The 72,089-nt window shown below is 34.6% G+C and overlaps 1 long non-coding RNA gene across 1 annotated transcript; it reads right to left on the reverse strand.

The window, feature by feature from the left end:
- Positions 1–7,604: 7,604 nt before the first annotated feature.
- LOC108498149 lies at positions 7,605–37,686 on the reverse strand. The gene is made up of 3 exons (XR_001875085.1): positions 37,661–37,686; positions 36,537–36,600; positions 7,605–7,843 (listed from the first exon to the last, which is right to left on the reverse strand). It is a non-coding gene; the product is annotated as an uncharacterized LOC108498149 (long non-coding RNA).
- Between the last annotated feature and the right edge of the window lie 34,403 nt (positions 37,687–72,089).

The raw sequence follows: 72,089 nt of genomic DNA on the forward strand, positions 1-72,089 counted from the left end.
ATGGGAACATCTGGCTCTTTTCCAATAATCAATATAATCTCTTGAGTTCAGTTTCAAAAATCAGCTGCAGAGAGTAACAATTAGAGGTTAGTAGACTTGATAAATTTCTAAGAAGTAATTATGTCATTAACAAATTATCAAGTTATCAAGCTGTCTTATAGAGATAATACAGAAAAAGCTGAAAGCTGCTGATTGTACAGAAAAAGAGATGTGTCTAGGATAGGAAGAACATGTCATTAATTAAAGTGAGCTATACAGAATTAACCTTTAGAACTTTAGTGAGGCTGGGAGTCAAATGCTGAATTTAATAATGAATTTTAAAAGCAAGACATAAAGATCTTATTTTGTTTCATAAACAAGAGTTTAGATGGACTACAGGAATCTAAATCTAGCATTTATGTACTGAAAACCCCTGGATTGCTGTTACCTGACAAATATTATTATAGAAACTGATGCGTGGGAAGTTCCACCTGAACACGTGGAAGACCTTCTTTACTGTGCAGGTGACCGAACACTGGAACAGATTGCCTGGAGAGGTTGTGGAGTCTCCCCCACCGGATATATTCAAGAACCATCTGCATGCAATCTTGTGCCATGTGCTCTAGGATGACCCTATTTGAGCAGGGAGGTTGCACCAAATGACCAACTGTGGTCCCTTCCTGCCATACCCATTCTGTGATTATTCTTTACAATCAGGTACTTTCTGTGGAGTCATAGATTCTGAGCTGTGGGCTACTTAACTGTGTTACAAAAAAGAGCATTCATACTCCATGCTGGGACTTTGTATGGCCAATGGATCATGAGATGTCTTAGGGGTTTTTATTCATGCTGGTAGAGTGACTCTTGAAACACTGGGGAAAGCTGGTTGTCTTGGGGAATGTGTCACCCAGTGGCACATTTTGACTGAGATTTTAGTAGGTCTTTTCATGTTCTATTTCTCAATTATCCATAAATCTGTCCCTAACCAGCTGAAAAACTGGATATGTTGCTATCCAAGGAGATAGAATCTGGATCCTATCTGGATTCTACTAGATTTCCTATTGTAAATAGGAAATTTCCCTATTGTAAATCAGGAAAACAAGCCTTGTTCAGTTTTGTAAAAGAGGAGAGTAGAAGTATGCTAGCATTTCAGAGAGTAGTTCCCAAGTGGTTAAATACGTCTCCCTAAAATCGCTGTTAAGATGCAGGAGTCGCAGATGGTCTCTGTCCCCAAAACTATCCTCTGGCTATCCTTGATGGTTGTTCTTCAAGTAGCTTTTTCCATCTTTACTCTTCGTGCTGTTTTTTTGTATTCTGTCCAAAAGTGTCCAGCTTTCCTACTTGCAAGTGAACAGAAGTACCTTTCTAAACTTTTGAATTACACCCCTAATGGTACTGTTGGATCTGTTTCCCAATGTAATTATTAAATGGTGATAAGCTTTTAAAAGAAAGAGAACAAGCAGAATCACTGTTGTATCTACTGTGCTAGAAAAAAGCTAGAAGAGCCAAGCTGACTTTTCATCTCATTCATTTCTGTCTTCTTCTACATTTCTTTCAGTTTTTTAAAAAGCCACAAACAAAATTTCCTGTTTCATTTTATCTTTGAAATGCTGTTGAGATGCTGATAAAAATTTAGATGCAGGGAAAACTCCCTGCATCCCAGGAAACTTTAATATTTGATTTTCTAACTAGTTTATTTTCTTTTTCAGAAATATGTAAAGTTTTTGTGCCCTAATTTTTTGGGTTGTTGTTTTTTTTTTTGGCCATCAGATTGATTATGCTACTAATAAATAAACAAAGCACTACTATTTTGATCCAGGCTGAAATAAGCAGCATATTTTTGTGAGACAAAATTCTTTTCCTTCACTTTCTAGGGTATAAACTGCAAAGGTATGCAAAATCATCTAACAAGTTATGAAAAAAAAATGGAAAAAATTGGGAAAAACACCAAAAAAACTTACTTATTCTTCATACAATGCGAAAGATATGATGCAACATCAGATGCTTGAGATTGATCTCCAAATAATTACCCATTACTTTAAAGTGTGCACAGGACAAGTGTGGGTCCTAATAACTCTCTACAGGCAAACCAAATTGGTCAAAAAAATTGATATTATTTTACTGTATAAAGCAAAAGTCACACAAGAATATAAAATACAAAAGTACAACATAAAGACAATTTTAACTTGACTGTTTTGGAGTAACATATCTTGCTTTGACTAAGCAGAATTGACTAAAACTGTGTGTATTTGCTTTACAAATTCATGCACTTTAATGAGCTTGGTAGGTTCTTCAGTCTCTATCAACATTAGAGATTAAATTGGTTTTAGATACAGTATGGAAAAATAAATCATGCTGCCTTAAGCTATGTAATAGAATTCATATGTAACTGTAAATATAAAGGGAGAAAGAAATGACACAGATGTCATCTATTCCATGAAATGTCTCAGTTCCTAACTGAAGACTGTATACAAAGCAGGGGGAGGGAAAATAGGGAATTCCATTTAAGGTATAAAAGGATAAGGTTTTGAAATATCTGGTCTAAATGGCTAACATTGTTTAAGCAACTGATGCAGGAAAGTTATCTTTAAGAATTTATCAATAGTCATGTGATTCATGGATGTAACAGAATAACTTGTTATATAACTGTTCCTGTGGATTTGGCAATAATTACAATTCAGGTTCAGAGTAGTTGAAGTAGATTGCTGAACTTTGAAAGACTAAAGATATCCATGGCACAACTCTATGCTCCTCTACTGAACTTCATTACTTTTAATTCTAAGATCTGGTAATGCAACTCACTAAAGGTAAAAGAAATGGCCTAAATGAGACTGTCACAGGGATAATTCTTCAGTGTACCCAAGAACATTGTAATTCTTGTCCAGAGCCCAGATTCCCTATAAGTGAGCGCTGCTTTGCGGTTTGTAATTTCTGTCTTTCTGATTTCTAATTCTACTAAATTCCATAGCACTACACATAAGATTTGATGTATGTTTTTACTAATCACTGCAGGTTTTTTTTGGTTTTATTTAATTTTTTTTCCTTACTTTTAGAAATGTTATTTGTACTTCTAATATTAATACATTAAAACTATTTCCAGTAACATTTATGTGTGTTCTCTAGGTATTGTAAATGATTCATTCAAGCAAAATATATGTTACAGCTAATGTGCAGTAAAATTACGAGTATGTATCTAACTTTGAAGAGTATTAAGGCTACTTAATCTTTGAGTGACATAAATATGGACCCAATTAGCACAGTTTTCAGCCACTTCATAATTCAAAAAATGTGATCATTCAGCTGAAAGCAAATTTGACAGAAATTTCATAGTCATGAAGGTAAAAGCTTGCAAGATCACCCAGTAGGATGGAGAAGCTGTCATTCTCTCATCAGTACTGTTGAATACTAATGTCAAGGTCAGAAAAGTGTAATTTTAGGCTGCCAAAATATTCTTGGATTTGATCTGCTAGCAACATTTAAAAAGAAAGTAACAACATAAAAATTTATATAAACTTTCATAAAATAACTATAAAGTTTTAGATGCTTCCCCACTGCAAATGTTCTGAGTTATTTACTGATTAGATTGACAGTTTGATATGTGTTTTTTTTCAAATTCTAACATTTGCTTTAAGTATCATCCTCATTGTCTTACATAAAAATTACAACTGATACATATTTTACAAATTCTGCATATTATTTTAAATACTGATGTGGGTGACTTGGTGTTCAAAATGTATCACAATTAGAGGAAAGATTTGGATGTAAAAATGCTTTTTTTAAACATAACAAATTGTCATGTATAATAAAATGATAGAATTATCTTTATTCTCACCTTTCATTTACATAGAATGATCATGTTAAATGGGGACTCTTACTGCTGGCTCCATCTAACTAATCACCACATATAAACAAGATGAGCCCAGGCTGTTCTCAGAGTATCTTCTGAATCATAAAAGGATGAGAGGCAATGACCAAAGCTTTCAACAAAGCACATTTCTACTAAAAATTAGAGCAAAACAGTTTCACAGTGAGAATGGTTAAGCACTTCAGCAGGCTTTCCAGAGATGCTGTTAAGGTTTTATCCTTGGAGATCTTCAGAACCCAATTTAGTGTTTACTCATGAGGTGTCCTGAGCAACCAGATCTGAGGTGTCCTGAGCAACCAGCAGCTGTCTCTGCTTTGTATAGGTAGGTTCAGCTAGATGACCTTTAGACTTCCCTTCTTCCTTCCAGCTTCCAGTATTGCATGACTTTTTCATGTCCATTTTGATAAAAAAGTTGTTTATGTAATTTATGTAAGATTTTTAAAGGTGTCAAATATGAGTGTAATTTTGAAAATTCTTGTAGGCTTTTGTAATCCTTAGGTTATGAAAGACATTTAGGGACTTGAAAGTCACCCCTTTTGTGAAAGAGCAAATCGTGTTACCCTTCAGGAAGCTGAACTTTAATTTTCAAGTTGGCACTACTTTCTTGCTCCTACCTACAGCTACTCTTTATTAATGGCTTCACTTACTTTTCTATCCAAATAGAAGAGTTCCTGAATGAATGAGTTATATCTGTACATTGATACTGTTGTAGTACTTTCAATTTTTTATGTAATTATAAAATAAATTTTGTTACTCAACTTTCTTAACACAGAAGTTCTAGAAAAACAAAATAAAGCAACATCATATTTTCATATCAAGTAGATAATTTATTTTTTTTAGTTCAGTTTTGGGTTTATATTTTAAGGGCTTTTTGGCTTTGACTGATTTTACATTACATGAATATGTCAATGAGCACTGGAAAAAATACCTCAGTAGGATTGCTTTTCAGATCCAGATACATCTTTGAAAGATGTCTAAAATGACATGTTTGCAGTAAAATATACATGGCCGGGTGAACTTTTCTGGTCTTATCTTGTGCCTCAGTAATTTTAAACAGAAACCAAAGCCTTTGTTCTGATAAACTAGACATCTTCCTAAAATATATTTATTAAAATGAAATATTCAAAGATTCCAAAGAACAAGTATACATACAGTAAATGCGTTCTTTTCTTCCTGTGCATGGTTAACTTTCATTCATATTAATGGGGTTATGAACATTCTTCAAGCAGAGAAGACTATCATTTTTAAAACCTGCCTATTGAATATTTGGTTTCATTAAATTTATGTTGCCTTTTCACTACAGTAGGGGAAAATAGTTTTTGGAAGGTGATGTTTCTTATGAGTTTAACTCTTTTATAAATATCCTCATCTCTGAGTTCACTTGTGAATATTTTGAGAAATATTTTAGAACCTTGAGAATGTTTGAGAAAACATAACTATATGGCATTTTCATAATTAAAGTGCTTTTTAGTGGTATTCTGAATATTGGATAGGCATCGAGGTAGTTGTCAGTGACAGCCACTCTGTAAGAAAGACAAATTCTCACATGATTTTTGAGACAGTCCCAAAAGTATGTTTGTAACAGCCAGTGCATATGTGATACTTCTTTCAAATGCAGATAGATGTTTCGATGAGTTGAGGGATAAAAAAACTATGACTCAAAGGACTTTGTTTTGTTGAAAATGTAATAGAATTGCTATATCCATATACTTTCAATTCACAGTATCTCAATAGGATTCTATAATTGCTCTAAATTCCTTATTTTCTGCAGTAAAGCTTTTCTGTACAAAGAAATTACTTTATAAAAGCCTGGCACCATGCAGTGGCCTTTTCTTAGTTCAAGAATCCTAGCTGATCTCAGAAATGGTGATACTCCAGACTAAGGAATTTATTATAATAATTTAGAAGTGTACCTCATTTATATGAATTAAATGCTTTCATTCTTAAAGTGGTTATTAATGTAATAATCTCTGCATTGAATACAAAATAATCAGATTATATACAATCATTGCAGTGTAAATTCTGAAATTTCCCAGTTTTCATGTGATTTTGGCACTCTATGAATGAAATACTTTTACACACCGCTTGCTAGCAGCCTGCTCATACATTTTTATGATTAAAACCATGCCCTTGAACTCTACAGTGCATGTCTGAAATTTATGGCATACATGCATTTCTTTATGCATCTAGTTAGGGGTGCACATGCGTGTATCTAACATTTGTATAAATGTTCTAAGTTTTCACCGTTCACATGTGTTTTCATATATTCAGCTCACCTTTCCATTCCCTTGGGAAAGTATGATTTAGATTTTTATTCTGGTTTTGGAGATTAACTTGGATCAAAAAGTTTTCATTAACTGCAGTTTGTTTTCAGTAATTTATGCTTGCTGTTACCTCTGAAAATCTGAGGTGGTTAAACGTACAGCATGGATGATACATACCACGACCCTTTGGCACAGTACAACTGGTAGTGGCTGTTTATATGTGCAATAAAATTGTGATCAATCTCTGACACTTACTACAGACTTCCTGCTGCTTAGAAATGTGTACTGTAATAGCATTTGTATGTTTTCTGTTCCCTTAAGAGTTCAGTATGCTGCTTCACAGGAGCAAAGAAAATTAGAAGTAACATCACAGACACTGTGATAGAAATAAATAAAGTAGCAATTTGTAAACTCTTCCAGACAGATCTTTACATATAAATGCAGGAGTCTCTATATATAGGTATAATGTGACTATAACTTAATAATAGGGATTATGTTTATATGTTGTGTGTATAAACACAGTTATTTTGTTTTATATATTACCGTTTCAATTGTAAGAACCTGACCTTTTCCTCTCCTCCCAATAACTAGACCACAAGAGACACCACTTAGTACACTACTTGAAGATGAAACTAATATCTTTAAGTTTTATGAGGGCGGTTTGTTTCTTTTCCTTTTTAAGCATTTGAATGGAAAGACTAAAATTCATTAGTCTTTTTTGAAAGATAAGTTTCTGAATTTTAATAAGACAATAATGGGTAAAAATGACCAGATTGCCATTGATTTTACCTTTTTAGTGTGGCAGACAGTTAATACTTTTCTGGGATATGTGAACATAAAAATAACTATAGACAGCATACAACCATTTTACCAGTTGAGAAGAACAGGAAAAAAACCAAAACAAAACAAAACAAAACAAACTTCCATATTCTAATATCAGTATAAATTAAACTACAGTAAATTTCCCATATCCCATGTAGCATCACCTACTTTTTCTGACATTTCACTAAGCTTATTATAGGTACTATAGAAAAGTATATAATTCATTATCAAGTCTTTTAAATAGAATGAATAATTTCTGTTCTTACTAATAGGATATGTCTGAAATGCTGATAAAATTTGAGTTACTGAAAGCTTCAATATAATTTTAATGGGTAGAGGATTTAGTTATGTGAAATATAAAGTGGGTCCGAGGAATATCTAGTGATTCTATCTTGTTTCATATCCAGTCTGAATTCTGTGCAAGTCTGTGGGAGAGAATTTTATCTTCTTAGTGCAGATGAAGAGCTGCTGCAATGCTATACACACTATTTTTTCTTACATTTTTGTCCCATAATTGCCTTTTTCTTCCCTTTAGTTAACATATTCTCAGAAAGTCATATTTGTTTAAATGCAGAAAAAATTTAAAGCATGTGCACAAAATATTTTTTTAGTTGGGCCTTGGACTCCAGTTCATACTGATGTTCTAATATATCTGGCACAGCAGCACACAGAGATGGGATAATTTTCTTCAAGCCATGATACTCCACTGTCAATCTCCATTCTCCATTAGACTTATACATGGGACAAATGGGGCTGTTGAAGGGTGAACGAGTCTTGCTGACCACTCCTTGGCTCTCCAGCTAGCAGATCATCTTATGAATGGGGATCATGGAGTCTTGATTTGTTCAGTACAGCCCGTGATGCACTGTCATGGTGGCAATTGATACTTGCTGTTCTTCTACCTTCAAGAGTCCTACAACAGAAGGACCTTCACTATTAGATGTATACAGCCCATGGGCAATCATTTAATTATTCATATGGAAGTTATATTCATTCCTTGTTTCTATACATTTGGAGTACTCCTTAACTCTTTCCATTTTCCATTCATGCTTTATGAGGAAGGGAAAGTTACTGATAATTACTGTCATCCCTGATTGATCATGTCCTATTCCTACTAAACTATTATAATGCATTCTGGTGAGGCTACTATAATGAAACAGCCATATATTCCTGTGTTGTGTTTGTTTTATTTATTAAGTAGTGCTTTACAAAGTGCCTTATGCCATTGCACTTTAACATAGGTTTCCAGGTTGCTAGAGAACAGGAGGTTGCTTGTGATAAAAAAACATCATATGTGGCTGTTGATATCTTTCTTTTTTTAAAAATAAATTTGTGGTGGCTATGAGTGGAGATGGAACTTGAAGGTTGAGAACTGCAAATATAATGTTATCAAATTAAAATGTGCACTTCACTTTATAGCTTTTACCTACAATTCTTTCCAGAAACACAGTGAAATTCTTTCAAACTGTATTATTTGCACTTCCAGCAGTTTGAAAGGTGTGTCTAGCTGAATGTAATAACCATAAATATGTGATTACAGGTAATTTAAAAGCAGTAAATTTACAGAATGACAGAATCACAGAATATGCTGAGTTGGAAGGGACCCACAAGATTCATCGAGTCCAGCTCCTGGCCCTACACAGGACCATTCCTAAGACCATTCACACCATGTGCCTGGGAGTATTGTCCAACACTCCTTGAACTCTGTCAGGCTTAATGCTGTAACCACTTCCCTGGGGACCCAGTTCCAGTGCCCAACCACTCTCTGGTTGAAGAACCTTTTTCTAATTTCCAACCTAAACCTCCCCTGACACAACTTCAGGCCATTTCCTTGAGTCCTATCACTCGTCATCACAGAGAAGAGATCAGTGCCTGCCCCTCCTCTTTCCCTCATGAGGAAGTTGTAACTGCAATGAGGCCTCCCCTCAGTCTTCTCTTCTCCAGGCTGAACAGACCAAGTGACTTCAGCCCTTCTTCATACAGCTTCCCCTCAAGACCCTTCACCATCTTTGCTGCCCTCCTTTGGACACTCTCTAATAGCTTAATATCTTTCCTATATTGCGGTGCCCAAAACTGCACACAATATTCAAGCTGAGGCTGCACCAGGTCAGAGCAGAGCGGGACAATCCCCTCCCTCCACCAGCTGGTGATGCTTTGCCTGATGCCCCCCAGGACACGGTTTGCCTTCCTGGCTGCCAGGGCATTGCTGACCCATATTCAACTTGCCATCGACCGGGGCCTCCAGGTCCCTTTTCATGGCACTGCTTTCCAGGATCTCATTCCCCAGTCTGTACAAACATCCGGGGTTGCCCCATCCCAGGTGCAGAATCCAGCACTTTCCCGTGTTGAACTTCCTATGGTTGGTGATTGCCCAGTCCACTAATGAAAATAACAAATAGCTAAATCCAGAATTAATTTATGAACTGAATCACAGAAGTGAATCAGGCCTATTTCATTCAATGGAAAAGCTATTAAAATAATCAGCTAATGTGTTGAAGAGGAAGGCAAATCTCACTTGAACCTGCATCTCTTCTTCTTTCCTGCAGGTACTTGAATTGTAACACCTTCAGACATTTCCTTTGTTAGTGTATTTCCACTTTCTATGCAATATATAAATATTCATTAGCATAGTAATTAGAACTTGGGTTTCCCATGTAAATTGCTTCAACAAACAGGGAATAGAATAATTTTTAGTGTCTCTGGCTCATTGAGTATATGAATAGTTATTGAAAGGAGTAAAAAGTTTCATCAGGAGAGACAGAAATTTACTTATCAGCAAACTGCCTGTAGTAATATAGATAAGAGAGTTCCTGGGAAATAGGGGTTAAATAGCCTTCAGGTAAAGCTGAAATGTAAGGATGAAATTTCCATACAGTTGATGATTGTTCAGAGAACTTTGTTATCAAGCAAAAGGTGATGAACACGCTAGTGGTATGTCTTTTTTTCTCCTTGTTTTTGTGTTTGGTACCTATGTTAAAGTTTACCATGTCAACAGAAGAAACAAGATAAAAAATGTTCATTTGATTTTCTTTCAGATGTCACTCACTCACAGATGTCACTTCCACTCAAGTATTGTGCAAAATCATTTGCACAGTTCCCTAGTCTTATTTTTGCTAATAGATAATTGCTTACCCAGTTCTTTTTAGGGAGTATTCCCCCACCACATGAAAAGCACAGGATATATTAGTTGGAAAACTTAAGGCACAAGTTAACAGAAACCATTTTATATATTAGAAATTAATATCACAACCTTTTAAACAAAATTGATCTTAACATTACAGATGTCCTTTCAAAAGTAGGGATCATTATCAGTCCGTTTTTATTCTAGAGTATTGTCATCCCACAACATGATTTAACATAGTTTAGGCCAGTCGTATTGGCAGCAAACTGTGTAAAACAGTTTGGGATTTTTCTAAAGCTTTTTAAACCAGTGTAAGATCAGGTATATTGAAGTGGTTTACTTTATTCTGGACCATTATAATTTTTGGTTTGAGTTAGAGATGGAACTTGGTGTAAAAAAACCCCCCACAAGTATGCTCTTGGTCAACAAGCAATAGATAGAGGAGACTCAAAGAAGGAAAAAGACAACAGAACAAAGAGGATTCTGTATTTGTGAAGATATGTATTGCACCTTTCTCCTTTATATGTATACAGTAATTGGAAAGGTGACTTCTGATAGCTCATGGGTCATATACCTGAAAGCAATGGTTGCAACTAAGTCAAAAATCTGGCAAGGTCTTTTCTTTCACATAAAGAGACATTTTTCCCTAAAAAATAAATTTTAAAAAAAAAGTAAAAGTATGAGTAATTACAGAGGAACATTCAAAAGCACTGTTTAAATTCTAGGGGAGAAAAAGATCTGTAAAGATGATTAATGGTTATCAGCTATAAAATAAGTGCTTTTAAGCTCTGTCAACTTTGCTTTTCTAATGAGGACTTAACTGCTCCCCAGCCTAAGCCTTTATCCAAGCTGTGTTTTGTATTTCATTTTTTTCAGTGTTTTGTATAGACATAGTTACCTTCATCATAACCTTTCAGTTCTTGTGTTTTGGCATCTCACAGATTTTGTATGCAAGTTTGGGGCTCAAGGGAAGCACATTTAACTGCAATGTCCAAGTAAGATTTGATGTGTGATGCAGGGTTATAGAACTCCTCTCAGACTTGCTTATTGTTGCAAACAGAGCCTTTGTAATTACTAGGGGATTATGGCAGGGTATGAAAGACCTTGAAAGCGGCTTTTTTGCAGATCAGGAATGTGTTTGGCACAGACTCTGAAACAATCAGCTAGAGTAGTGAAGCAGAAGTATATTAAATTGTGAAGAGTTCACTGAAAAGGTCCTGATAGAAACACCTAATTAAAGAAATAAAAACTGGCATTAATGATTGTGAAAGATTCTCACTCTGGTAAGAAAAAAGAGCCTCATGAGGATGGGAAATGAGATGACAACAGAAATACAGTGGCTTCTTCCTCTTTCTCAGCAACAAAAGTAACAAAATTTGAGGTTATATTACATAAATAAGAAAAATTTAATAGAAGCTAATTATTATGGCACATTACCTGAATTAATATGCAAGATTAACAGACCAATAACTCAGGAAAAATTTGGTAATTCTTTTATATGTATAAATTTGTGAAAAATTTTGTATAAGAGTATGGTGTAATGTACCACAAAACTACTTATTATATTAGCTTTGACTTCTTAATTAGTTCCTTATCTAATTATTTTTTAGTCACGAAGGATTGCTGTATGATTTCTTTACTAATTTCTAAACAAATGAAGTCTACATATTGTTATATGAGCCATAAATTTTTACTTTCTCCTTTTCTATTTTAAAGTTTTAAACCAACAAAAACAATACAATATCTGCTAAAAATAGTTTGTGTAAGTGTTGTTGAAGTGATTTTTGTTGGTGTGTGGGTTTTTTCATTTCTGATAAAATCTTGTGCCCAATCCTGATCATAGAGGATTCAGTGATAAACTTCCTTTTCTGTAATGGAAGCTTCATTGCTTTGTACTGAGTTTGCTATTAATACTTTCTGCTTGATGATGCTTCAATTAAAGTAAATTGAGGGGAATTATTGTTCAGTAGTGAGCAGGTAGGAAAATCACACAGTGCTTTTGGAAAATTACATCTGTAAATTTAACTAATACAGTTCTGAACTGATTTTTTTTTTACAAAAGTAATTAGTAAAGCCTGAATATTTTTGTGGTTTGCTTATCTATTGAATGAATAAAGGGGTTTTCATTTCATGAACATTTCTGAATAACATAATGAGATGCCTTTTTTGTTTGGGGTTTTTTTTATATTTTATTTTTTCCCTACAATTTAGTCCATAATATATTAAAAACATATTTGAAGCCCATTTGACAATATTTTTCTTTTGTGAAATATTTCTTATATATTTGAAAAGCAAAATTCTAAAAAATTGTGACGTTATTGTTTATGTGAAAGCACCTCTAGGCCACTGTATGTTTATCAATGGCCTGGTACAATAGCCAGAAAAACCAAATAACAATTTCCACTATTATTGATATTGATACCTTCTTCATCTGTCAGTCATAAGAGAATGAACTTCCCCATAATACCCACTGTTTTCATTGAATAGTTATCCCATGAATATATCTGAGATAAGAACAATATAAATTTTATTACCATACACCATTTATCAAGAATTCTTCATTTTCCATTACAGATCTCAAAGGTTCTTATAAAGCAAATTTATATTTAAGATGATTTTACTGGCTTTATTTTTACTGGAGTTGATTGAAAATTAGGAACTTCCAGCACTAAAACTTTCTGTCCCCTCCCCCAAGACATTTTAATTGAAAAATGCATTAACTTCTTTAGCTGGAAAAGATGTTTCCCTTTTTTGGGAATGCCGGGGGGAGAATTTAACATGGGAATCATAAAACGTTAGACTTCCCATGAGAAGCAAAATTTATGCAGATGAGCATGTTCATTGGCAAAAAGCTAGTTTGAAAAAAATATAATTTACACTTGTTATTAGCAGGCAAATTTGAAATTATGATATTATTTTTGCATGTACACATATTGGGAAAAAAAAGTCCTGTATGAAACAGCAGCATATTCTTACATTCTTGTTAAGAACTAAATAGTCACTTTGTGTGCTTTGTAGAGATGCAGACCAGCAGGCAATAACACTGTATAGCAGTGGCCTAAGAATGAATACTTTTGAATATATAACATTTATATATTGAGCAAATTAAATTATTGAAGTAGTTTTATTAAGATGAAAATGTTTCTTTATCCAAAGCTGTGCTTTATTTCTAGCTTAGCATTTCACCAGCCTTTTGCTCTTGAAACCCACTTTCTGTTGGAGGATTTACATCCAGTTTACTTGTCATCGATATCCCTGTAGCTTTTGAATGCTGTCAGAAAAACTTGTAGGTTTTAGGAGAGACATATTGAAAATGAAAGAAAAATAAGAATAAGTACTGTAAGTTAATTATGCTTTATTCAAATTTAAACAGCAACAAAATTCTGTATTTAAGGTTCAGGAAAGGAAATGAATTCTCCGGTCAGTGCTGATGTCAAGTAATCAGGAATTCAGGTTTTCTGTTATTCAATATAATGTTTTGTTTTCTCATAAAACAGACTCAAATGTGTTTGGAGGTACTATATGATAAATGAAATATAAAATATCGGACAAACACTATACAACGGGAGGCTCACAACGGTTATACAAGAAATTGAAAGCTAATAGTTCCAGAAGAATTATAATGAATTATTTGTGTTATGTTATGTCAAAAAAAAAAAAGAGAAGAAAAAAGCAAGCTCATTCCTTTCTCATATGCTAAAAAGTATGCCTGCACCCTGTACTATTTCAAATGTTAACTTAATAGAGCTTCTACTGTAATTTCCCTCTCACTTCCAAGAATCTAACAGTTTGATTCATAAAATAGTTTTTAAATGGCAGTCAATCCTAACTTCACAAGGATTATTGTGTATATATACACTATATATAGGGCAGCTTCATATGTGCAAAAAATTTTAATCCAGTATTAAATTGTGAGTCTAATCTGAGCCTGCATGGAGGAAAATGTGTTTTTGCATTAAATATCTGAATATGTTTCTAGTGAATAAACTGATGGCTAAAAATTAAAAAAGCTTTCAATGAAAGTGTTGTCAAAATTCAGACTGAATTTGAAATGGCTTTATTTTTTTCGTTTTGAACAGGGAATAGATTCACAAAACTAGCAGCAAAGAAATAGTAACTGTTTCTCTTCTTCGTCTTCCCCTCTCCACCCACTCACCTCTACCCCCACAAAGCTGAAGATACATATGTTTTTTAATGCAGTAACTCCTATATATAGGAGACTAGGTTTCAACTCCTTCCCCCTGAGATATAAACCTCTATTTTCTGCCTTCCAGGGGAAGCACCAAGCCAATGGATATTCTGAAGTGGTATGCTCTCACCTGAGCTATTTGAACTGCTACTTTGACCTAGCTGTGTGCCTCCCAAGTGAATTCTTTAACCACCAGACCAAAGAGTCATTCTCTCTCTTTGACTCAGTATTTAAATAATCCATGCAGAACAGGTTTTTCCATGGGGATTGAGAGAAGCCAATTATAGATTTCTCACTGGTTTAAGATCTCTTTTGGGAAAGTGAAAATGTGGGTTCAAGAATGTGCAGACAAGGTCTTGAACCTGATTGTCCCACATTGTATATCAGATGAGGCCCTAACCACAGAGCTATTGAATAAGTGAAGAGGGAGGGATTCTCTTTACTTCCATGAATGATTTACAAAGAGTGCGTAAACCTAATCTTTCATTTCCAGTTCTTTAGCTTTGTGTTTAAATAACTTTTGCAGAGTTGCCTGTGTCTCTGGCAAGTATACAGATTAATGATTGCATAAAAATGCTACTTTTGGGAGTGTTGAAGGATAATTCTTCTCCATGCTTTTTGTTCCTAAATATTTCTTGAATATTTTTCTTAGTTCCAAATGAAATCAAAGTATGGTTCTGTTATTCAGTAAACGCATAATTTTAGTTAAATTGGGGGGAGGGGGTAGAGGAGAGAGATGACTGACTTTTTTCAATACCCCTTTTGTTAAAGCATCTAACTGAAAAACTGTTAATACATAAAACTCTGCTGCATATAATTCCGTGTTTCCTAACACTTCTTAATTCAAGAACCTGTACTGAACTGGTGTGCTTATATTTAAAAAATGTAGTAGAACTTCCTAGCTACATGAATGCTTATTTCAATTCAGACACAAAGATTGATACAAAACCAGCACTGCCTATTTATGAAATCTGAATCATTTTTCTCTATCTCTTACATTGCCAAAGAATTTAGGGAAAAGTCAAAATAAAGTACAGTCTTAATTTAGTGGATGATTTTCCCTTCCTGTAGAGTTGTAATAAAGGAGAAGAGTGGAAGTGTGCCATTCCCTAACTAGAAAGAGAGCTTGGTTTTAATCTTGGTTTCCCAAGCTATCTTTATATCAGTGCATGAGTGGTTGAGAACATAACATGCACTTCCTTTTCCAAGAGATATACAATAGAAAGATCAAGACACAATCCAGATAATCAAGTCAAGCTTCCTAAACCTTCATGACTAGGTTCCTTCACCTCTACCTTTCTGATGTTTACCCAAGAAAATGAAGAAATTCTTTCCTTTTCTGATTGCACATATTCAAAGAAATCCACTGTGCATTTCATGGGGGAAGGGAATAGTCTATGCACATTAAGTGTCCTGGAAATCTAGATCTGCTATGAAAGGCAGTTATACCATAGCAGGTATTTACGTAGCCCTGATGTTCTCACTTAAAATCAGAAGATTGTTTTGAAATATCTAATAGATTTGATTATTGCTGGTGCTTTTTTATTAAATGCTGATAGAAAACATACTTGAACCCAGAGTTGTTCATATGTGTCAGTTCTCCCAAAATAATGCATTTTTCTAGAAGACTTCTAATGAGAACATCCAAAGAAATCAACATTGTTTCTGGAAGAGTCAGGTGTATTTACTAACTGGTATTTTTTTGTTTGTCGACCCTTTTGCAAAAATATTAATGCATAGAATTCTTAAAGTTCTTTGTTCAAGCAAAAGCTATTGCTAATAGAATATGCTGAATTCTATTTTTAACCAATCATCTGTCTTTCTCAATTATGCTGGATCTTCTTAGTCCATAAAACTAAAACTAGTTTCCATTCTGAGAAATTAGGATATTTCAGCCAATGTTTTATTTTTAAGACCAAAAATGTGTTCTGAACTACGGAGGTGAAAATCATAAAATGCAAATAATCGGTCTTTATTTCTTTCTTCCCACTCCCATATCCTTAGATTTAAATGGTATATTAAAAAACTGTAATACATTATTTTATTAGTAATTCTTATACATGTTCTGTTTTGTATCTAATAATCTTGTCATACTTTATGGATTTAATAAAACAAGAAAAAATAAATGAAGTGGTATACAAAAAAGCATCCAAATATAAATCTTGAAAGTGATTATCCACTCATACAAAGCAAATACAAGTATGAAGTTTTAGTACATGGACAACTGCACTGCATGCAGGGTTTGATGAAACCTGTAAGCTGACCATGAAATCAGTAGGGTAGGCAAACCTGGGGTGTATTTCTTCTGTCCTGCCCAATCAGCACAGTACGTGAGCTAACTGGCAGCAGCAAAGAGATGCAAAATTAACAGAAACAGAGGAATAGAAGGTGCTGGAGGTCTTTAAGGAGTCTTTAAGGACATCCCTCAGTTATCTCAGCATGTCTCTCTCAAGATTTTCCACAGTTAACTCCCACCTGGTACACAGTATATATTCTGTATCAAATCTGCCTCCTCCAGCTTAAATCATGCACATTCTTCAATGATACTTGCCACCTGAAATTGTTTTCTTACTTCATCACATATCAGAAGACTAAAACTGATGCTCAGGAACTTTAAAAAACTTAAAAATTAAAAGAACTTTAAAAAACTTAAAAACTAAAAGAACTTTAAAAAAAACCCTAACCTAAAAAATTCCCAAACTGAAACTTGCAAATATGGGAACCTTTCCTGGCTTATTTTTCTCAATACCAAGCAAAATCTTAAGAATGAAAAATATGAAATCATAAAAGGAATAGCTTAAAGCATGCTTTCTTCACAATAAATTTATGTTCAGCACATATGAAATTAAAATTCTTTGTTCTTAATTAGTAAGAAAGTTTTAAAATATGTATTTTTTGTCTAAGCATTAGATGATCAGGTGCCTCTACTCTTTTGCTTCAGGGCCTCTCTTGTTGAGTCGAGCCTGTGATGGAGCCTTATGGATTTCTCTGGTTTTGTAGTATTTAGTAGATGAAGTTAATCTCCAATTAAATGATTTCCAAAATGATTTTCCAATCCCATAAATATTTAACAGTAGAAATAATAACAAAGTGCTTGAGTTAGATAAGGTTTCGGTTATGGCCTACTGAATTACACAGATAATTACTTTGTGTGAAACTATGCTTAGATTCTACAGGATGTCCATTAATTTAAATATTTAAAAAAAATAAAGAAAAAAAAATGGAAAAAAAAATCTTGCTCAACCACTAAATTATTTAGGTCTCAAGCAAGGTGCAACTTTAATAAAATATTTCTAACTAGACTTTTGAAGTGGTTTATATAAAGCAGGCAACTGTTCAGTCTTTGTAGAACTGGTATACTGCAGTTAAAATCATGGAGTATTTTTCTTTTGTCATTGTACTTAGTTTTTATTTTTCCTATAAAAATGGGGCAAATTCCACATTCACCTGAAACGTAGAACTGAATCTTTCTGTTACATATTCCCTGCCTGAATGTCACACTAAGACCACTTAAGTCACTTCAGTCAGAGATGTTCGGAAACACTTCTTCTGAGTACTTTAATTGTTCATCAAGGCCTAACCCTTTGAACATTGCTTTAAGGCATTTTGGCTCTGCTCTGAGTCACTGAAGCAAAATTGGAGCATCTGGATGCAGTGTCAAAATAGCCCAGGCAGCTTCAGTGCGGCACCCAAGTGGATAATCTCGACACAGAATACAAACACTGCATTAGCGATTGCCGGAAGGCTACAGTTCATCTTCCTCTGAAATACAATACAAGAAAAGTTAAAGGATGATACTTTTTTCTTTGTATCTTCTATTGTGTGAACAAAGAATCAAGCTGTGTTTTGATGCTTCGTCAAGTGTTTGGCAGCATTTTCAATCCTTGTTTGCTCTGCTAATCCACTGATTTTTATTTTTGGACAAAGCAATGGATGTTTTTTATAGTTTATGCTGTATTAGATATGTGAATGCAAAAGAAGGAATCCAGTTCATCATGTTGCCTTTGAATCAGAGTATTGAATCAAAGTAGAGGAAGAATAAATGCAATATATTTTAGTTGCCTATTAGTAATACAACATCTAATTATACTCTGTTAACTTGTACATAAAATTTCTATAATTCTATGACTTATGTGAAATTTTATTTCTTTTGCTTTGTTTGCTTTCACAGATGGCAGCAAAATTGCATTTCATTGATTGAAAAGAACACTGTAAGTAATTCTTTTTGTTTCTCCTGTTCAATTAGGTTTCACATTTTATTTTTCTGAATCTGCTAAAAATTTATCTCATGGATAAAACTGTGTTCTTCCTTGAAAACTGGTGCACAATTAATGCTCTGTGAGAGCCCGTGAGACATCTGGCATGTGGCTACAGATACAATCCCCAAGCCAGATTTCTTTTGCCATCGGCAAGAATAGTTTGTGTAAGGCTTAGGCCAACAGGTCAAGAAATATAAATGCAGAAGCATGCTAAACATACCACCTGACATCAGGCTTTGCCTGGAACATGGTTGATCTGTAGAGTGCACACCAGAATGAATACTGGAGTGAAAAACTGGGGCACAGCAGCATATATAGTTCTGTTCCCTGACTTCCTATTTTCCTAACTGCAAATCTAGAATTTTATTCTTGTATGTGTAAAAGTGAAACTAAATACAAACAGAAGAATCAGACTGACTCGAAGCTTTATTTTTGTTTAATTCAAATAATGCTTTCATGTTATATATATATACATACATATATATATATATATATATATGTATGTATATATACATATATATATATATAAACCCAACATACAGTAAAATTATTTGTTGTTTAATGATACTAAAAAACCTCTGCTAAACACTCTGCCTCACACTACTATTCAAACTATTCACACTACTCTTACAAATGCATTAACAAAATATATTCTGTTTGGGACATGTTAAGTAAATGGGTAAACTCTTTTTCTAGCATGTCTAGCTGCCATTAAATTAGTTAGCATTCATTGTAATTACACTGATCGTAATGAATTCATTTAGTATTAATGTGAACATTATACATCTTTTTAGGCACTCCATTATAATTCAGCAATAATTAATGTGCATAATAAATGAAGTGTTACTACTCAATGCTATGATAAAGCCATGTTGTTTCATTTGAAAAGCTTTAGAGGAAGTATGTAATCTCACTGGTATTCCAATTGTTGCCAAAAGATATTCTTCAATGGCAAAGGGCAATTCACATTGGAAGACTTGTTGACTTTTCAGAGAGATTCCATGTTTGCACTTTTGTAGTGATTCACTTATAAGATACTAGCATTTCAAGTGAAGTGCAGTAGCACTTACATTTTATGATTTCTTCCTTTCTACTCCTACAAGAGTAACCCAAAACTGAGAATGGAATATTTTCTGCTGCATAAAAATAACGACTAGGGGAAACATAGCCAAAGAAGAATGGCCATATCAGATTAGGATAAGAATTGTCTGGACAACATCCTCTCTCTGGGCATTGATAAATAAATATCCAGAGAAAAGTGAGAACAAGATTCTCTACCCTCCAGCATTTTTAGCTGATGAAATTTCATCAGATGTAGGTAGTTTCTAAGATTAAGATTTTTTGTTTTGTATTCCATGAATTTATTCCCATAAACCTATTTAAATCTTAGAATAGATACCTTTGTAAAAAGTGTGCAAAGGTCTACTACCCTGTTCATTTTATGTATCAAGAACTACACTTTTTTTGTTCTGAATGTGATTTCTTCTATCTTAATTTGAATCTACATTCCATTGGATTTACTGAGCTGTAAACAGTCCTTTCCCTGTACTCCACCAGTGATTTGTGACCCTCATCTATTCCTTGTTCGGAGATCTTTTCAAGAGAAGTATCCTACTCTGCTCTCTGTACAGAAGGTGTTGTTCAACTTTGTTGCCCTGTTTTGGATTTTTGCATGTGACTTTCAAAGTGCAAGAAGTTCTTAGTTTTATACTATTTCAAAATTACTCCTTTAGCTTTTCCTTCTTAATTTCTTAATGAATACTGATATTGAACAGTTAAGCAACTATGGGCTCATTTCTCCACAGTGATTGTCAACTCCCAGCTCACTTAAATTTCCCACCTTCCCTCACTCCACTTTTGTATCACTTTAAATTTATTTACATTTATTCTACCATTGTATTTCCCTGTCACTCAGGCTTATGAGCACAGAATTTCTGAAATTCTACATTGTCTGTCCTTGTCCTGCCTAACCCAAATAGCTCTGATCAGGAACATTTCTCAACAGCTCTCATCCCCTTTTCCCAGATCATTTATGAATGTTGAACAGCACAAGCTGTCTTTGCAAAAGTCCACTCTTGAGTTTTGTATTATAGTATAACTTGAACAATATGGACTTCAGTATATTAAAGTCTGTCAAAAGGCAGACTGTCTTTTTTTGTATCTGCTATTTAACTTTTCATTCAAATTTATTTTCACTGCAATTTACATCTTCCAGATCTCAGTATCTTTATACTTCAGTAGTCAATAAGTCATTTCATTTGTGAATTATCTTACAACTCTTGAGTGAATACTGTCTTTCTAATGATTTGTTACTATTCACATTCTCATCACTTCCTTTCTCCTTCAAGTGGATGTTCCCACTGAGAGTTATTAGGATACATTATTACACAGCAAGCAATCTTTACCTGTAGTTTTACAAAATATGTCAATGTAATGCTAATTAATAAGAATTCAGCTAATCTTTGAACTTCTGACTTTTCTTCTGCTGATATATTTGACCTTGGGCATATTACTTAACCTCTACACCTCTTTATTGTTTCCCTTCCTGTTGAACTTTACAGATTACATGTTTGCTAGGTATTCTTATTTATGTTTTCACAATAAAATTAATTAAATTTTTGGAATAAAGTATTGGATAAAATGAAATAAAACAATTTTTAATAGTTATTAAATAGATGCCCTCGTGAGAGAGAAAATCATAAACTATTTGGAACTACCCTAGATTTTAGAAAAGTTCTTTGATTACTTCAGAAGAATAAAATTATAAAAGAAATTATTTTGTACACTACATACTGAATTTGCCTACTTTCTTTTGTAATTTTTAAAATTGATTTATTAATAAGGAAGACAATGTTTTTAATTAAAGTAGACCAGCACAGTCACTACAAGCGTTGCTTCTTATTGAACTCAGCAGTTACCACTTATGAAATGTTAATGAAATTTTTGCCCTTTTTTGTATTACAATCTTTCCTGTCTTTCCATTGTTAAGTATCTTTCTCCCTTTCTCAGGAAAAATTCATTCATCCAGCTTCATTTTGCTTCTGTATGGAGGAGACTGCAGCACTAAACTTTAAATAGATCAAAATCAGATCTAGTTATTAATGTTTAAGTTAACATGTTGAAGGCTTGGTTTCCTCAAGTAAACCAGAGAATCATGTTCTCAATACCACTTTTGCTATTGTTGTATACCTACAAGGTTTCATTGTCATGAAGCTCTTTTCTGTTTAGATCTGATCTTAGGCTCTGTGGAAGTCTTCTACTAGTTCTTTCTTATAGGCTTAGTTAAGAACAGTCCTATCTACCTTATCATTATTCTGTAACACGCCATTAGAAATCTTTTTTTTAATAAATAAATAATGATCCAAAGTATTTACCTCCAGTTACTATTAGGGATTTATGACCCTATTTGCAGAGATACTGAACTCCAACAGCTATGGTTGAAATGAAAGGGAGATGTTGACTCAAAATTCCTGTAGACATGAGATTACTAATACATAGAGTTGGTCAATGTTTAAATCTTTCATTCTGTTTTTGTTAAATAGATGGTACACTATTTAACTATTTCTGTCAAATACTATTTTCTCATTTCTTGTGAAGGATGAATTCTGTTTCTGAATGTCTCCAGAGGTGGCAAAAAAGTTTAAAATTTTAATGACAAAATTAATGGCATTTAAATTTTTTGTTGAAAAAATGCCAATTAATGCATGCATACTTTAAGGGCATACTCTGTGTGATTTGTACTGATGTTTATTTAGTGGCACAAAGGAAGTGTAGCTTAGGCTTACTCCTACCTTTCTGGTATGGACTAGCTTGGATAATGAGTGGCTTTTCCTTTTTAATCTGACATCTTAATCTGTATTTTTTCAGGCAACAATGCTATCTCTTTTATTTTCTAAAGATACTCAGTATTTGCTCCTCTTGTTTCCATACATCTTCTTTTTGGATGTCACTCCATTAACATTTGTTTAATTGGTGCATTTTTCTCTCAATTTTTGTGACTTCTTAAGGCCTTTGCTCTTAGGCACAGTTTTTCCTTTCACGACTGATACTGGTGGTTATGTTTTTAACTACCTGTATGGTGGCTGTTCTGGAGCTATTCTTGGGAAGAGTGGGAATAATTCAGTTAGATGAGTCTATCAATGGTACATCTAGTTCTTTTACAATAGAAAGATGGAGAAATGCCTATGTGGGAATACTCATAAAGAGTTTTCTCATGGAAATATATGAAAACAGCTATTAATCCAAATAAAATGTCTTAAAAATGTGGTTGTCTTGAATCAATTCAATTTAAAGGGATTTTAAGAAACCAGGTTCTGACTGAGATCCCAGCAAGGAGGATCAGATTGCAAATTGCACCTTGTGTGCCCAGTGCTTAAGCATTCTTAAGGATTCTGTCCCATTGCTTTCACTTAAGCTTTGCTTTTCAAGATTAGGACCTATCTCAGTAAAGGAATTAAAAAATAGGTGCCTGAAGACATACTGTCTCAGAGATATGCAATACAACAGACTTTAGCCCAGAGCCCCTTTCTGCTAGTGTTGTTTAAGGTCTCAGAAAAATAGTATTTACAATGAAAACCTTTAACAACCTTTTAACATGCTTGCTAGCAGGCACTGATTTAATGGTAATGTGACAGCTAAGATTTTAGTGAGAGACCCTTTTATTTTTCTAAGAAAAGAGTTACACATTCTGAAAACCAGACAGATTTTTCTGGCCAGTGTCTCCTCACGTTTGTGCCAGTAGGGATTTGCTGACTACGCAAATTATCTTTCATAAGTTAGCACATGTCAATCTTATATAAAAATGTTTGTCTTCCTTTCTGACATTTCTCTAAATAGTCATTTTTTAAAAAAAATGGAAACAGACTTCATTGTTTTTAATAAGTGGCTACATAATGTTCCCCCCCAAAACTGCTGGACTTATATGATGCAAGACATCAATTTACTTGACCTTGCACTCTAGCAAATCAAATTAAATTTCTTAGAAAATACATTTAAAATTGTCAGTAGAGTTTTCTCTGGGAAAAAAAAAGTGAAAAGACAATATTATAATCTCAATAACATTTATATGGTTAGAAAAAGTGCTGATACATGAAATTAAGCTCTGTTGTATTTCACCTATTATTCTGGATGAAAAGTGCTTTATTTCTTATTTGTTCTAGCAAGTCCTATTACTGTATCTCTACATACAAGCTATGTTATTTAGTCATACCTGTGGTCAACTAGAAATTGTTATATATCACAGCAGATCTATATTTTTTATAGAGAGTATCCTAATATAGATTTTCTTACCTGACACCTTAATCCTTTTAATTTGTATGTAATTTTGTATTCTTAAAATACATAATTGTACTTATTTTATGCCTTTGCCAATTTTTAACCTATGTTGTAGTGGTTTCATATAATGACAATTGCATTTTAGAAGAAATCTTGGTTTAGAATCTGAGTGGAAGAAACTAGAAGAAGTGAAAGACAGTACAAGAAGTACACAAGAAGTGTAGATTTGCTTCTTGATTTGTGTGTTTCAAAGGTCATGTATTTGGACCAAACTAGAATTTGCTAACTTTAATTTCTGGGTTTGGGGGCAAAATTCTAGTCTTATTTATTTTTCACACTACCCTTTAAATTCTTAATTAAGTAAACTGAATTTCCGAACCTATCTTATTGTATGCTGATATATCCACCAGTTGTATTAATGTGTTTCTATTAAAAGTGATTAGTTCATTCTGATTTCAACCAGAAGTCAGTTACAGGACCACAGAAATATATGGAGCATTATAGTTAAATATCCCTAGATATTTACAGGTAAAATTTTGTATTATTATGAATTGCAACCTCTTTTATATTTTCAAAGTTCTTACAATGATAAGAGATGCAGATTAAAAGAGATGAAAAAGGAATTTTGGAAGTCCTGCTTCAATTCAGCTTAAAACAACTCTTGACTATTATATGATTTTGCAGTGTTCTATTGTTTTTTTTCAGAAACAGTAAATTATTTCCTGATTCACTATTTGTGTCAGAGTAGAGAGATTATTCCTGCTATTGTCACCAATATCATCCATACGACATTTTAGTTCCTCAATGCAGTGTCTAAAGCCATCTATCTTGAAAAGTGAGATAGAGTACTCTTATCTGTGATAATTCTGAACCAAAAGCAGCATATTTCCAATATTTAAGCACTCTGATGATTTTCCTATTTTGAAAATTTAAGAATTGTGTTTGAAACATATGGTTACGTATGATAAACATTTTCAATAGAGGTAATGGCAGAAGTGATCCATTGATCCACAAATGCCTATGGTTCTTTCCTGTTTTTTCATTTATGTTTCTCACTGTGAGAGATTGTAAGAGCAAATATTTCACTTGGTATCAAATTCCCACAGTATGAAACTGTTACAACACTACTAATTCAAGCCCCACATCAATATCAAACTGTCACTATTACCCTGATGAGGTAAGGTGTCCTGAACTATGGATACAGTAGAATTCAAATTACAGCTGAAAGGCATTTTCTTATGTTTAGCTTATCTGCTATCGTGTTTTGGAAATAAAAAGGTGTATCGAAATTTTTAACCTATGAAACAAATTCAGTGACTACATATATGACCTAGAAAATACCACCAGCTTCCTCAGGTTAGCAGTATTCATACTTGCTTATTGTGTTTTGTTTCAAGTGATGCATTTGCACCTGAAACTATTAGGATTCAGCTGAAACAGATATTTCAAGATGTGTCCAATGCATTAGACATTACTCTGTCATCCCTTGCTCAATGCATAGTTGTGTGTTCAAGCATAACCCTTATTTAGAAGTACTGTGGAGTGGAATCTACCCTGTGGAAACACTGGAAAAAGTAAAGCTACCCAGAGGTTTCAAGCTTGCAGCAGTCATTAGTCTTCAAGCAACCTCTTTTTCAGACTAGGGTACAAAACAAGTGGTCGGAGCTACAGTATTGTTTTGCTTTGAATCCTCCAGCCTAAGTTCGTTTTTTTTCTTCTTCTTTCATGTGCTAAGTAGAGGCATGTATGAGATTTTTGCAGTAGAGAGAAAATAGTGTAGAAAAGTTTTCTTACAGTCAGTTTGCAAACCTCACAGCAACCTCATTTCTGATGTTCATCATTCTTTCATGCTTCCCCTGTTGAGACTGCTTTAAAAACAGTTTCATTTATACTCTAGCAAACTGTCACACAAATTCACAACATAGTTAAATTAGACCCAGAAGTTCACTCGCCAAGCTAAGTCTGTTTTCAGAACTATCAAAAGAAAAGTAAAACATTTCAAAGAAAGATTACTGGGTTTGTAACAAAATTTTTCTGGAGACAAAACAAACAAAAAAACAAACAAACAAAATAACCCCCCAAAAAAGCAAAAAAAACCCAAACAAGAACAACAAAAAAACCTCTTTCCATTTAGCTGTATTTTTATTATAGCTCAAAAAGCTTTCTTATTGAATTAAATGTGCTTAAGACAAACTGAAGGTCTCTTAAGAGATATATACATATATATACAGTTAATGTATTGTAATAACTTACACCATTTTCTGCATTGCCCTCTAAGCCAGATGTCAGAGGATAAAGAGAAAATGGATGAAATTTAATAATCAGGAAATACTTTTTTTTTCTTCTGAGAGACAGGAAATAAGGAAGTCGATTAAACAGATGAGGGAGATTCTGTTATATCTTACTAATAGCATTTTATCCAGTCACTAAAATGTGAGAGTAAATAGTAAAAACTAAAGCAATAACTGACTACATAATCAAAGAAAATTCCTCGCCTTGTAAAATTTGATGTTTAATTTAATTTCTTTTATAATACAGTTGCATTAAAACTTATGTGCAATATGTAGATAATTACCTAGCTGTAGAAAGAACTGTTTTCTTGAGGTTTCTCACCTTTTTTAGTCATTCTAGATTCTATTGACACTTTTACTCAGTAGTGGTAATAGAGGAGACAAATATGGTGGGAAAATTATTTCTTACAAAGTTAAATACATATATAGTGGACTTTAGGTTTAAGTTACATTAGCCACAGGGAGCAGTTAACCTGTTTCATCTTATTCTTTGTGAGGATCTGAAAAAATATAATAGCTCAAAGGATGACTTTCTACACAGTGTTCTTTTTTTCCCAGAAAATATCCAACTATTGTCTGAAACTGTTTTCCCGTATGTTGCTGAAGATAAATTGCTATACCACAACTTGCTGTAAACTATGCCCAGAGATAACTGATTTGCTAAAATTCCTTAAATGTTGGCATCAGTTCAAAAAAGTAACTTCTAACTGAATCTCCTTCACAGTGACACAAACTTGGTGCAATTTTTCTTGTTCTCCAATAGGAACTGAGATGAAATAATGTACATGTGAGTGTACACCTTCAGAGACTTTGTTTTTAATTTTTATTAATCCTGTTCTCATTTACCTTCAAGGGTTTATTTGCACATATTCAACTCAATATATGTCAGACTACATTTGTATTTAATGCCTAGTTAATTGTGAAGACACCTTGACTTCAATATTGTGCTTTAAAATTAACTCCAGTGAACTGTGACTGAAAATGACCTTATAGGTTATTAGGTATGAACTGAAAAAATAAGCACTTATATTATTATATTGGTCTTACTGCCAATGACTTAAAGCTTGTTTAGAAATAAGTGCCAGTGCTTATTTTTCTTGACATGCACAGTTTACATGCACAAACCCTGTAGGTAAAAGGGAAAATTTCAATATCTCTTATAATATCATATATATTTAGGTTTAAATAGAAAGACTGTAGAGAGATGATGAATTTTTTGCATAAAATTTTCATTGCGTGTAAATCTGCTTGAGCATCTGCTTTAACAAATTTTCAGGTCAAATGCTAGAACAATTATCAGGCCCATCTAATCCCATACACAGATTCATGTGGTTATATACTGATCTCTACAAAGCCTATCGCTGCCTTTTAGCACGGGCTTAAAAGTGTGATGCTCAGCAGGTTTTATTTGACCTTAGTTTTGATTTCCACATTTTTACCTCCTGTCCTTTCTTTGTCTTCATCTTCAGTAGTAAAGGTCATTTACAACAAATAGTTTTTGAAAGCAGTAGCAAATTAATTTTGTAAAGCATTGTCAGCACGACTGCAAATCTCTGCTAGCACTAAACTTTGCAGGGATGCTAGTAGTTCATCTAGATAACGTAATCTGAAGCCCTACAAAATATATTTCCTGGTTTGTATATTAGATTCTTCTTTATGCTTCACTCTTTTGCCTAAGACTGTAACTATTTTTTTTAGTTTTGCTCAATCTATTTACACTTCAAAGCAAAACTTAGCAATCTGCACAAATATAGACACTTGTAAATTGATCACAAGTGTGATTCAGATGTGCTGGAACATTTCCAAAGAACAACAACAAAACTGGTGGAGAGTCTAAATCAAAAGTGTGATGAAGAGTCACTGAGGGAGCTGAGGTTTAGCTTGGAGAAATGGAGTTTCAGGAGGAACATTATTGCTGTCTACAACTACCTGTAAGAAGGTTATAACAAGGTGGAAATTGGTATCTTCTCCCAAGTAACAAGGGATAGGACCAAAAGACATGGCCTCAAGTTGTGCCAGGTGAAGTTTAGATTGGGTATTAGGGAAAGTTTCTTTACCAAAAGGGTTGTCAAGCATTGGAACAGGCTGCCCAGGGAAGTGGTGGAGGCACAATCTCTAGAGCTATTTAAAAGACATTTAGATGTGCTGCTTAGGGACATAATTTAGTGGTGGACTCGACAGTGTTGGGTTAACGGTTGGATTTGGTGATTTTAGAGGTCTTTTCCAACCTAAATGATTCTATGAATTGCTTACCATATGTCCCCTTTATCTGGGGACATTTCTGGTAAACTGTAAGACATAAACTGAAAATATAATTAACAGGTCTGATGGAAAAGGGAAATATTATAAATATGTTCAGTTGCTTCAAGACAACTGCTCAGACTTCAAGTAAACAATTTTTACAAATAGCAATGGCGTATATTTTAGTCAGGGGTTAAACCTCTTATGGCTTAGTGCCTATGTTCTCTTCTACTTAAAACCAGTCCAACCTTATGAGCCAAGTTCTGCTAATGGCATGTTTTCTAGGGCACTCCTTAGTGACTTTCTGTCCAAATGCTTTTGCTTCTCACTATACCTGGATGCAATTGAGGTAGAAATTTATCATTTTCTTGTACAAGTGATTCTGGGCCAGCAGAAGAGCTGTCTATAGGACATTAGAGGACTCCTTTTCAGAGGGAAGCCATGTTGGTGAAATTGTTATCTCTACTCTACCACAGCATGATTGTGTGTCACTAGTGTAACTGCAAATGCCATCCTGAGCAATAGTGTTGGTAACCCAATTCGTGCTACTACATGCTGCTGTCGTAAATACTGTGCTTCATAAAGAAAATTGATAAGTGAATGCAACTAGCAATTTAGAAAGCAACTACTATGAAAAAGGAGTAAAATCATAGATCCATTAAAGTAAACAAGATAACTCCCACTGATTTCAACCCAAAGAGTCAGCTGCTGCTGAACAGCACTGACCTATACTGTCTCAGGATACACTTTTTTATAGCTTCTTGTATTGCTGCCATTATTAGAAGAGGTGAAGCCTTACTGTCATACTATTTTTCCCATTTTGAAGTATTTTTGCTTGAATATCCTGAAAAGTAGATAGTTTATTTTCTTCATTTTCAGATATTTTGAAATAAATAAAAGGAAACAGTTACCAAAACCATTGCACTCCACTCCTGCATTCTTTAAGAATTCACTCAGAATGAATTAATTGAGTCTGAGAAGGTTTTTTTACTAAAAAAAAAATCATATGGAACACTTCAGAATGGTAAAAGTAGCATTTTCTCCCAATATTTAGCTTTGTCAGTGTTAAGAACTGTCGTAAAACTAATGCCATTTTTGTACTAGTATATGCTATACACAATTATGGATTTTCAGATAAAATGCACCAGAGCGATCTCCTCCCTGACAGACCAATGGTAGATGGACAAAAAAATTTCTGGCTTTGAAAAATATCATTAGAGTATAGATGTGTCTGTCTGCGTGTGCATGTGTGACAATCAGTGCTGCTGACTTGTCTAAATGCATTGGGAACTGCCAATTTTGCTTTGTTACAAAAGCTCTCTCCTCCTCCTTAGCCTCCTATGCTTTGCCCAGCAGTTATTTATTCCTATCTGCAAATTCCAAATCAGTATAGTCTGCTCCACCTCCACGTAACTTCTGCCCTTACCCAGTTCAACTCTCAGCCTACCATCATTTTACATATCTGCCTAGACTATGTCTAAATTCCCCTTCCCTTCTGAGACTACCAGCTTCCTTCCTGTCCAAAGCGCTGCACCAGCCTTCCAGCTGAGTTGTCACTCTTCCTTTTCCATTTGTTTTCTCTTCGTGTGCCAAGTGCCCATGAGGAAGCTGAGGTGCAGCTCCAGTAAGAAAGATAAAGAGGATCGCCTATATTAAACTAACAGATTCCACAGCTGTATAATGGAAGTAGTCTGAAGGAGTAGGGACAAAGCCTTGCCTGCTCCCTGCACCAGCTAAAATGGCACCTAAATAACTGGACAGACAATTTATTCTCAGGCAGGTAAAAAATACATTGGATTACCTTAACTTCCTTTGTGGCCCACTAAAATCTTGTAATTAATTAAAAAAAAAAAGGATATTAGAAATAGTGTCTTTTTGGGAGATTTTTTCCTACTGATATGAATTAATGGGTCAACTGTGAAGAGCAAAGATTTTGCCAAGAAAAGCTCAAAAAGTTCCAGTCGGTTTCCATTTTAATTGAAATATTTGCTACCTAAAGCCACTTTTAATAAATCTACATGTGGAAAACATCCTTAATTATTTCTTCTCGCTTCCCAGTGTGTAGGTACTGATTTAAATCTAACAAAAAAAAGTCCTTAATGTTTTCAGTACCCATAATTCTTAAAATGCATGACCAACAATATCAGAAATGCATTGTGTTGTGGTAAAAAGGCTCAGTGTGTAATAAACATCACCATTCTTTCATAGGAGCCACGGGAAAAAGAGAGGGCTGCCTGCAACTGTACTTTATAATTTCCAAGCAGGATATAAACTTAAGTCCTGCAGAGTTGTTAAATCTCACTTATCTTTGTTATTATAGGGTATTAAAATAGTAGATGGTTCTACCTTTTGATATCCCCTGCAGGAAAATTCTCCTCTTTCCACTAAAAACTAAATAATTTGAAATTATAGGAAAATAATTCTTATTAAGATAGAATATTTTTTTCTATTGTACCCTAATGTAATATACTGTTTATGTTGCCAGAGCATTTTCATTTATTTGCAGATGCTGCTGCTATTGTGCTTGTTATCACAGGTGAACTGTTAGTTTGCTGCCCTTGTAAAAAAACAGTAAACACAGAGAGAAGTCAATAGGGAATACAGAAAAATTCTGACTTGTAACTGATCCTTACCTCTTTTTACCTCTTGGAGTAAAGCATTGCAAAATAAAGTTTATGTAGATCTTTGCCTATTAGTCTAGTACAACTGAGAATTTTTCAAATGGGAAAAAAAATAGGAGTAATCCTTAAAGAAATGTAAAATGAAATCTATAAATGAACTAGCAGCACTAATTAAAAAAAAAATCAACAAACCAAACACAATAGACATCTAACTGCATAATTGCGATAACCAAAACATAGAGTTATCTCCATCTTTGGTGTGTCCATCGGGACTGCTTCAGTCCATCTGGTTTCTTGAATTTAAAATATTGTGTACAGAAATGTTTGAGCCTGCAGAGTTTACTTGTTTCTCAGAAGAAAGACTCTGCAGGAGAGAGTTTCTGTCCTGTGGATCTTACAGACTCTGCAGGATCTTTTGCTCAATGACCCTAGTTTATCAACAATTCATTTGTGTGACTGAATCTTATTTCTCCCAGATAAACGAGTTTCAGATCATTAAGGCTGTACTGTCCTTGTTAGCGAGAATATATTGTTGGTCGGAGGAATGCCATAATGTCCTTTTCCAAAACACAGGAAAATAATGATTACAGAATATGTTTTCAGTTTTGTTTACAACTACCTTATGTTTCTTGTCTGGTTTCAAGAATAAATTATTGATGAGGTTTCCAAATTCTGGATAGATTCCTTTTTTTTTTTTTTTTAATTCTCTTTGATGTTAAAGAATTTGTAGCTTTTATGCAACATGGGGTGAATTTGGATGTTGACTAAACCTTCATAAGAAAAGAAATAAAGGATAGCTACAGTATCTGTATAGGTGTGTAATCATAATGATTTTGAAATGAAAAAACCCAACATATAAAAAAGGAGACGCCTTCTATGTAATGTATTGCATGATTAATGTGTAAATATTACAGTCTGGAAAAAATCTAAGAAACTAAAAAGCAGCTTTGTGGCAGAGAAAATCACACTTTTGCTTTTTTTTTTTTTAACTTTTGCATCTTATGGTATCTTTGGCATATATCAGAAAGGAAGACATTTTATTTAAAATTGCTAGGATCTAAAATTTGTGTTTGCCCATCTTAATTAAAAGAATTTAGTAAATTCTAGAAAAATAGGTTGTCTAGAAATCCATTGTGTCAAATATATTTTGCCTGAGATTGTTGTCCAAACACTTCTTGAACTCTGTCAGGCTTGGTGCTGTGACCACTCCCCTGCAGAGCCTGTCCCAGTGCTCAACCACCCTCTGGGTGAAAAACCTTTTCCTGATATCCAGTCTAAACCTCTCCTGACTCAGCTTCATGCTGTTTCTTCGAGTCCCATCACTGGTCCTGAGAGTGAAGGGATCGGTACCTGCCCCTCTGCTTCCCCTCGTGATGATGTTGAAGACCACAGTAAGGCCTCCCCTCAGTCTCCTCTTCTCTAGGCTATTTTTATCCTCTTGAAATTCAAGGCTGCAGAAGAAATCCAGACTACCCATTAGTTCAATCATCAGGAAACAAGTAAGAACAGTATCCAGGTCTTGGTGGGGTTTTTCTTTATTTGTTTTTGTTTTTTACAAATGTAAAACTTTTAACTTCTACGCGCAGATTAACCATTTTGCTCACCTAAGCAGCACGGCTGTTTCACCAGTTAAATGTATGTCTAGTTGGGACTGGTGAGCAATACTCAGTCTGGCTGCTGTCTGAAACCCTACTGTAGATAGGTTCATCCCCTTATTCCATATTAAATACATTAAAAACAAACCCCAAACATAAATGCTGAATACAAAGTTTCAAAGCCTAGTAGTGATCTTTGCAATCCTAACACTGTGAAACAAGTAGCCAAAATACAAGCATACAATTTTATCAAGGAAATTTCTTTAACAGGACAACTAGGCTAGAGCCTGTCTGTGACTTCAAAGCTATGTAGTTAATCAGGTCCCAAAATGAAATGAGAACCATATATCCACTGCCAGCTCAAGAAAATAAAATTCGAGAGTTCAAGATTTGTTGTAGTATTGCTGTTTCTAAGAATTTCTTTAGATATATTATAAACAGGTGATGTTCAGGTAGCCATATTGCATCAAATGACTGATTTTGCAGTGGGTGAAATTCCTCGTGAGGATAACTTGCTTCAACATTAATGCCTTAATATTAAAAATAAAAAGGTTTGTCTTAATGCTGAAAGTAAAAAACTCTTAAGGTTTAAGTTTGTTTTATCCAAACATGTCAGCAAAATCCCACTTGTGAGTAGCACATATGTTTTTATAAACTAAAAGCACACTATTCTGTTGTTTCCTTGCTTTTAGGGGGGATAAAACCTGAATACATGAACTGGGTCATCAGATACTGAATAGTGCTGGTTGATAGGGAAATGTACAGTGTGTTGTGTTCAAAGGGACATTTTTTCCTCCAGTTGTTACATGGTCAACACTGAAGCACATCTCCTGGTATTGGTTATTAGGAAAAAAATAACGGGTCTTGATTTTCAACCTTCTCTGAAACTGTAAAACATCACAAAAAAGAAATCAGTTTCTACTTTTGTTAAATGCATGTCCTCCATGAGGGGGACTTTTGAAACTCTTTGATGCTGTGCTGTGCTGTAAGTGGTCAATAGAACTACATGATCCCAATTCGGGGGTAGAAACGAATATTTATTGAACACGCCACTCGCAATATAAAGGCCTTGGAGGCAGGACATGTTAATGAAGAGGACGGGTTATGCTAATCAGGGGATGGATTATGCTAACTAGATGATTACAAAATTCTCTGCTACAGTTACACAAGTGGTTAATATTTTCCAGTAGCGAGGACCATATGGGGGGAAGAGAACAAAGGGGCTTCTACATCATCCAACAACATCATCACAAAGTCTTTCCATATCTTGCTGAAAGAGACAGGACAATCAAACATAGCTAAATATTAACGGATCTTGTGATGAAGCTCCTCAGAGTAAGGAGTTTCTCCCAGCTTCTGCTGTCCAGGCCTGCTACATAATTTTATTAGTTCCTTTTCTGCTGATAGTCAAGTTTCGGATTCCAACACTATGCAATGCTTAAAAATAATTTTCTCCTACCAAGTAAAATAAATCTAGGAACTTGGGAAGAAGGGAATTAGGTGAATAAGTCCTAGCTTTGTTTTTTGGTATACCTGCAAACAAATCCACTTGCCAACTGATATTTTAAATTTTCATTCTCATCAAAATGTAAAATTGATATTTATAAAAATTATTACTTTTGTAAATCCCTTAAGCTCTTTAACTGTGACATCGCACACAAAGATGTGACATGAAACTGCTATAAGACACTCTCCCTTATCAGCCTGAAATCCATTTACTGGGTCTCATATTATAGAGGGACATGAACTAGATATGCCCTCATGTATGAAGTCTTCTGACTTTTCCCCTGCTATCTCCCAGCAAAACCATATACTGCTGTAACTGGAGAACATTTCACAAGCTGCATGTACTTAACAAGAGCCTCATAAAGTGTTCTTTTAGAGATGCCAGCAGAGGTCACAGACCTGTTTTATGATGTTCTTCCAAGCACAAGAGCTGGTTTTAGCCTTGCAAACACTTCCCAGGGCTTCCCCCAGAAAACTCACACTGACAAAGCAGTGAACTATCATGATTTGTTTCCATTCCAAAGTTACACTCACTCATATTATTGTTTGCTCAGAGATGTGCAAAAAAAACCCTGTGTTGAAGAAAGACCTAGCCCCTCCTCAGATGCAATTTATATTATGCTGTTAATGATTAAGAAGAGCAAAGGAGTATGGAAGATAAATCTGTAGTGTAAGATTTTATCTTCAGTTCCCCGTCTTATTTAGATCTCAGATTTCACCATGTATTTGGAGTGATATATTTTCTGAATTTCATTAAAAAAATCTCATTTCTGGATTTTGCTCACCTTTTTCTTCTCCATTTCTTGTCTTGCACTATTGCAAATACAGTTTAAATGTCAATCAACTTTTGTCCTTATATTCTTTCCCTTCCTGTCTTTCATGAAAACAAAAATGGACACTGCCTTAAGACTTGATAGGAATAGCTTCTCAGTGTTTCTATGACACAAAACAAGAGTTAAGGGAGGGTAATAACAGAATAATATTTTCTAATCAAAAAATAATAGTCAGAAAGTGGATTGTCTCTTGACTTTCTGAGCTCAGTTTTTTCTCTCTTTTGTTTTTAATTGTCCACAATTACTTCTAACTTTTATATGTGCTTCATATGCATGTTGTTGCCCAGCAGATGCTTTACTGTTTCCAAATGACATTTTACACTTTAAAGAAATCAGCTTTCAGTGAAGTGCCATCCTTTGGTACGTGTGTGCTTGTTCATCAGAAATGAAATACTTCAAGCAGGCATGTCAGTTCCTATACATTTCTGCTGAAAGGTAGGAAGCTTCAAGTGGCAATCTGTCTGGTTTGCTGTCAGTTTACACGACAGCGCTCGCTCTGGTCAGCCAGAGCACCCCAGCTACCTGACTGCTTACAGCATTATGACAGGGACAGCCTGGTAGTCTAAAACCTAGGGGTTTCTCCTATATTTTTAAGTAAAAGAATTGATTTGTGGTCTACTAAACCTTCAGATAAAACCCTTGAAACCTGGAGTTAGGCTGTTAGGAATTCTGAAGATTTAAGATCTCAGTTCTCAGCAATACCCCCACCTTATCCCTGGCCATTACCCTCAGCACTTAGTGGCCTCTCTGACCATCTCATGGAGTCTTTGCCAAATTCCCCCACAGTTACCTACTGGGTAGTGAATACTTGAGTCTGACTGACTGAAGTTCCCCTGGCTGCAGGCAGCTGGCTGTGACTGGTCTGTCTCTCTCTGCCTATCCTTCTGGAAAGTTCTGCTTGCTCTGACCACAGCACAGCCGTTTGCAGATAAGTGAAGAGTAAAAAAGGCTTTCCAGTCTCAACCCTATGCCAAAATGCCACTCCATCTACCCTGTATAGCATACACAATCCTGTAACTGTTCATACAGATTGGTTTATCTTTACATTCCAAATATTAGTGTATGCTCATTATAAACTCTGCATTTCATCACTGTGGCCAAGACAATAATCATAAAATCATAGGATTGTTAAGGTTGGAAAAAACCTGTACGATCATGAGGTCCAACAATTAACCCTGCATTGACATCTTCACCACTAAACCGTGTCTCAAAGCATCACATCTAGATATTTTTTGAACACTTCCAGAGATGGTTACTCCACCAGTTCCCTGGGCAGCCTGTTGCAGGGCTTGACCACTCTTTCAGTGAAGAAATTTTTCCTAATGTCCAAACTAAACCTCCCCTGGTGCAAGTTGAGGTGATTTGCTCTTGTTCTGATGTTTGTTACCTGGGAGAAGAGACTGGCACCCTCCCCTTGCTACTCTTTTCAGGTAGTTGTAGAGAGCAATAAGGTCTCCTCTCAGCCTCCTTTTCTCCAGGCTAAACAACCTCAGCTCCCTCAGCTACTCCTCATAAGACTTTTGCTCTAGTAATATTCCTATTATGTCCCACAAATTCACCCTTTTCCATTGAGAACTAAATAATCAGTTTTAACATTATACATATATTGAAAGTATAATTAAAACAGAATTCTTACTTTCACTAATTTCTATTTTGTGGTACGGTGAGTCACGTACCTGCAGTTCTTGTGGCATATTGTGTTTTGTCAGCTATGTTGTCAGCCTGTCAGTGTTGATAAAGCTTTTAGTAACAAATAAAAAACGTTAGGAGTGATTTTTAACATAAATTTAATCAAATTCCTAAAAGGTGAAGACTAGGCCTAATCTGAAACTACTTTCATTTATTTCTGAGAATAAAAGACACAGCAGAAGTCTTGTTGTGCCATCCTTTGTGTGGCAATTCCTCTTGTGTCCTGTACAGTCGGTTTTTGTGTGAGTCTGCACAGATGTGCATTCTTCAAAAATTGAAAGATGAAAGATTGCTTAGTTAATTTTGACAAGGTACAGGTGCTACTATATATGCTAAAAAACTTGATAATGTCTGAATTATGAAGAAATAGGTATTTAAGTGCATAACTCAGTAAATCAATAACACAATGATTATGAGTTTTTATTTTACTTCTAAGATACCTCTTATATTACCTATAATTTAGTAGTAAAATATTCTGTCACGGTTTATATAGACATTTTCAAGGTAAGAAAAATGCACATTTACTTATAGCTAACATGTCGATAATAAAACCCACTTCATAGAATAATCTTATTTTTTTTCTTTACAGCTAGAGATTATAAAAATTATTTTAAAACATGCTGTGAAATTTTGGGTAGTCTCTTGATTTGCTTGGGTCTTATATATTAATATTTCTAGAAACTAACAGAACAAGATATATTCTATGTCTCATATATGTGTATGTTTGTGTAAATACATATACAGATATATCCTGCACATTCTTTGAGGAAGTTGCATAGTCATTCTTACAGAGAGGCGCATGTTTATGCCTCACAACTTAAACAAAGATTTCCCTTTAAGTATCCACAGAACACTAATCTGCTTCTTCTGTTTGCTGAGGGTTTGGCACACAAAATGGAATGTCACCACTTCAGCTCCTATCTTACTGTTTGCCTATCCTACTGAGACAGAATCCTTCTACTTCTGTTGTATCTTGCTACCTTTCCTTCCTCCTTAGCATTTGGTGACTTCTCTAAAGGCCATTTTGGCCTTGTGCTATCAATCAACATCCCACTTCAACCTGTATTGTGGGTGTTTGTGCTGCCTCAGAATCTCCTCCCCAAGCTCCTACCTGTGTTTTGAGCCTCAGGTAAAGTGAGCAGGGATTCCAGTCCTAGACCTTATTGCTTTAGAAGCCTCACAGGTCTCATCTGACATCACAATCAGACAGCTGCTCTAGTGATCGTTTGGGTTCAAAGGATACCTTGAAGATCATCTAGTTCCAACCCCCCCCCAGGTTGCTTTGAGCCCCATCCAACTTGGCCTTGAACACCTGCAGGGATGGGGTATCCACAACTTCTTTGGGCAGCCTATTTCAGTGCCTTACCATCCTCACAGTAAAGAATTTCTTCCTAATATCTAGTCTAAACTTATTCTCTTTCAATTTAAACCCATTCCCCCTTGTCCTGTCACTACATGCCCTTGTAAATAGTCTTCTGCCATCTTTTCTCTAAGTTCCCTTCAGGAACTGGAAGGCTGCAATTAGGTCACCCTGAAGCCTTCTCTTCTTCAGGCTGAACAATTCCAATTCTCTCAGCCTTTCCTCATCCACCTAACAGTCTGCCCATCGAATCCATCAGCCTCCAATTTGGACAGAAGGATGCTGGGGGGGACCGTATCAAAGGCTTTACAGAAGTGCAGATGAATGACACCTGTAATTCTTCCCTTATCCACTGATGTAGGTACTTCATCATAGAAAGCCACAACATTGGTCAGGCAGGACTTACCCTTGGAGAAGCCCTGCTTCTCGAATCACCTCTCAGTCCTCCATGTGTCTTAGCACAGCTTCTAGGAGGACCTGTTCCATGATCTTCCCAAGCACAGAGGTGGGGCTGACAGGTCAGTCATTCCCAGGATTGTCCTTGCTTCCCTTCTTAAAAGTGGATACTATGTTTCCCTTTTTCCAGATGTTTAAGTGCATGCCCTTCAGAGAAATAACTTAAGTTTGTCACAGGTTTATGGATATTCTCCACTGTTTTACTTCCTTTACTATTTCTCTCCCTATTAGGGGAGTGAGGGTATCTAGTTGAAATTGTATTCATCACCTTATCAAGTAGCAAAGGTAGTGGACTGCAGCAAGATGGAATACTCACATGGGCTCCATAGTCCTTTTTGTATGTTCACCTAACATCCCTTTTCATTGTAGCTGAAAGCCACAAATATGCTTCTTTCCCTCAGTAAAAGAATGACAATGAGAAGAGTTTGGGGTGGGGGACTTCATTCTGTTAATGTATTGTTTGATTGTGGTATTTTTTCCTGAATGAAATTTTTTGTGCTTTTCCTCAGAATTCACATCATCCTCCCGTCAATTGACCCCTCTCAAGTCTCAGGTCTTTTCTTGTTCCCTCCCAGCTGGTTTTATAATGAAACAAGAAGTAATCTACATAGACATACATAACACAAGGTGTAACCAAACTGTCATTACTGTGTTGCTTACTTAACCAGGCAGAAGTCCAGGTGTAAGGAGTTCTAGTTGAAATTTTCATTGCAAAATGAACAACTTATGCAAAGTCTTTTTGTCTTCTAAAAACACTATTTTTAAATCCACCAGTGAAATATGTGCTGCTGATGCAACTGTATGAGCTGTTTTCTAAACTGATTAAGCACTCTTAAATCCTGTACTGATACACAGGTATGCATGAGATCTCTATCTTTGTATATAATTCATATATAGCTTATAATTTTATATATACCTCTTCACAGTCTTACCATGTAGTATTATTATGAAGTAAGGAGCTGTAAATTCAAATTAAACTCTCTCAGTTCTGAAGTATTTGCTTCAGTCTACAGACTGCATCAGGTTGGGACAGAATAGCATCTCTTAAAATCTACAGGGGTCAAAACTTGGATTAAAGGAGATATTTTGAGTGAATCGAACTATAGTTGCCAGAAACTCCTCAATTAGATTTGCTATTATAGTTGGAGAGAAGAAATTTGGATATCATAGTGGGATATGGAGTAATGAGAAGCCATATTAAGTCTTTGTTTCCTGTCATAAGGAACAATGATTCTTCCCTTCTTCTACGACTTTTTTCTAAACCTACAACCTATGGGAAACAGAGCAAAGCCTCTGCTTTGTAAAAATTCTCTCTTTAAAGGTATCTAAAACCCAGCAGTTTTCTTTCTTAGTCCTTTGCATCTGATGTGGTCTTTGCACCTCAGGCAGAAGCAGTATCTGTCCTGTTCCTATTTCTCCTTCATAAATTCTAATTCAGTGTTTTAAGTTTCTTTGCTTTTAAACATTTGGAGGCTCTTTTTAAACTGAAACATATTTTAAGACTTCGAAAAAAGTTAGTGCTTTTTCTGCTTAGTTTAGTTACTGCTACTTGTCTGTGAGGTAAGCCTAGAATTCTTTTCCTTAACTGCACTGGGGGTCATTTACTCTTGTACTGTCGGAACATTATGTGAAATGACCTATGTGACTATATAGATTATATCAGTAAATATTGATATCACTTTCCTTATTTTTAGACTAAATTAAAATCCTCTGTAAAGTATGTTACTGTAGTGAGTTTCTGTGGCTGGGTTTTGGTATCTGACCATCTATTTTGGTTTCACAAGAGGTTCTAAAATAGAATATGTAATTCTAAAACAGAATTACTTGTACAAATAATTTCAATGTCCACTGTATTGGTTTTATAAGTAGCAAGTAGTCACTAAGGTTGGATTTCATGAGTAAACTGAGGAACTAACTTCCTCCAACATAATTAGACTGATTTCTTGGTTGCTTTTGTTTTCTTTTTTTTTTTTTTCAGATGAAGTGAAGTAACTTTGAAAGTGAAGTAAAATAACTTTGTTGAAGCTAAATAGTAGGAGGGTCAGAAATAGCACAGTGTTTCTTTTTGATTTCTTGCATACACTTGGTTGTGTTTATCACAGCTGGTCTGCACTAGGCTTGCTATTTCCAGGTCCACTTTTAATTGTAGGTCCAGGTCCTTTTAATTCCAAGTCCTCTTTTAATTGCATGGAATACATCAGGTATGTATTGAAGAATTATCTGAAGATGCAATTTATAGGAAAAGCTGTTTATTTCCCACATAGGTAAAAACAGGCCTGTAACAAGGATGCAGAAATGTGATGCAAAACATACTTATTACTATTCTTAAGGAAAGATTTATAATTTATCAGTGACTAATTGGAAGAGTGCTTTACTTACACATTGAGATAGGCTTGATGTAAAAACTTGTTACTTAAGAAACTTAGAGTATAAATTGTTATATTTTTAAAACTATAGAAGTCTTATTATAGTTATTAATTTCACCTTCTCCCTTGAAAATAACTGTATTACATATATGTTAATTGTACTAGTATCATAAAATTGAAATGAAATTATATTTTTGGTAGTGAGATTAATATGGCTTGTTGTTGTTCCCTGTATATCTGAAGTGCCTATGTAAAATAATGCATCTTTCAAGAAAGATGTATTTCATCTTTTTCTCTCTAGGACATATCTATCTCTATGAAAAGTCTTGTGGCCAGTTCTACAAAGCATACCCAAATTAGTTTCTGCGTTATGATCTTGCACAAGACAGGTTAATCTAAGTGCAATTGCAAGCAGTCTTTATCCTGTTTGTATTGAAATATTTTTTTTCTTCCAAAATTATGTCATTGCTTTTAAAACAGTTAAATATAACTGTCATCAGAAAACTCATGAATCCTACATTTCTGAAAGTTTTATTCAAAATTGTTACATCACACTTGATATTTCATGTGAATTGAACTTCTGGTATTAAGTTGCATGTGTCCTGCCCTCTGCTGTAATCCTCATTGCTATGGAACTGTCTTCCTCAAACAATTACAGACTGTCAACGACACAACATAGAACAGTGTTCACCTGGTTGTAGTATGCAATGAGACCTCAGCTTAGAGAAAAAGGAAAAAAGTTAGTAGAATGAGAACAGAATGCTGATAATGGAGAAAAATAAACTGAATCAAGTCAGATTTCCGTCTCTTGTATGACGATTTGTAATTCATGTTTTCTGAATTTTGATAGTATTACAGAGAGACAGAGGTCATTAGAGCATTCTTGTTTATGCACTCTATTTACATCATTCATGTATAAGCACGCATGCATACACACACCGGTTGTGAGGCAATGGGAAAAAACTTGCACAACAACATTTACAACAACCAAAGGAACTGTATAAAATAATTCAGATAAAAGTGCGAAAAGGGAGCTCATAAGATTGTTTTCAGTGTTTCCCCACAACTGATGTTAGAACTGAAATTTTTACTAGATAAACCATAGTAATTATGTCCTCAATTTCTTCCTAATTTTGCAATTTTCTTCTCTTGCCACAATATATGCCTACTTAAATATATTCTGCTGTTGTCCGCAATAACTTTTTGGTACTATGCTTGAAAAAAGGAGCTATATAAAATATCTTATGTTTTAAAATGAGCGAACAATCTCTGACTTAGAGATGGATCTGGGAGGACTCATGATACAGATTCAAAATAAATCTTTTCAAAATCTCAGAACTGAAGACTGATTGCTTATTTGGGCCACATATAAATCTTCTAACTTTACAAAATGAAGAGTAAATTCTATGCTAAGTGTGGTCTAGATTCTGTGCTAGTGGTAAAATTGTTGTTGGCTTTTACAATAAAACATAGATGTATGAGTAAAGCACTCAATATCAGAGTAAAATTTTTCCCCAGTTTAATTGTGTAGAATCAATAAATGCTCTAAAGAAAACATCATCTAGAAATCTAATATAAAACCATCTGGAAAATACTTGGCAGAAACATTATTTTTGGTGGTTTTGAGAGGTAAAAAGTGATTGTTGAAGAATTAGATGAAATAAAATTTACTAAAAAAGAATCAAAGACTGTTTATGCAGAATAAATATTTTACATGACCTGAGGAAAACAATTAATTATATGTAGCACTTAATACCTATGTGCCATTTTTCCTCAGTTAAAATAGTTTGTTTTTCTTACTTTGTTCAAAGACTCTTTGTGTGATCTAGTTTGAAAGAAAAGCCAGAGGAGGAGCATTATAGCAAGTATACTGCAGAGATGACAAATGATGTTGAATCCTGTATGGGCTTTGGTAAGGCTGTACCATAGGGAACCTGCAGAGGTATCACAGCTTTTTTCTAATCAGAGGATAGATCTTTTACTATGAACATTTTGTCACAGAGTGAAAGGAAGAAAGGAGGGGAATAGACATGTTTTAATTTCTGCATAGAATCCGCTTGTAAAAAAAATTTTTGGATGGACCTCAAATCCTTTGGAGGGCATTCCTTTCATTGTATGTTTTGAAATTTGATGTACGCAATTCTTCTCCTATTATTCCACATATTGGGGTATTTTAGTCAGGTTTATTATGGTTTTTTACAATCTCTTTCTGCTACTGCACAGATAAAATGATAATTTAGGAAAGCATTGTCTTTTTAAGATGTGAAAAAAAGAATCCTTATTTTTTATTAAGAATTACACAGGAAATTACTATGGCTGGAAGAAGTAAATACTCTTATTTAATATAGTAAAAAAGTAACAGTTAATTTACCTTCCAATTGAGATTACTGATAACTCCACCAAGCTTATTTTTAAGTAGTGTTTCTATTCCATACATCAAATCCTGATACAACAAAACTAGATTCCCCAAAAAACAACTATAAATGTAAATATGACATATGAAAAAATCCCAAAGCTTTTTCTAGGAATTTCATTTTAATGGTGTAACATGATTAAGTAGTGGTTTATTATTTTTTATATTTAAAGTAACAGATTTTGCCAGAGCTTTTAAGGACATATGCTAAGCTACGATTACGTGAAGTAAAAGAAAGAATACTAGGAATGGTTTTAGTCTCAAGCAGCTTAAGAGGCAATGTTTAATCAGAATCAGAAAATCAGAAATAGGAAAAGGTAGAGCACAATTTGTCCACAAGTGTAACAAGATTTTTCTAAACCATAAAAAAGAAATTTGAAAGTGTAATAGAAATCTCCAAATTGTCAAAATGATAATACAAATTTTCTCAAAAGAAAACTTAGAGGTCAGTTATTTTGGTTTGAGGGCTGAAGTTTTGAGTGTACTAGGCTTAATTTTCTATACTGCACTTATAAGCAGATTTCATCTCCCAGCACACCTCTTAACTCAGAGAATATCCAGTTCTTGTATAGAATTGATATTCAAGGAAGAAGAATTAAAAATTATGACAAATGGAGATATTACTTATGTTAATGACCCCAAGTAAGTAAGAAAGGATGTGAAAAATGGTGAGGAAAGCTTAAGGAGAGATTCGTAATTGTGCCATAAGAGAGTCTGAGAGTCTGTTACCTCACAGTTTAAGCAAATCAGATTTCTGAAATAAAATGGACATTGCTGTTTTAGAACCTATAAGATAATGAAAATTACCTGAAATCCTTAACATTAACAGGATTTGAGAAGGGTGATTAAATCATTCTATCTCCAGAATAAGTTTGTAATTCCTGAGTCAAAAGAGGTAACTCAAAATTAAAGTCTTGACACAGTCACTAAATAGGTTGCATTGAACAGTGCATATAATGTTTCTCTGGTAGTTTCATAATTAGTGTGGTTAAAAGTTCAATGAATATAGCAATATGAAAATTAATTTACTCAAATGTGCTGAAAAATAATGAGGTAAATTAAGAAAAAGTATTACAGAATATCTACTGGCGGTGCCCCTCTCCTGTTTAATAATTATATTTAGAATATTATAGATTTCTACTAACTATTGGAAATAGTAGTTTCTTATACATACTATAGCTACTCTCAGTGGGGAACACCCAGGTTACTTTTCTACCCTTTAGAAGGTATTGTGGTCCCAGCACTTTTGAAGTCTTCATTTCTTCATCTGTATGCAGACAAAGATGTATTCACTGGTCCTCCTGTGCCAAAGACAGTGAAGAACAGAATATGAAAAGATTCTCAAGGGCAAAGCTTTTGTATTTTTTAAATTGGCTTATGCTATTAGTCTTAGGATTGTTGTCCACTGCTTTAGTTGTTACTAAAGGGTGTTTTCCAAAGAATTTGTTGGTACAAAAATTAATCTTCATGATTCAGCAAATGTCGTTCTTCCATCTGGGTCAATATTGAACTAGTTCTATACCCATGACTTTGTGTCACAGTATTGCTTAAGATAGATCTAAGATAAGATGTAAAGCTGAAGACTTTGTATTGATTTTCAACCTTAAGGTGAAGGCATGTAGGGAACCTATGTAATCTTTACTGAATATTTCACTGTCCTTGTTCTGTGTACAGTCATCTAATGTCTGGCTACATCTTCCAGAAGTTTTGAATCACTGAAAATTAAAGATGAAACACAAAGTTACTTCAAGAAAGAAACAGAAATAGTTACATTCTGATATTGGTAGTCTCAGCTTAAAGAAAGAAAGAATTTAGCTATGTTTCAATATTTGAAGCTGAAATTTCTTTATATATTCTTTTAACTTAATCCAAATTGAAACATCAAAATGAGTGAGTGAATGTCTTCAGCAAAAGACAGAAGCTTATCCTAAATTTAGGTTGAATAGTACCTTCCCCACACACTGGGGAATGTGCTGATTCACCTTTTCAATAGTTACACGTTTCATAGCAAAACCCTACAGGAACAATATTTTTACTATTTAGTTCAATTTTATTTTTTTTCAAGCAGTTGTAATGATTTAAAAAAATCTCCCAAATTGCATGTTTTTAAAATTAATAAAGTTATGGAATATATAAAGTAGGTATAGCACGTAGCAAAATATTTTGCTGAAATGTAGATGCTGAATATTACTATAAATTATATCATTAGACACCTCAGGTTTCTTGCACTAAATCTTTTAGAAATTGTCTAAATCCACTGATGTAAAATCTGTTTGGTTTATTTTTCTAATGTAGCCCCTAGAGCCACTGTTTTATGGACATCTTATCCACTACCTTAAGAAGGCCATTCTTGTTGTTTCATGTGTTCTGTATTTAGGCCATCAACAGCAAACATGGAAATTGTATTTTGTAGCCCTCCAGAGAAGTGGAGACTTGATAAGTATCCCCCAAGTGCACTTACTTCAAGTGATAAATTAAAACAGAAGCAGGAAAACACAGGAGCCACAAAATTATATTGTCAGTCTGAAAATCCACACCAAGTTGAAAATGCTAGTTGACAAGAAATGTGATCAACACACTCATCTTAGACCTCTAGGGTTCAATTTGGAAATGGAAAAGAGGAGCAGAAAAGATAAATTATATTAAAAAAAACCTGTGTGCAGTACTATATACAGTGTTGGCATTTCCATTAAAAAAGAGTATCTTCAGGGAGGTTCCAAGGTCTCAGTGTGACCCTGAGTGGTGGGTTGTTTTAGTATTTATTTTTATTGTTTTGCTTGGTTGAATTATGGTTTGGGGTTTTTTTTTGGTTGGTTGCTTTGGCTTTGGGTGGTTTTGGTTTTTTTGGGGGAGCAGAAGTCTATATTTTCAAGAGGCAAAAAACCCACTACTTATATTTTTTAAGCTGCAAAGAATCTTTAGCATACAAAGTTCTTAGGTTTAGGTGTTTCCCTGGTTCACCACTGAACTGAAGGGCTGGTTTTGCAGACATTTGATCTTTTGTGTAAATTAGCAAGATTACATATCTATTGCTAAAGGAAAATAAGGGTAATTCTGTTTTCATAGCATTTGATTTCTTTATTTCTTTAGCATTTGATTTCTTTATTTCATTGAATGATGTAGTATTGTGGTTCATAAAATGTAATTTTTTTGCACCATAGCCATTTGAGAACTATAACAGGTATCTGTACAGCAGATAGCTGTACAAATATTTATTCTGGCCCTCTGATGCAATATTCATTGAAATGACTTATTTTTCATACTATTTTAAATTAGGTATCAGAAATGGCTACTGATCTTTTGTGCTTTCAATTTCTTCTGTGTTTCAGCTTAAAAAGATAAAAACATCTATGTTTATGAAGTCACTGTTTCATTTTGAAATTTTATTTTAGACAAGATTGCCATAAAAATTGAAACAAATGAGCAGAAAACTGAAGACCAGCAGAAGAATCAGATTGCTTCATTATTTTATTATTTTTAAAATATAATTGATTTCCTATCCTGGCATGGTAATTGATATTTAGCAATATAAAATTTAAACTTAAATAGTGTATGAGAATAATATACAGCTTTGTTTGTTTTTCCATATATGCATGTATAAATGTCTATATATATATGAGAACATCCTGAGAATTCCGTGTCTGAAAAGACAATAAAATGCTGTTTGAGCGGTTATGTCAATCCAACACAGCAGCAACAGCAGCATCCCAATATAAAGGAGTTTCCAAAACTCACAGCATAACTGCCTGTGGAGTCTGAACCACATGCTGCTACTGGAAAAATACCTTCTACCTTGCTGAAAAGTGGTAAAATGAAGTAGCAATTAAAATTGCAGGATAGTTTTGTTCACCTTCATGGTTAGACATATTCTGCACAGAAAATGCTTATAGAATTAGCTAATGGAGGTCCTTTCGGTTTTGATTCTGGTTAGTTCTGAGTGCACTTCAATAACATTAAGTGTATTTTCCAGTCTTATTTTTAGTGACTATTTTTAATGTCTGTGCCTTATGTTTTTAGTTTTTGTACCAATTTTGGAAGACTGGAATTAATTACATGTAAGCTTTTTTAAAGAAAAACTTGGTGTTTGCATGTGCTTATTGAGAGCAATGCAAAGAATTACAAAGAGCACTGTTAACTGTGCAACAAATGCAGGCAGCTCATCAGCAGAATACAAAATCTGCTTTTTGTGGTGCTTTTAGTGCTGCAAAATGCAATTAAGAATTGAAGCACAATATTTCTCTGTGTGTTAAATCTGAAGATATTATGTCTGGCTCAGAGGAAAATCCCAATATGTAGGTTGCCGTTTCCCATGGAGGACTATGAAGTTTGGTTTTGTGTGCCCTGTTTTTATGCTACTCTACTCTAGGCACATCATTGGCCACCGCCTGAGGCAAGATAGTGACTAGATAAATCTTTATGAAAAATAAACCCACCCTTGTATTTTATAGAACTCTGAAATTTAAATTCAGTTTATTGTCAAAATTCGGATCTAAATAATTTGGGTGGCTCCTTGCAGCTGTGAAACTTATCCTTTGGGTTTCTGTGTGTCCCGGAATATTGTGCAATAATCACTTTTACATCATATCTCTTGGTGATTTAAAGGAAAAACTTCTTGGGAACTCTTCTATTATAAATATCGTTTTGAAACTTAACTTTCCAAAGTACTTGCTTGAATTGGAATGTTCTCTTAAAAAAGAGGTATTGTAAAGGACTTAACACTGCTGGTTGATAAATGCCTAGCTGATTACATGGCTTTTTTTTTTGCTACCATACATAGTTAGAGAAGTGTTTACCCTCGTTTGTCACAGATCCTATTGATTCCACATGTCAGAGCTCTCTAAATGGCTCTTTCAATGGCCAGTCTATCTTTCATAGGTCCACACATCATAAACCTTTTTTTGATATGGTTACATTTTGGCCCAGGCCTTCACATATGCCACGTCCTATATATATAGCGCTATTCCATACCATGTGAGTTACTGGTTGCTGCATTATCTAAATTTAAACTGGCATACAAATATAGTTTCTAAGTTATGGTAAAAAGCAAACTGTAGTCAAAATTTTTTAAGTCACTGTAAGAAAGAAGTTTTGTAGAAATTAATGATTTCTTTATGTGTGCATCTTCCATTAGCAGTATTGTTCGTTATACATGTACACTAAAGAATAATTATGTATTAAGAAAAATACACAAAGTACAAAATGTATTTCAGCAAATAATTTTCTAGGGCTTATTCTCTGCTCTTACACCCTGTGAATATTTCAACTTTCTTTGTGTTCTTATTTTTTCTTTTTTCTGAGTTTTTATCTTTCATATTTTGATCTGGTTTTTCTCCTTTTTTATTTCATAATTCATCATTTTTATGACCCGCCACTGAGACAGGATAACTGAGGTGCTTGTTACTAGATCTCTTGGGACGGATTACCGTGAAATGACACTGAATGACCAGTGTGTGTATATATTTTTATATATATATATGTTTAACAAATTGGTTGCAATGGAAAAAGAGATATGTAACCGGTTTGGTTGTTGTTATCTATAGTAGTATAACAATGTAGAAGTATAAAGCTGTTACTTAGTATATAAGGGAAAAAAAGAAGGAGAAAGAAAGGATAAGAGTAGATAGTGGAGAGGAAAGATATCACCACACATGGATCCAGCGACAAGACTTGACTGTTGCAATTTAGATGTCAAAGTGATGGTCGCAATCTTGACCAGTGGGGGAAGCCCACCAGACAAAGAGTTCAACATGTTAATATACGTTCAAGTTCAGGTGGGAACATCAAGGTACCTCCCCAGGGGGTAGAGTTTTAACACTGTGGATCATATGCAGTCCTCTGGTGGAAGGCCCCAGAAATGAGTCTGGGGATGCTTTGGTGGTCGTTGTGGTCACAGACACTATTTGTTCCATAACTTGGTGTGATCTTTGTTTGACTGGTGATATGTGTATGAGCAGTTGCTTCCTTTCCAACAGTTTGCCTCAGTGGGAACTTTTGTCCAGGTGCATTAACCAGGATGCACTAATCAGATCTCACCTCCGCCAGGCCTGGAATTAGCACCTTCCTGTCACAAATTCCTCCCTTCTGTGCTTATCTCAAGTTCCCACTATGGTGGATTATCTTATGGCAAGTTCCTTTTATGGCCTTTTCAGTGTTTGAGACAGGCAACTGTGCTCTTAAAGTCCTTACAATCACCCATTTCTTTCCCAAGGTTATCATCACTGTTCATTTTTAACATGAGTGTACTTTAGCAATCAACTAAATAGATCTCTCTAATCCCCAGAATCTCAGGTTTTATCTAAAGTACTGGCAAATCTGTATTATCTTGACTATAATTTTTCTATAATAGTTATATCTTGGGTGTGTTGATTCTATTAATTTACAGTAAAAATTCCCCAAAACTCTGGGTTTGATTCTGTTTTTGAAAAATCAGTCTTCACAAAACATACCTCTTATTTATTGTTCAGGATGTGATCGAAAATTGCTGAGTATTCTTTTTTAATAATATAATGATACAATTTGTGTGTTATGACCTTAGTAGTCTCTCTGATGTTGAGATGTTTTATGTTTCCACCACTAAATACTTCTCTATCAGTTTAGTTTCACTTAACTTTCAATAATTTTCAGAAATGCTAGAAGACCACCCTGTCCAGGACACAGTTTGTGGATAGAGAAAGATATGTGTTAGTACCTCACTAGAAAGCCAGATGGTTATTCAGACTGTAGCTAGATCAGCAAGTGTGCCTCTGGTTTCCTTCTCTCCTCTTGTTTTTTAATGGGAACATATGTATTAATGTTTAGTGAGTCCAGAGGAAGACCGCAAAGATGATCAGAGAACTGGAGCATCTCTCCAATGAGGGTAGGCTGAGAGAGTTGGAGTTGTTCAACCTGGAGAAGAGAAGGCTTCTGAAACACCTTACAGCAGCCTTGCAGTATCTAAAATGCTAATAATCATAATAATAAGAGAGCAGGAGAGGGATTTTTTTACACGGGCATGTAATGAGAGGATAAGGGGGAAATGATTTTAAACTGTAAGAGCGCAGATTTAGATTAGATATGAGGAAGAAATTCTTTCCTGTGAGGCTGGTGAGGCACTGGAACAAATTGCCCAGAGTAGTGGTAGATATCCCATCCCTTTAAGTGTTCAAGGCCAGGTTGGATGGAGCTTTGAGCAACCTGGTCTTGTGAAAGGTGTCCCTGCCCCAGGCAGGAGGGTTGGATGAGGTCCCTTTCAACCCAAACTGTTCTATAATTCTGTGATTCCAATAACCTTCAGAGGAGTAATTTATTGAAAAATGTTGGGATGAGCAAAACCAGAAGCAATGACTGAAGCCTGGTTTTGTAATTATGCAATTTGTGAGAGGGATCATTCCTTTTTAATTTCGAATTTCTTTAAGATTTAGCTAGAAACAAAAGGCCAGTTTTGAGTATCTTATGAGAGAAGATAGACAGGCTGGTGAGCTTGAGCATATGATACGAGAAAAAAGTGTCAATAAGTAAATTATCTGTGAAAAACTATGCAATTAACAAATACTTCATTTTTCTTCCCAGAAAACTTTCTGTTTGCAGACAAGTTCAAACATTGCATTATTTTAAGGACATAGACATAGAGGTCTAGTGAAACATTTTTTTTTTAATGAGACCCCTATTATCTATCCTTTCAAACCATGTAATGTAATTTCTTGTAGAAACTGGCCACACTAAAACTAATCATGGTTATTTCCGCACTACAACTAGAAGGTTGTAACAAGAATAGGTTACTCAGCTGTTCAGAAGTTTTCTTTCCAACATCAGCATATTAGTGTCCTGTTTATAATTATGGAATCACAGAATGGGTCAGGTTGGAAGGTACCACAGAGGGTCATCTGGTCCAACTTCTCTGCTCAAGCGGGGTCATCCCAGAGCACATGGCACAGGATTATTTCCAGATGGTTCTTGAATATCTCCAGTGAGGGAGACTCCACAACCTCTCTGGGCAACCAGTTCTAGTGCTTGGTTACTCACAAAGTAAAGTTCTCCCTCATGTTCAGGTAGAACTTTCTGTGCATCAGTTTCTGCCCATTGCCTCTTGTCCTATTGCTTGGCACAACCAAGAAGAGCCTGGATCCATCCTCTTGACGTCTTTACTTCAAATACTTGTATACACTGATGGGGTTCATAATTGGTGTTTTTATATTCAGTGGTTTTTTTTACTCTTTTTTTATGGTATTCTTTAGTGTATTAAGTAGAGGAGCCTTTTTTCACAATTTTCTACAATTTAATCTTGTGAGCCTTCAGCTTAGAACTTTTTTTTTATTTTCAAAAGTCTGGAATACACATGCTATATTACAGATTTATGAATATATGTATGTTTGAAAAATTATATTTTAGTATCTGTTTACACACACAGTTCCAAAACACTTATCAATGAAAAGTAAATTCAGTAATTCCCATTAATATTCAAGCTTCATTGAGAAATAGTTTTCTTTTTTGTACGGAAGACAGCAGCCTATTAGTGTCCATAATAACTTGCTTGATAATTTTCTTCCTTCTTTCAGAAAACCAAAGTTTTCGAAAGCTGTTTTTTGTACTTGTCTCTTTCCTTGTTTGTTTGCAAATTACAGGTGTAATATTTCATCTTTATTCTTAGATAATGGAATAGATGTTCTGTGTTGCTAAGCAGAATAAAAGAGAGTTGAGTAAGTGCAGAGCTTTTTCAACTCAACAAGATGAAAATGTCTTGAAGATGCAAAATAACACATTTGCTGTCCCCTAAAAACCTGCTCATCCTTTTCTGTTGATAAATTAAAGATTAAAGAAATTTCAGATTGATTTGGGGTAGGGGTGCACATGTTGGTCATATATTATGAAATACAGATAATAAACTGTAATCCACATGACCTGCAATAAGGGTATTCATTTTAGAACTGAAAAAAAGCTTTCGGTTATTCCACGATTTCTTTATTTTCTTCCAGTAAGCTAACTCTTAAACAACAAAGGAGAAAAGGAAGTAGCTGCTTGCATTTGACTTCGAAAAAGTGTCATAGGAATTATAGATGGCATAAACTTTTAAGGTCATTTTGCCAATCCTCCTATCTGTAGAAGATTGTTCCCTGTGGTATATTAGGAGTTTTATAACTTTTCACAAGATTTTGTGAGTTCCCCATGAGAGGATTTTGGTCTATTGAGAGTGCTAGATGAGGAGCCCTTTTACTGTATTTTACAGCTGGAAAACCTATCTTTCATTGACAGCTGGGATTGACACTAGTCTGAGGAATGCAGGGAGGCTATATGTTTCCATAGATGTGAGAGTTTGGCAGAAGCATTTAATGGAGTTACTGAAGTTTGATTGTTAAACCAGGGAAGTTGAAATTAGAAATTTTACTCTGCAACTCAAGTTAGCTATATTAAGAGATTATCTTATTGATGCACATATTTTTAAAACACCCAGGTGAAGCAAGAGGCACTTTACATGGTCCCCGCAGCTATGCAATGCAGGGAATGGAAAGGATTAAATATTTGTGTTGTCATAATTCCAGATCCTGTACTGATAAATACAAATATCATACAAGTTACTCATTTGGAACAGCTTATTTATATCATTGTACAAATGCAAAAACAAGATGAATATGCATTTAACTTTTAAGAAGGCTTACTCTCACTGAATGTAATAGATTGCTCACTTAGGTGATTAGGTCAAGAAGTCTGCAGGATCAGTGCCAAACTTACTAATTTATTTCAGATCTTTGAATAGTTTTGCAGCACAAATATAGGTGGTTCGCTCACTTTTTAACAAGGACAGTTATAAAGTGAAGAATTTTCTCAGTTTTCAATATATTCTCTGTCTCTATATTTTATTAAGAAAATGTATCTAAAGAAAGTAGACAAACCTAAAAGTTGTAATATATATGGTGCCTAAGCCAAAGATTTATAGCTGTTTACACAGGGCATCCTTCTTTTTTGTTCTTTTGGCAGATCCTTGATAGCACAGTTCCAATGCAGCAATACAGTCTGGAACTTTCTTACCCTAAAACTGTCCTAAGAATTAGAGTTGCAAGTTTTGCTGGCTAAGTAACAGTAAAAGATATTGCGAAATGGAGTTGATGGGAGTGTATTTGCTGACTGCTTGCCTTAATTAGTTTTCTCTACTTTTCTAAAAGAATTTACAGATCTCCCAGAGACACTTTACATCTGGAGGTGGAGTTGATACTGCAGGGGTATGGAGAGAGTATGATCATGTATGGAGAGAGTTTGATCAGGGACAATAAAATTCATGGGGAATGTGTACTGAGTGCTTACAAGCATCAGCTTGGGCCATTTGGTCTGGGATATGAAATTTTAACCTTACATATATCAGAAGTACTCAGCTTTTCAATATAGTGATGCTTTATGATAACAAATTTTTAACTTTGCAGTTTCCTCTGGAAGGGTAAATATGTAGACTCTCATCTTCCTTTCACAAGAGAGAAAGAAAAAAAAAAAAAAGGAAGATATTCCACGTCTCAGACCAAGATAAAACAGGAATTTCTTGCACATTCCCTCCTTTGATTGTGATGCCTTTGGCTGTTACCTCTGAAACATTCCTTCAGGTAACTAACAGAGCTAATCCAAAGTTAGCATAGTGTTGGTCTAGAATAAAGTCCTGTTATTAATTTCTGGGAGGTAGATCCTTACTAAATGTCTTGCTCTAAGGTCTTAAAATTCAAATAAAACTGAATATCCATGCAAGTGGTTTTTTGTTCAGTGACATTATAAATAACAGAAGTATGTCAAAACTGAGAAGACGTGAAGTATAATCCATTGGATTCAGTTTGCAACAAAATATGCCATTTATTTCAGCCTACCTCTTTGTACCTATCCTATACACAATAAATTCTTCCTTTAGGAGCTTTAAAAGTTTACCCATTTAATCCTTATAGAACTGTGTCTATCCTTTCATCATTATTTAGTAGAATGCAATATAAGTTCTGGTTTTGCCTCATGAAACACTCCTATCACTATAACAGTGTCAATCATCCACAGCAAACTAATATTTTTGTCACGAAGCAGTGGTAGTTTCATCTGTATCAGTATTTTTCATCATGGACTTCCCCAGCATTACATGTGCCAGAAATATTCAAAATTAAGTTTCTTTTAGATTTCTATAGTTTAAACTTGAAATTGAAAGTCCCATTTTCAGAGGAACAATTATCTATTTGTGTATGTGCCTTATTAAACAGGATTTTTTTTAGTAAGAATTATATTTTTAGTGGTATCTGGCCTGTTATGTTGGGGTTTTTTTTTATTCTAGTAAAAAAGTCTGGATTGGATATGTCAATGTAATGATGAACCATCCAATAAAATTAGCAATATTAAGCTTTCAGCCTTTAGACCAAAACACACAATTTGTCTCTTTTACACATGAATGAGTCCATAAGTAGTTCTGTAATGCACTGATTATGAAATAAATCGATGAAAGTAATTGTCAGCACATCAGAGCTGTTGGTGTGTTTTGAATTTGCCAATAGAAGCTACACTGTTGATAGAGTCTGGGGATTTTTTTTATTTTTTTGAAATTTTTTGAGAGAAAACTAATAGATTAAAGTGTTCAATATGAAAATCTAGTTTCTGGGTGGAATAGGTTTGGAAATATTACATTCATTTCACTGTATGTGCATGTTGTCTGAAAAAGTGAATTCAGACTTCTAGCAAATTAATGGTTTATCTTTAGGGAAAAAGATGTCTCTGATGCTGAAACTGTACTTATCTACTACATTACTAAGGTTCCATAAATGCTTCATGTATTACTCTGTCTACTGAATTATCCTTCAAAAGTTGAATGATTCAGAAATTAAGCCTAAGACCTGGGTATAACATGAAGCTTGTTATATTTGTATCCAGATATAACATCCTTGTTTGGACCATTAGAATTTATAAACTCCTTCAAAGATGGATTATGTAGTGTCTAGAATGGTTTACCCTGTACAAGTGATACACATTTCTGTATAACATATCTGAGTGATTAATATTTGGATTGTATCAATTGGAAAGCAGATTTGATTAAAGATTGAGCATGTCTGTAGATGTTAGAAGGAATTACCTGTGGCAATTTTTTTAATAAACCTAGGAACTGTGCAGAGATCATGTTGAAACAACCACAGTGGCATGCTATCTTTGTTGATGTTTGCCACCAAATGCCTTATAAAACCACATTGGCATTGTGCATGAACTGTTGCTCTGTACTTCACACAAGGAAAAGACTTCTTGAAAGAATTCATGCTATCACACTTCCATCCCAATGACAATCAGATTTTCAGTACTTAAAATGAAAAATTCTGGAAGAGGGTCACAAATAACTGTTGATGGTATTAAATTCATGCTCTACTCTCTGTAGGAGTCTTTCTGCTGTTCCTTTTGCAATCGGACATGTCTATCTTATGTTACCCTCATTAGCCACCAGCGTGCTTGTAACTAACGTGGATAGAGCCTTCCTAAATCTTCATTCGCGAAGCCCAGCCATGACTCTCTGTAATACCAATCCACTAACCATTCCTTTACATTAGAAGTCAGAATGTTCATTACCATCTTAAGATTGTGTTCACTTTCTGAGTATACCCAGATAACATTCAGCTTGAAAATATATTCAATTTTACAAAAATAACAATAATTAAAATTCATAAGATATGCAGGTGTGCAATATATGTAATACCTATCTTGCTTGTAAATCTTTGAGCCACTGTTTATTGGCAAAATAATATGAGTTCCTGGGTAAAGACTTCCAAGTCCCTCAATTTCTTTGAATGAGTCCCAATTAAAAAACTGCAATTACTTGCAAAAAGGAAAATTCATTAAAACTACTAAGATGGTGCCACTAATTAGACATCATTTGCAAAAAAAAGCTCTGATGCTTTTGTGATTTTTTTACTTAATATCAAGAACCTATTTTGTATGGTCACTTTCAGTTGTATCACTGTGCTACTTTAGCACATATTGCTAGAAATACAGTTTTTAGTGAGAAGAGATTAGCATAACAAAAAATTCATAAGTCTATCTTATATCAAATGTCAATACTTGAAGAGCTTAATTCTGCCAAACTATGAGATTTTGCTAAGAAGCAGGATTTTTTCGCGAAGTGCAAAAGTTTTTCAACTGCCAGCCTGGTTAGGCTAGTTTTTAATTTACTTTTTTATTTCTTTTTTAAGGCTGATTATTGACCTTTTTAATTTTTTTTTGAGTTCCAATCTGAGCCATGTTCTTTGCCTATTGTAGTTATTGAGGTTTGGAGTTTTTTCCTAACAGTAATGTAAAAACAGTTCAGTTCAAAACCAGTTCTCTCTAAATTGGCATTTACATTGAAGAAATTACTAATTTGAAAGTCCAAACCACTCTTCTAAAAACTATTTAAGTGCCTGCAAAATATTACTATGTGAAAAGTCCTATGCATTCCAATATATTCCTTCAGTATATGTTTTATATTTGTTTAAATCTTTACAGGATGTAAACCTTAAGATATTCCTTGCATTTTAACACAAACAAATCTATTGACAAAATTTTACCCAATGCAAAGCATTGACTACCATAAAATAGATATTTGAATTTTTAGAAATCATATAATAATTTTTAAAACTAACAGCAGATTAAAACCATGGGAGTACAATTGTTTGAAGTATTTAACTTCTTCCTCTTACTGCAATGATGTTTGTTAGCCACTGGTCATCCAAAACTCAATTTTAAGATTGGAAAAGCAATGAATTTTTATTTGAAAAGTTTTCTCACTCTCTGAAGTATCTCAGATCATCTCCATTGAAGGCTGATTTATTAAAACAAAGAATGTAAAATACACACTAAGCAAGCAAATTCATGGTGTTTGTTAATTTTCAATTTTTTAAAGATTTTTCTGCTTTCATCTGTGTTCATGTTTTGTCTTTCTAGGGCATATTAGTTTGATTTTCTTTTTCTTTCTTTTTTTTTTAAACCAATCTTGCTGTGAAATCTTTTCACATCAGAACCCATTAAGAAATTAATTGTTAATCTCTTGCAAAGATAAAAGAGGTATTCAATTCCTTAAATGGTACCTGAACAAATATTTCTCTGAGGAAGACTTTTATAGCATTAATGAATTTCTAGATTGAATTTCAGGGACAATACTTTGTATTTGTAAAGTTTAAGTTCCTGTAGAAAGTAGAATTTTAAGAAAATCAGTTTGAACCAACAGATACAACAGATATTGACTGAGGAAGTCAACAACAGATGTTGACTGAGGAAGTGACAAGATTACAAGCATACAATGTAAAATTTACCTTTTAGCATCACGATTAATTCAACAAATCACGTAGAGGTACATTGTGGTTTTAAATTCTTAAGCATAATTCTTATCAGCAATACAGTGGAATTTAGCAGTCCTACTCATATATAAAAATTCAAGAATGTAGCAGTATGTTGCTATATAGCAGACACAAGTTACTAACAATGCTATATATATCAAATGCTTAGTATGCTGAACGTTTAGAGTTGGTTAAAAGTAGTTGTACGTCCAAATTATGCATATTGAACAGTGTTCGCAACACATACACACATACTGTGTGCCAGTCCTGCTTGACAGCATGGAGGTCTTAATGAATTCTCAGCGTGGCAGACCTCTGCATATTCACTGCAGCCTTCCTCTGTGTGTGCTGGGAATTTTACACATGCAAAGCACATTGTACTTAGGATGTAAGTATTCACCACTGTTACAGCATGTATGCAAGCCTGACACATACTGTGCTAAGATATATCAGCACTTCCCACTATGCCGCCAATTTTATTTTCTAGTACTATGATATTGATACAAATGAAAATTGCAGGGTTTTCTACACTTTTTAATATCTAATGATACAAAAATATGTATTTTAAAAGATCTTTTCCTTTGTAATTATGTAGTCATATTTTAGTAGAACAGTATTTCTTATATATAATGACTGTCATTGTAGTTATGTAATATTAGACATTATAAAATTGAGCAAACCAATTCTGGCTTATATAAATATTGTAGAGCAGAGTTCTTGTGGGGGTTTTTTTCCACATTACCTGGTACCTCTGCACTTCCATTGTTAAATGTTATCGCCATCTTATAACTAATTTTGCTGTTCTCATCTACCTTTAGCATTGCCAGGCTTTCCTTATATCTTTTTAAGATGTTACTTTTCCAAACACTTGGTTTATATTTTTGTCTAACCTTATCTTTCTGTGGCAACACCGTCATTCTCCTCATATGTGAACATGTCCTTGGCTTTATGAAAATAATAAATACAATAACATTTTAGAGGCTTTTTGTATGTTTTGTGTCATGCCTCATGATCAGCAGTAATTCTTTAAACCAGGTTCGACTTTCAGAATTAAGCAGGAGCAGTTTTTGTTTTAATACAAAGATGGTAGTGAAAATATTTCTAACCACTTGAAAACCTGGATCTTTCTCTTTTGTTATGTTTCTATTTTGCTGCTAAAAAGTGAGTTGAAGATCCTCTTGTTGGAAATAAATTTATGGCTATATTTCACTTCGTTGGAAAATTTGTGTTAGCAAGGCTTCCAACACATAAAAAACAATTAGATTTAAATAAAAAGGATGAGGTGAGAGGGATGAAATTTAAAAATTGCGACATCAAGCTGGGACTGTTTTGCAGTTTTAATGGCTGACAGCATGGTTTTATTAACCTCTGTTAACTTATTAAAAAGTAGACACTGCATTTCAGTCCCATTTTGAGCTTAATAAAAGGATTCTTTGTTACTGTTGAAAGACTGCTTTGTCCTAATTTCTTGTGTGGAAGATTCAGAATTCAAGTATTACGTCTGGTAGGTGACCTAATGAAAAATTCATTGTTGGTTTTTGGAGAAGGATTTGCACAAATTCTTAGGCTGTTAATTGCTTCAGTATGGCTCCTTTGCTCATGTAAATGCAACTGTACTGCTCAAAGCAATACTAGTGTTAGTACAAGAAACTAGCTTACAAAGCAAGTTATATGGCCAATATTGCTGAAACAGTGTCAGGAAATTCTGCTGGCATGACTATATTTGGTTGAGAATTATGAGTAGTGTGTGATGCATAACAACTTTTGTTCTCCTACAGTGAGATAATGGACTATTATTCTGAACATTTACCTGACAGTGGGAGCATGGAAGAACACCATAGATGAGTCATCCCCAAAATGTTGTGTTAGCAAATGTGATCTGTGGTTTTCCCAGATCTGACAGTTCTTGATCAGTCAGATTAAGTAGGACAACTGAGCAGTTTTCTTAAAGTGATGTGAAAGTGACCAGTCTGATAAAAATGCTAATAGCAAGAGAGCAGTTGGGCAGTGTATCAGGGTGAATTTATGCTGATACTTTTGGTCTGTGTTTTGCCCAAACAACTGTAAAAGTTTTGTTCTTTCCCTGCCAAGTTATGAGAAAACTAGTACTGATAAACGTGTACCTCGTCCTTGGAGAGAGAGCTTCTTGTATAAACTGTTTTAATTGGTGTTCTGTGATTGGCTAATCATCCTCCAAGGTCACTTGAAGGAGAGACTGAAGAAGAGAGGATGAAGTAATGCCCCCAGACTCATTTGGAAAAGACCCCCTGAGTGCAGTACGCAGGCGCAGGGAAAGCCATGCCTGCGCAGAAGAGATGCACTTACATAACCAAGGGGATGGGACTGAGGGCCTCTGGCTGGGTGGTGTTGGCCACACCTGCCTAGGTTGAGATCACTCAGTTGATTGTATAAAAGCAGATAGCTCTTTCTTGGAGGGTAGCAAGCTTCACATCAAGGACAACGTTGCCTTTGGCGGGGACGCCTGCCAGTTTGTGAACTTACTGACTCTCCAAGGATGCAGCTTCTGCTCTGGGTAATTATAGGCATGCTAGGTCAGTAAGATAACTTTATGGGCAACAGCTGGGTAACTGGGGAGGTCGTGCTGGGGGCTTATTTCTTTCTTCCTTCCTCCCTTTTGAGTCTGTTCATTTTGTTGGCCACCTCTTGGTAATAAATTTCAGTTTTGTTGTGCTTGCAATGGTGTCATGGTTTCAAGATTTCAGTATTTTTCGAACCCTCCCTAATACATGCAGTTTAAAGACTGCTTTGTTTTTCAGTCTGTTCTCTGAGCTTCCAGCCATCTACATGCCCCCTTCTCAAGAACAAAATTATGAACTATGAGTATGCTTTTTAAATAACTATGAAGAAAAAAAAGTCCTCTTTCAGATATTGCTAACACTTACAGCTAAACTGAAAAAGGTCATTGGTTTATTTGGAAAATACTTCCGAATTGAAAGATTAGTCATTAGATGTTCAAAGGAATTGATGCTTTCCCTGGCAGCTAAGCTAGCTTACACTCTGGTTTTTTAAAAGTCACTTAAAAATGGTGAGTAGGAACAAGAGTGATTTTTGTCTCCTCTTCCCATCTGTTAATACATTAGATATACTAGTAACAGACTTGAAAACAGCAAACTGATCTGATAAGTCAGTCTAGATATCCTGGTTTTTTTTTACTCTGATGTTTCATTAGATTTTAGACTTAAGTGCTTTAAAAATTGAGAACTGTAGTTAGTTGAAATGCACCAAGTAAGTAAAACTGAAGTGCAGTGAAGGTTGATTTTCCAATTGGGAGAAGACAATTGCATTTGATTCTTTTTTATCAGTCAGTACAGATTTTAAAATGTACATGTATTACATTTAATTTTCAAGTGAAACCATTTTACACAGTTGAAACTGCATATGAAATGCTAGGAAATTTGTTAGGAATTAACCCTGTCATATGTCTGGGGAGAGGGAAAGGAGAGCTAAGAGAGTTAATGGTGAAGTGACACCTTCTTAAAACTTACTTCCATCTCTTCACTATGGTGTGGATTATATTAACAGTAGGAAGTTGGTACTGGAGTTATCATTTTGTGTGGGTGGTATTTCTCATGAGATCAAACAAGTTTTTCCAAGTCAGAGCATTTGCTTACGTTCAAATAATTTATGTCATGTCAATCAAATTAGATGCTGTAACTATGTTAAGGTTATGTAAAGGATTTTTGCTGAGGTGTGAAGTGATCATTTTATTCCTTCCTTTATTAACAATATTTTCCCTGAATCCATTTTTTATTTTCCAAAAGGCCAAAGGGATGTGCTAGGGATGTGAGACATCTTACATGATAAATAGTTTAATACTTCAAAAAACAAAGGGCTAAATATGGCTCAGGAAGAAAAGTAGAACTTTTAAGATACCAATAATTTTAATTCTGTCTTGAAAAGCTTTGCTTTCCTAGTTGATATTTTGAAGTGCAATCTATCATCCCTCACAATAAGACAATACTGTTCACTTTCATGGATTTACTCCTAGTGGTAAATTCTCAACAAATAGCTTCATTCTTGTTATGATGTGGCCAGTATCCCCTACTCCTGAACCCTGATAACAGATGAGATTTCTGTTCACATCACAGGAAATGCAACAACAATTCTCACAATTAAATACTGGTGTTTACTGAAGCAACAATTAGTAGGAAATAAGGATATATAATTTTACCTTAGTAATTTCTAATGTAAATTGATGGTATTTTAATATATACAAAATGAAGATTATTTTTTTTTTAAAATCTTAATCTTCTCAAAATGTTAATTTTTTACACAAGACAAAAGAATGGCTATATTCAGTTTGATCAAAGCACCTCCTAGTCTGATACCCTGTCTCTAATAGTGGCCAGTCAAAAATGCCTAGGAAAAATAAGAACAGATCAAGCATAAAAAGAAACTTTCTGGCATGTGGCAGTCCACAGCTCAGGGATTTCACAAGCTGAAGGTTATTTTTTGAAGGCTTTATTCCATGAATTTTTGATAAGTTTTCAAACCTATCAGTCAAGTTCTGACTTCCAGAACACAGAGCTAACAGTGAAGTGACACCTTCTTAAAACTTACTTCCATCTCTTCACTATGGCGTGGATTATATTAACAGTAGGAAGTTGGTACTGGAGTTATCATTTTGTGTGGATGGTATTTTTCATGAGATCAAACAGGTTTTTCCAAGTCAGAGCATTTGCTTACATTCAAATAATTTATTTAATGTCAATCAAATTAGATGCTGTAACTATGTTAAGGTTATTGATTGTCTCAGTTTAACTGTGACCTGTTTACACAAGTACTTTTTTTGTTTGTTTGTTTTTGGAGGGCTTTTTGTTTGCTTTTATTTGATAATCTTATTGGAAAAAACAGTTAACATCAGTATTGATTTCCCAGAGGTATGTTATACTTCATCGCAGTTACCATTCTTCTACACGGAAGGGTCCTAAACTCTTAAGTTGGCTCTCCTGCAGAAGTATGTTGTCACCTCACTGATCTTTTGATGTCTTTTTTCTACTTTTTTTGTATTAAGGAATGTTTTTAAAACTTCAGAAAGAAGTAGCTTTAAATTGCATAGCTACTGTCTATTTAGTCTTCATAACAAGGGTCATTTTGAAAAGATTTTAAAATCTGTAGTCCTAGCATAAAATAAAGTACTTTTAAAAGGACACGATAATTTGACACACTGATTAAGAAAAATGGTATTTCTAAAAGACTTGAAACAATGTGTTGGTGAATAGAATGATACAATGAATATTCTTATTCCATGTGGTAAGATGGGAAGAGACTATGGCCAAAGATTCTGGAAGTAAGGGAGTTTAAGGGAATTTAATCTTTCACTTTCAAAACCAGAAAGGTATTGGATTTTGTAGATGAATAAAAATATTTAAACAATTAAATTTGCACTCTATGCAGAAACAAAAGGATGTAACACAGGCCAAGGTTTAGGAAAATTTTTTAATTATCCCAGAATTTTTGGAGTTGAAAGTGTTTCAACAACTTAAAACTTTTCCCCAGGGAATAGAATCTCTTCCTACGTATTACTTAAAATATGTGAACTCAGTATAAGGAATCTAGAAATTTAAGTCAAAATTCTTAGGTCAAAATTATTTAACCAAAACTGAGAAAGACGTATATCTGAATTTTGAATGTTTGGGGGTTTTTTGAGAAGAGACAGGCTAAATCCTTTCTGTTCAAATTCTTAAATTAATTAAAAGTATTATGTACTCTCTAACAAAATGAAACCTGCTGTTAATAGCTCCAATAGAATTATAGAACCAGAGAATTTTTTAGATTCGAAAAGACCTTAATGATCATTGAGTCCAACCATAAACCCAGCACTGCCAAATCCACAAATAAACCATATCCCTAAATCCCACTTCTAAACATACAATTATCACTAGAGTACTTTACTACTTCTGAAATGTCTGAATGCATGTGAAGTGCTAGAAGAAAAAAGACAAGCATAACAAAGATTGTCCACTTCTACTGAACTTCTCTTGTAAAACAGATATCACTTAAATTTAAATTTTTAAAATATTTTAAAAGACTGCCATCTGCATTTCTCATCCACTTCAGGTTCAGCACACTTAGCACAGTTAAGAACACGTGGAATTTAAAGCATAAATAATATTTTTTGTGTAAGGTTTGAAATCACCCTGCTAGGAAAAAGGAAAAGATGAGAGGTGTGTGAGTGGAAAAAGTATGAGCAGAACCATTGTCAAATATGTCCCAAAACCATACTTGCTACTAAACACAAAATAAAACACTGAATTGTTAGTGGGTTTGAGCAGCCTGCCCTCTCTTATACTCTTGGTTAAAAATTATGTTCCTGAAAGCAATATTCCCAATGAAAATAAGCAGATAAAAGAATACATATTTTCTCAGATTGAAACTTAAAAATAAGTGTCATAAAATTATGCATAGTTTTTGTATTTCCCATTCTACGGTATCACAGAATCACAGAATATGCTGAGTTGGAGGGCTTCCACAAATATCATCAAGTCCAACCCTTAGCCCTGCATAGGACCATCCCCATGCGCCTGAGAGTATTGTCCAAATGCTTCTTGAACCCTGTTGGGTTGGCCCTGCTGGCTGCCAGGGCACTGCTGACTCATATTCAACTTACTGTCGACCCAGATCCCCAGGTTCCTTCCAGCATCTCTTTCCCCAGTCTGTACGTACATCCGGGATTGCCCCACTGTGGAAGTGGTAGTACCTTTTGGATTTTATTATTGATTCAGATTGAACACATCGTTACTGTTTGAGTAGAAATTGGATTTACCTGACCCAAATGGATGGTGTATTTGTTTATTTTTCGCTTTGGTAGAAATTTTAGATTTCTGTGCCATAGGGCATCCATGGCTGTAACCATGCAAACATAAGATGAGAAGAGGAAAAACAGAGAGAGGTTAGTGTAAATTATGTCATGCACAACATGATTGTACCTTTGTAGTAAACAAATCCACACATTCTGAAATACTTTGTAAGCATTTTATTGAAAGGGACAGACAGTTAGCAAAACTAAGGAAATTTTAAGCCAAAGAAATATCATCTTTGGTTAAAATACTATGACACAATTAAGCTGTAATAGACATTGCCAGATGATGTCTTGGAGGCCAGAACCATAATTTAGCTTAAAAAGGGATTAGTTTTATTTCTATCTCAGGAGTTTATGTGCTAGGGATTGGCAGAACTTTGAAAGGCATACCAGGGAAGAATGACAGTATGCATCCTTCTATGCATCAAATAATATCCACTGTCAGACGTGGAAATCTAGACAAACTGAGGCTCGTTTCAGATTTTCTGTGTTCATGTGAGAAATAAAATTTGAGTTCTTCTGTACTAGGAAAATTTTCAGGTGTCACTGTGACAGCTGACATAGCAACACCGACCCAGAAGTGGAGATTAAATGTTTAGAAAGGTAAAGCCCTACCATTCAGACAGTAAATAAGGAAAGTTTTCGTTTCTTAAGTATTCATTACAGGAATGATAATGCTATAATGGTACAATGCCAAAAGACATTGTTAGTCATGGCATAACCTCCATTTGAAAATTAAATTCTGTTATATCCAGAGAAGAGAACTGAAAAACTGTCCAGTAGCTACAGATGTTATACAGATATTGTCCCAATATTAAAGAACAGCAAAAACATGCAAATTTTCATGATACATAAATCAGTACTGAAAATGCTGGATATATGTCCCATTTGGAATAGAAGAGGCAGACAAACAAGTACATTTCTTGGATTGTTAGATATGAAGATACAGAAGCATAAAGGTTAAGACCAAGAAGTAATCAGATTAAAACTTGGAAACCTTTTGTGTTCACTGGGGACATTGTCTTTCTCATGAAATACCCTAACTGTGGCTAAAATGTACTTAACGCAAAACATATTTATTTAGCTTCTTCACTGAACAGTAGAAAAAGCATTACAGTTCTGCCCACAAAGCTGAAATTTGACTGTTTTCTGTATCCTAAAAAAAAGGTGAACTTTAACTTTCCTGTCACACAGTTGTTTTCTCTGTTATTCTCACAGCTAACAATAATCACACTCACCTTTTCAGCATTAGAAATCTGGTTTAGATTTTTAAGATTTTAAGGTGTTTAGAAGGGTTACTATAGTTTTTGTATGCTTCACTGTGTCTGTAAAGCATGTTAATAGGAATAATTTTGAATTTTAAGAACAGTTTCTATTTGAAAATTTTCAGAAAAAAGGCTACAATAGGACTTTTTTTTCCCCTAACATTCTGACACTGTTTAACTACCTGGTTGTTAAACTAAGAAACATTAGTTTCTTAGTTAAAAAATTAGCAAATGGAACTGTAAATGTAATAGAACTATGGCCAATGTTTCAAAGATACATGCCTAAACTTTCAGTCTCTGAAAAATGTCAATGGGTGGGAATCATGCAGATGTGTTTTAAAACAAAGTGCTTCACTTTGAACCCAGAGAAAAATGTCAGACTAAAATAGTATGAAATCATCTCCAGAGAGCTACATAGAATCATAAAGAGTGTGGGTTGAAAAAGTTCTTTAATATCATCAAGTCCAAAATTAACCTAGCACTGTGATCTTTGCCATTAAACCATATCTCCAAATCTACATTTTTTTGAACAATTCCAGGAATGGTGATTCTGTCCACTTCCCTGGACAGTCTGTCCCAATGAGTGACCACCATTTCAGTGAAGAAATTTTTCCTAATATCCTGTCTAAACCTCCCCTGCTGCAACTTAAGACCGTTTCCTCTCATCCTGTCACTTGTTACCTGGGAGAAGAGACCAACACCCATTTCACTACAACCTCCTTTTAGGTCGTTGTAGAGAGTGATGAGGTTTCTCCCCTAAGCCTCCTTCTCTCCAGGCTAAAAAACCCCAGCTCCCTCAGCTGCTCCTCATAAGACTTGTGCTCAGCCCCTTCACCAGCTTCATTGCCCTTCCCTGGACTTGTTCCAGCGCTTAGTGTCTTTCTTTTAGTGAGGAACCCAGAACTGGCCACGGTACCCAAGGTGTAGCCTTGGGTATATAGGGGAAAAGTATAAGGGGACAATCACTTCTCTAGTCATGCTGGCCACACTATTTCTGACACAGGCTAGGATGCCATTGGCATTCTTGGCCACCGGGGCACACTGCTGGCTCATGCTCAGCTGCTGTTGATCAGCACCCCCAGGTCCTTGCCCACTGGGCAGCTTTCCACCCACTCTTCCCCAAGCCCATAGCACTGCATGGGGTTGTTGTGACCAAAGTGCAGGATTTGGCATAGCAATAATCGTAACAATATAAGAGGGAACCCAGCTCTATGCATAGGAGGTTATCTTGTGAAAGATGAAGAAAAATATTCTGTTCTCAGGATTATACTTTGATAAGGACCAAACAGCTTTGGTCATTAATATCTTCATTCACCAAACAAAACATATGAAAAGTTTCTGCAAGCCATGTTGATGGATTTGTCCAGCACTAAGGAGTATTGAACTTATAGCTGGAGCAGTAAACCTGAGTATTTGTTTGCACATAGTGTTCTGTGAAATTTAGTTTAAATTCGTACTTACAGAAAATAGCTTGGGAAACTTTGTTGTTACAGGCTAAGACAAAACCCAAAATTTATAGCTCTGGTATTGCCTATTTTTTTTTCCATTTCTTTGCTGTTCAGCCTGTAATTTTCAATGGATCTTAAATTTCCAGTATTTCTTTTTCCCTCTGGAATTCATTAACTCTAGTTCTAGAGTATAAAGGGGACGATTTGATGTAAGAATGTTTGTGTTATTTCCATTTTAAACGGAGCTGTCCAATCAACACCTGCAGACTGTGTATGCATTAGTTTACTCTGCATGCTGCCTAGGAAGTATAGTCTAATGATGTTTTTGATTGAGTAAACATTTGCAAGCAAGGTTTTTGTTGTATATATTCTCATTGCTACATGAACAAAGCAAATTAATCACCCTAGCACCTTTTTTCTTGTGAAACTAACTTGTTCTAAATTTTATTAAATTCTCTTTCACTCCTTATATTTAGATCTCTGCTATTCAGACTGTTCAGAGCCACATATACATTTATAGGTAAAGGGGATTATTTTTCATGGCATTTTAGCTATAAAGCACTTTTATCTAAAGATAAGTTTTATCTAAACATATTGTGATGGCATTGTCCCTATAAAGGTAAGCACTGATATTTATGAATCTTGTACATAGAAAAGATTATAAGAGACTTCTCACCAGGAATGTTATAGACTTTTTTATAAAATGCTACAAAAAAGTACCCATTTTGTTAGATGAAAGCATTTCAAACTTCTTTCATTACTTGAAGACATAACATTGTCTTTACAGATCTTTTGAAGTTAGGAATTTTTTAGAAGGTTGAAAAAATTCTTCCAATATTTGAAAAGATCAACTAAAAGAGATGGCTTGTCATAGAACTTCAGGGCAAACCCCAAGAGGGTTTTGATCCACAATCCCTTAAGGTGCTGTACATTTGTGTTTTCATTCATACCAGTGCCTTCAAATGCTTGCCAAATTTGAACAATTTTTTTTTTTATTTCACACTAAAGGTCTCATTCAGAGAGGTGTTGTACAACAGTATATCCTCTTTATGTTGCTCTTCTTGGGAGTCGAGGAATGGTATGGCCTAATGAGGTACTACATAGGTTATCAACAGGATTTTAGGATGGACATCAATAGCTTTACATCAAAAGCAACCTAAAAGACTTATAAGAAAAAAAAATTAAGTGAAGAGTTCGTGCCCCATGATACCATTTTCCAGGAAGAGAAAGTTCAATAATACCAAATAAAAAATATCAAATAATAAAAGCAAATTCTTAATGTTTGTTCTGATTCATTTATGATTACTGAAGAAAATGTTTCATCAATTAGAAATATTTAGATATTTCTGCAATCTTCAGAGCTAACAAATATTTTAAGAAACATGAAAATAATTACTTCGAAGTAGTGTATGTGAATATTTTCAAAAGAGCTAAGGAAAACAGTAAACATGTTTAATGTCTTACAGCACTTGAAACATGAACACGCTATATTGATAGAGGCAAAACTGTTTATGTGAGATATATATTGTTTATTTTCACTCTGCATATTCCTCACAATTAAGTTTTCTATTTCTGTGGAATACATGTCATTATTTGTGCTTATTTGACACAGACGCTTCTGAGTTAATTGCAGTTGGTCTAGAATACTGGAATATAGTTTTCTGCTGCTTTTAAATAGTCTTTCATTCTGTGTATCCTTAGGTGACATACCAATTTAAGATGGAGTTTAGTCAGGTAGTTTTAATTCAAATGTGATCTTTTAAAATTAATATATAGTTATATACATTAAAAAATAACAATTATGAATAAATAATAAATTCCTCTTAATGATAAACAAATTAGATCTAATCACTCATAGCTTTTAGACCTAATACTTGATGAAGTCTTACATTGTAAAATATAATTCAGGCAGATTGGTTTACAGTGAAATTCCTGAGATGATGTAATGAGACACAGTATGTTAATGTGTAATTTTCATCATATTCCTGTCCTCTCTTGAAATTGGAAACTTACACTGAATCATTTGATTTTACAAGTCATGGAAAAAGTTAGTTCTGAGTATGCAGTTGAAGCCAAATCTGATGTTTCAAGTGCTGCTTCTGAAAATACAGCTATGATAAGGCTACAGAGTGGTTTGGTAAAAAATTTGTTTGCATTCTGTCAGGATACCAGTAGGACTGTGTCTCCCCTGATATATCTTTGCAGTTTAGCTATAGGAAAAACTGAGGTGTACAGCATAAACACATGAAAAACTTACAGTACTGAGATCAGATCAAAGCTCTGTCTTGCACGATATTGTGTTTGATCAATTATGAATACCTGTGGAATAGTGTGGAAACAAGGAAGTATATATTGATACCTCCTTACCTACTTCCACTAGGTGTCTGAATCCCCTTCCAAATCCACTTATAACCATTTTTCTATGAATGGGTCTAATTCATCCACAGCCTAATTTTTTGTGTGATAAAACTTTTGTTTGTTTTGGGCCTGTCACCCCCTAACTTCATTTAATAACCCCTAATCTTTGTATTAGAAAAGGTAATTAATTAATTGTTGCTACATGACTTTCTCCATACCACATGTGAATTTCTAGATACTCGTCAAAAAGTCTCCATAGTATTTCTGGGCCTATGAGTTCTGGCAAATCTAGTCTATCTGATGCATTTTAATGACAAGTAGTACATGGCATCTGAATTGCAAATAGCGTATGATAGTGACTGAGACCATAAAAACTAACTTGAAAATCTTCCCAAAATCATAGAATCATAGAATAATTTGGGTTGGAAGGGACTTTTAGAAGTCATCTAGTCCAGCCCCCCTGCAATAAGCAGGGATAACTTCAGTTAGATTTGGTTGCTCAGAGCCCCATCAACCTGGCCTTTAGCACTTCCAGGGATGGGACATCTACCACCTCTCAAGGCAACTTGTTCCAGTGCCTCACCAGCCTCATGGGAAAGAATTTCTTTCTAATACCTAATCTCAATCTGCCCTCTTACAATTGAAAACCATTTCCCCCTTCTCATTACAGTTATTTGTAAAAAGTCCCTCTCCTGCTCTCTTATAAACCCACTTTGGATACTGGAAGGCTTCTCTAAAGTCTTGTGGGAGCCTTGTCTTCTCCAGGCTGAACAACCTCAACTCTCTCAGCCTGTCCTCATAGGAGAGGTGCTCCTTCCTCTGATCAATTTTGTGATCTTCCTCTGGACCTACTCCATATCTTTCTTGTTCTGAGATGTTCAGAGATGGATGCAGTACTCCATGTGGGAGTCTCAGGAAAGCAGAGTGGAATCACCTCCCTCGATCTGCTGGCCATGCTTCTTTTGATGCAGCCTGGAATTTGGTTGGCTTTCTGGGCTGCAAGTGCACACTGCCGGCTCCTGTCCAGCTTTCTAGCCACGAGCATCCTGAAGTCCTTCTCAGCAGGCCTGCTCTCCCCCCCACCACAGTTTGCTGTGCTGCTTTTTCAGGAGATGTAGAGGTGGTTGAAGTCCCCTAGAAGGAAGAGAGCCTTTGAGCCCAATGCCTCCCGTAGCTGGAAGAAGAAGGCTTCATCTGGTGGCCTGTAGTAGACTTCAACCACAAAGTTCCCTTAGTTGCCTCAGTCTCGAATTTTTACCCAATCAGACAGTCTGATTTGGATCAGTTCCTTTACAAAATAGTTCACATTGTTTGCTTTCACATCTAATCAGGATTAAAGAGAATTACTCAAAATAATGATTTCTTGTGAAAGATTTTTATTTTGGAAGCCATATGCTGGTGAAAAAAATTTCCAAGGAAAATTTTGGTGAACCAAAAGAGATTTGAAATTTTCGAACTAGTTTTAAATATGAAGAAAAAAAGAGACACCTCTGTCCCTTAACTGTACAGCAGAACTACAATACAAATGCACGGGCCCTGAGGTATATAATGATAAGCTATGACAGGAGCACTCAAACTCTGTGCGGAATGTTGAATATGCCATTATATTAAAAAAAATTATTGGCATTTACATTGCACGTGAATCATGCATACATACATATGCATGCATTTTTTTATATTTGTATCCATACATAAGTAAGTAAATTGGGTGTTAAATCTTTTGTGATTACTCTTAGAAATTCACGCTTTACTTACAGAAGACCATTCCTCACCAACTTGTAAAAAGCCATTCTTGTATTTTTTTTGATAATGTGCTGGCTATTAAACTTGTTTCCATCTCAGGAGAACACATGTAATATCATGCTTTATAATTTGTTGAAATTAACTACATCCTTAGTTCTTGGAAAGCTTTTCGGAACAATGTTTCACATTTCCTCTATATAATTGTTTTAAATCTAATGATGCATTTAGTGATAATGTAATTTACTGTTAGAAATATATTTGTATTTCCACTTTAAAATATTATGTGATAACATTTGGGAATTTATGTAATAAATTGCATTCAGAGTAAATGACAATATTAAAATAGTAAAATTTATAATTTTTATATTTATATATCTATAAATTTGAGGGAAAGGTCACTAGAGCTGTTTCATGACTGTCTGTATTTATCTTAGTGAATAAGCAAGGTAGTTTAAAAGTGCATGTTGGAACGTGGTTTGATTCCATTTCAGTGCAGCTGTACAATTCAGAAGAAACAGCTTCTGAGTTGATGTGGGATAGGTTACAATGCTAATCTCACAGCTGTCTCTCTAACTATCAGTACTCGTAAATCACATAGTGTGTAGTAAGAAGGGTAAATCAGAGAGGTTAGAAATCCAGAGAAAACTGTGACAGAGGTGATAGATTATATAAAATTACTACAATCTGAAGATTTTTTATGAAAGGGGATGTCATGCATTTGAAATATATGTCTGCGTGTGCTGTTCTTGGAGGTGTGTGCCATATGCTAGATACACATTTCCTGATAATTTTTATAATCTCATAATAGAAAATTATGAGATGAAAATTCTCCTAGATCTCGTGGATCACATTCTTAAATAAGTTCCTGTTTATAGGAAAAGACAGATTGGTGTATTGTTTAAATCTGAGTTCATCAACAAGAGGGAAAGAGTCTGATACCCTGTGTGGTAACACATGGTTTCAAATGGTTTTGTTCTTGGCTAAAAGAACTCACAGCTGATCTCAATTATTAAACTGAGAGTTCTATTC

This window comes from Lepidothrix coronata, unplaced genomic scaffold, assembly GCF_001604755.1.
Source record: "Lepidothrix coronata isolate B3197 unplaced genomic scaffold, Lepidothrix_coronata-1.0 Scaffold56, whole genome shotgun sequence".
Taxonomy (NCBI): domain Eukaryota; kingdom Metazoa; phylum Chordata; class Aves; order Passeriformes; family Pipridae; genus Lepidothrix; species Lepidothrix coronata.